The 72089-nt window shown below is 51.5% G+C and overlaps 1 protein-coding gene across 1 annotated transcript; it reads right to left on the bottom strand.

Moving 5' to 3' along the window:
• Positions 1-20224: 20224 nt before the first annotated feature.
• On the bottom strand, positions 20225-35411 carry clec3a (C-type lectin domain family 3, member A). Its single transcript, XM_072595860.1, has 3 exons — positions 35159-35411; positions 26395-26475; positions 20225-23906 (listed from the first exon to the last, which is right to left on the bottom strand). Exons 1-3 carry the CDS (start codon positions 35256-35258, stop codon positions 23515-23517), a joined length of 573 nt encoding a protein of 190 aa, XP_072451961.1. The 5' UTR covers positions 35259-35411; the 3' UTR covers positions 20225-23514.
• Between the last annotated feature and the right edge of the window lie 36678 nt (positions 35412-72089).

Here is a 72089-nt window from a genome sequence, read left to right as displayed (position 1 = left end):
GCTTTCCTTTATTGGTCAGGGTATTGAGTACAGGAGTTGGGATGGCATGTTGCGGCTGTACAGGACATTGGTTAAGCCACTGTTGGAATATTGTGTGCAATTCTGGTCTCCTCCCTATTGGAAAGATGTTGTGAAACCTGAAAGGGTTTAGAAAAGATTTACAAGGATGTTGCCAGGGTTGGAGGATCTGAGCTACAGGGAGAGGCTGAACAGGCTGGGACTGTTTCCCCTGGAGCATCAGAGGCTGAGGGATGACCTTATAGAGGTTTACAAAATTATGAGGGGCATGGATAGGATAAATAGACAAAGTCTTTTCCCTGGGGTCGGGGAGTCCAGAACCAGAGGGCATAGGTTTAGGGTGAGAGGGGAAAGGTATAAAAGAGACCTAAGGGGCAACTTTTTCACGCAGAGAATGGTACATGTATGGAATGAGCTGCCAGAGGATGTGGTGGATGCTGGTACAATTGCAACATTTAAGAGGCATTTGGATGGGTATATGAATAGGAAGGGTTTGGAGGGACATGGTCCGGGTGCTGGCAGGTGGGACTAGATTGGGTTGGGATATCTGGTCAGCATGGACGGGTTGGACCGAAGGGTCTGTTTCCATGCTGTACATCTCTATGACTCTATGACTCTAACTATCTGATGAAGGAACAGTGGTCCAAAAGCTAGTGCTTCCAAATAAACATGTTGGATTATAACCTGGTGTTGTGTGATTTTTATCGTTATTAACACCATCCAGTTTTTGCCATTTAGTTAATTCCTGGCTTCCATTAGCTCACTTTCTTTCCTGACCCAAAATACACAAGGCTCTGTGTTATTTTAAAAGCTGTCATTTCCAACATCTTCCAGTTCAGATGAAAGGGCTTTCACTTCAAAACATTTTTGCAGGTCTAACAGGTGTTACTGGATTTTTCAGGTGTCGTTTTATGTCTCATAGTCAGGATAACTCGAAGAGACACATTCATGACATTATCACTGTTTCATTGACTTGAAGGTGTCAACCTCCCGTAACCTATCTTACCTCTGGCCACTTGAAGCTTGACATGCTAAAGGAAGCATGTTGTTCAATCCTGCTGTTCTCATCTAATACCATAATGTAACCCAGACACTTATTTGCCTGTGAATGCAATATTTTTAATGCAATAGTTAGCTACAATAAACACTTGTTGGATTCTTCCATACCGCAATGTTATATCCAGTTTCTTCTGTTATGAGGTATATTATAAGCCTTCAAAGTGAAATACCCTGCAGGAGGTAAAATCACCTCAATGGAGAGCCATGTTCTCTGAGTAGAAAGTTGATCTGAAGTCTGCCCCTGGACAAACCAGCTGCCCCGCAGATGGTAAGTGGCCCACCTGATGACTCCACTACATCCCCTAAAATAAGAGAGAGATCAAGTTCAGGCAAGGTCAAAAGCTCAGAGGCAGAAACACAGCCTGCTGGGAACAATCAGCTGATTGGATGCCACAGAGTTGATTGAATGGAAGTGACAGCAGAGTGGTGATGGTTGCTGGTAATATGAAGTGGAGGGTCATTGTTGAGGTGCAGGCCTGAGGTGAGTGATGTTGGAAAGGGCTGATGGAGTCGCTATGTGGGGAGGGGTTTCTTCAACAAGTGGATCCTCAATGCCACCTCCCCTACCTAATGCCAGATCCCCCGATCAGCCTCTGGTCATGAGTCTTTAAACCCATTCAATGTCTGTAAGCAAATCCATGTAAGAGCTCTTGTCATGCACCCTGTGTGGTTCGTATCAATGTCAGCAGGATGAGACATTTAATACTAATTGCTTTATTAGGGCTGGGATGGTCATCCAAAAAATATTTTCACCGCGGGCTTCATCAGGATGCAGGTAAGAAGGTGGCATGAGTTCCCTACTCATATTTCTGTCCAATTACATTCATCTCTACCTCCCAAGGTTCAACCCTTTTAGTGAATGATGCTACTGTGTAATTAATTATGTGTGGTCATAAATCTTTCTAATCCCAACCTGTTGAAAGGAAAACCAAAGGGTTCAAGCAGCTGTTTTCTTATTTTACTCATCTTTTGGAGCCACATGGTGGGATTCATACAAGATGACGAATCCCAGCTCTCACACTGAATTTTCTATATTTATAAAACCCTATCCTCACTTGCAGGTCTTCACTTTATTTCAACTTTTCAATATTGAGAGATGCAGGAAGACATAGATCCATGAGAAATCATGTTGACCCATCTGGCTCTATCCAGTGATGCGAGTTAATTTATGTTGTACAAATCTAAACAGCTTTATCGTGGAAGGGTCCTGTTACTTTTGTGATTGCTTTTGTGAACTGGAGCTGGTAATTGAGAACAAACGTTTTGTTGTAGCTGCAGGTCCTGAATCAAAATATCACCAGACAGGAATCATGGGGCCAACTATCAGAGTGAAACATTACCACAAGATGAACTGTGTGACAGTGGGGTTCAGAGGATTTCCTGCCAGGTCTATGGTGGGTTCAGGGCATTGATAAGATGTGCTGGTGAACCTCGGAAAGCAGAAATGGGAGCTGGGTGATTGGGGAGGCTGTGGTTTCATGGTAATGTTATTGGCCTGAGAGCCATAGAACCATGGGTTTGCATCCCACCGTGGTATATGGTGAAATTCAGAAGAAAAAAAACTGATATTAAAAAGCTTATTTCACGCTGGCCACGTAACCATTATCAATTCTTATAAAATCCTATTTGGTTCACTCATGTGATAAGAATTAGGGTGTTGAAAGGTTAATGGTTAAAATGTTAACTCTTTCTTTCTCTACAAATGCTGCCAGACCTGTGGAGCTTTTCCAGCAATTTCTACTTTTTTAAAATTTTATGATCTGCAGTTCTATGTTTCACATTAGGGAAGGAATCTGTCATCCTTACCTGCTCTGGTCTCTATGTGACTCCAGACCCCACCAATGTAGTTGATTTTTAACTGCCCTCTGGGCAGTTAGGGATGGGCAATAAATGTTGGCCTAGCCAGAGATGTCCACATCCCATAAGTAAATATTTTAAATATCCCCTTGCAGAGGAATTGCAAAATGCAAGGATCAAAAATCCCGGACAAACAGCATTCCAGTAGGAACCAATCCTGGATATGGGACAATAGTCTTAAATATGGGATGTTCCCAGGAATCTAGGGTGGTCATACACCCTGACATCTGCCTGTACTTTGGGCTGCCTGTTGTTACGTACTGATTCTGTAATGTTGCCTCTTCTATATGCAGGGCCAAAGTTGAGTTAAACATAGAAAATAGGCATCACAGAAAATAAGAGCTGCAAATGTGTTGCAGGAAAAGCGCAGCAGGTCAGCCCGAAACATCGATTCTCCTGTTCCTTGGATGTTGCCTGACCTGCTGCGCTTTTCCAGCAACACATTTTCAGCTCTGATCTCCAGCATCTGCAGTCCTCACTTTCTCATCACAGAAAATAATCCTTCAACTGTGATTCAAAAGCCACCATTTGAAAGAATAAATTGCTTTTCACTGCTCTGATTCCTTCATCTATTTACACCACCCAAGTCTCCTCGTACCGTATTTTATCCAACCTTATTACCATATCTTTCTATTCATTTCTCCATCATGAATTATGACCGTGGATGCACTACTGAAAGCGTAGTTAAAGCACATATGACAACAACTCTCAACACTGAAGTAAATTGAATCAATATTTAGAAAAAAATCTCAAGGCTATGGGCAAAGAGAAGGTCAGTGTAATGACTGATTGGTCAAAGACAAATGGGTCTCTGTGTGTTACATAATTTGGGCTGGGAGGGTAAATCCTTCTTTGACAAAAGTGCAGAAAACAGCTAGGTTTTTCTATATTTTAATTCTTTTTTTAAAATTCATAAGTGGGGCATGGACATCACAAGGCATTTATTTCCTGTCACCAGTTGCCCTGAGAAGCTGGTGGTGAAATGTTTAACACATTTCATTTGTAAAGGTTTTTCAGATGTAGTGATAAAATTTTTGTAAATGCAGCCCATTAATGTGGTTTATATACCTTTGGTGGTTTAGAGGGAAGTGGGGGTTTTGTTGTATTGTCACTGGACTAGTAATCCCAAGATTCAGACTAATTCCCCAGGGAAACAGGTACAAACTCCTCTCTGGCAGCTGGTGGAATTTAAATTAACTTCATATGAAAGAAATCTGGAATTGAAAGCAGGTCTCAATAACAGTGATCATGAGACTATCATCGATTGTCCTGAAAACCCATCTGGTTCACTTCTGTCCATTAGGGAAGGAAACTACCACCCTTACCTGGTCTGGCCTGCATGTGACCCCAAACCCACAGCAATGCAGTTGTCTCTTTGTTACCCCCTAAAATGGCAGACCAGCTGCTGTTTAAGATTATGGTTCTGAAAGAGTTCATGTTGAAAGTGCATTAAGCTCCAACCAATCCGATGAAGAAATAGTCTAACATGAAATCTAGATGTGTCATCTCTGGCTCCTAATTGTATTTGCAAATATACCTAACTAGTCAATGTAACCCATACCTATTGCTATCTGTCAATAAGCTACATCTTGCTATGTAAGGCAATTGCTTCTTCTTTAATACTGGTTTATACTCTACTATGGTTATTTAGATAGCTTTTGAGACTCTGCATAGAAAGGAGGGTTTCTGACAGTACTATAATGTGACACTTCTTAGGCTCCTTGAAAAAGAAAGAAGAAAAATATCCATTAAGGTTACTTATATTGGTGAAAGAGCATTATTTTGTCAATGGAATGAAAGTCACAGATTGTAGAGGAGGTGTAGAGCTGTTTCTACTTCTACAATCACTGAAGAAAGTTCAGACAATGAAAAGCAATGGAGTTTGCCAGACGACCCCAATACTGAGAACAAGAATAAGCAGTGCAACTTACTATGCTCATGATGTAGTATTATTGAAATTGCTCAGATAGTAAACCATCCCACTGAACAAATGGATACAACAGGTTTACTTTGATCCCAGATGATAAACCAACACAAGTTTAAGAGCAATGTTTTAATATTTTGTCTTTTCACGAAGAATTATCCACATGAATGAGATATTTAATTATGAGCAGGTAACAGTCCACCAGTATTATGACACAAAATGTGAAAATATCTCACTCACCTGGAACATATTCACAGTGGATGAACGAAGACATTCAACAGGCTGACGTAAAAAGCTCATGTATGTCAACTCAAATATATCAACAGATTGAAGGGAAACATCTGCTTGAACAAAATAGGAAAGAGCTGCATGTAACGCCAGGGAAGCTAGAGTAAAGTCCACAGATTTAGGACACAGGTAAGAGGAATTGATCTGAATAGAACAGCCAGGTGAAAGAAAGTACTTGGGTCAATGAAGCATTCATCTTTCTTCATGCCATGAAAGATTCTCCAGATGATGTTTTGGGACAACCAACTGAGATAGCAGGGAGGGGTTGCTCTCTGATAGGAGTTCAAGAGATCACTGATCCACCAAATAAGGTAGGGGACCAACTACCTGGTTCAGTGGGAATAACATCCTCAACAAAGACTACCGAAGAGATAAATGGTCTGCCACTGTGGCTTTACAAACAGCTCAGGATAAAGAATGGAATCATGATCGCGAGCCGTCCAGCAAAAGGCCCAGCAATTTTCCAAAAGCAGAGAGCCTCTTAATGGAAGGATTATGAAGCCTCCAGACTGCCTGGTTTTGTGAAGACAAAGACTTTGGGTGAGATGAGGTTGTATTATATTTCAAGGTATAAATGTTAACTTTGGGAGGAACATGTGGTACGAGGTAATGGCTCTGAAAGATTTTTTGTTAAAGGTACATAGGCTACGCACTGCGTTGTCTGTGAGTGGAGAAGAAGCAGGAAGTCCCAATGACTCTGGATCCACATCGTACTGTAATTATGTCCAAGTAACTTGAACCTACTGTGATTGTGAATAAGCTACATTTTATTTAAGGAATGGGTCTCTTCTCATTAAGAGTCAATAGCAGTTTATCCTCTACCAATACCATCGGATAGGCTTTTATAGGCAAGATAGGAAGGAGGGATACCTTTTGAGACTGGTGGGCACCACAGATGCTGAGGTGCATTGTCACTGTGGACACCATTATTATGATTTGATTTGAACAGTTTCCCTTCCAGCTCTGTCAGTTTCCATTAACAGTTTGATGTTGTTCCTGTTCTAGTTCCCCATCAGAGGTTGTTTAAACTGATTTAGCATATTGTTTTTGAAAGAGTAGAAAAGAGGATTGGAAGATCCAGTGACACAGTGGTAGTGTCCCTACTGCCACACCAGGTGGTCCAGAACCAAGTCCCATCTGTCCTGAATGTGCATCAAAACAGGTTTGCAGAGGTTAAAATAACTAGGAAATAGGATTTGTGGCAATATTCTATTCCAACCATGAGCCTCCAGTGATTGGCACCACAACAGTAAGCAACTCAGCAAGGAGAGGTGGACAAGAACTGCTAGCCTTGTCACTGATGCCCACATGCTGTGAACAACTAAAAAAGATGCTCTATTTTTGCATCAAACATTTTGCTTTTTGGGAGTTAAAATAAAGAACTGTTGATGGTGGAGATCTGAAACAAAACCCAAAATTCAGCAGGCCTGGCAGTATGTGTGGGCAGCAAAACAGTAACACGTCAAGCCCAGTAACCTCTTCTCATTATTCACATTTTAGGGATTGTCTCTTAGTTTATGAGGCAGTGAAGTTGGCATATCCTCGTCAGCCTGTGTTCAAATCTTGAATGATTAAAAGCACTTGAAAATGTAGCCATCCTGACTCCACTCCGGTAAGGTGTTTTATATGTGTTGATGTGTTAGTATAGTTTTGTGTGTCTGACAGAGGACAGCGCAGTCAGAAATATAAAGAACTTGCACTTCCTGATGCACATGGAGCTCCCTCTACTGTCTTGATGCTGAATTTACATTCATACTAATATCAAAACTTACAACTTGATTTATTCACTTATTTTATCTTAAGAGGCATTGCAAGTGGAGTGAGATACGATGCTAAGGAATACCAAAAGCATTTGAGATCCGAAATTATTGTAATGCAGATAGGTGACACGATGGATCAGTGGTTAGCACTGCTGCGGGGGACCTGGGTTCAATTCCAGCCTTTGGTGACTATCTGTGTGGAGTTTGCACATTCTCGCCATGTCTGTGTGGGTGTCTGCTCAGTTTCCCTCCCACAGCCCCTAGATGAGAAGGTTGGGTGGATTGGCTATGCTAAGTTGTCTGTAGTGGCTAAGAATGTGCAGTCTAAGTGGATTAGTCACAGGAAATACAGGGAGAGGGCAGGGTTCTGGGATGGATTCTTTTCCATACAGTAAGGATTCTATGAAATAGCAACTCTGCCAGCACTTGAGATTGAAGGGATAGGCCTTATTTCTGTTGGTGATACTTTCTTCCCTGAATCAGTCAGCTTGGGTTCGTAACTCCACACAGAAACTTGAGTACAACAACAAGGTTGACACATTTGTGCAGCAATTTATTTTTATGGAGCACCTTTAAAGTAATCAAACAACCCAAACGTATTTGACAGGGCCATTAGAATATGTGCGACATGAAGAAATAGTAGAATAGATGTCTTAACAACGAGATAGGTTTTAAGGAGTGCATTAAGAGAGGAGACAGGGAGAGATTGAGAGGCAGAGAAACAAGGGGAGTACTGTTTACTGCCCATAGAGCTGCAGGATGTTACGATCATGGATTCTCAAGAATTGAGGCAAAAGGAGATGACAATGATGAGGATATGTGGAGGGTTTTGAAAATAGGGAGGAATTGTTTAAAATTGAGGCATTAATTTCCTGGGACCCAATGTAGATCTTTAAGTGCAGGGGTGGATGGGATTGATGTGAATTCAGACACAGGGCAGCAGAGTTTTAGCAAAAAACTAAATTTGCAGAGGGTAGGTACATCATGGGAGACCAGCTGGAAGTCCATTAGAATAAGCAACTTTGGTGATATGGCATGGGTGAGGGTCTCAGCAGTAGTCATCTGAAGGTGGTGAATATTTTGTTGGCTCTCACAATCAGCCTATCATAAAGAGCCATGCTCATGATGCCATCACTGTGCGACGTTAAAAATCACACCACACCAGGTTATAGTTCAATGGGAGCAGCACTCCTAAAGCTGGTGCTTCCAAATAAACCTTTTGGACTATAACCTGGTGTGGTGTGATTTTTAACTTTGTCCACTCCCATCCAAAACCAGCACCCCCAAATCATGATCACTGCACAACAGTATCTCACCTGAGGGTGTAATGCTCCCATCCTCAATTATATCTTGGATCACTTGAAACAAGACACTCAACTGGAAGCCTGCTTCTCTGTCATAAACTTATTAGCCCAGACACTTATGTGCCTGATGAAAGTAATGCTTGTACTTATAAGTTACTTGTAATAAATGTTGGTAGGGTTCTTCAATACTGCCATACCCTTGCCTAAATTCTTATGTGAAATAACATAGGTATTGCTGCATCAGAGAAAACATACTGTTGGAAGCAAACTTACACTATGGTAGTAGTAGGGGTTATCTGTAAAAGACCCCAATATTGGTAGATGTTTGGAAAACTAACCAAAGGTAAGCCAGACACCAACCTTGGAGAACAGATAATCTGGATGCAGGTGTATTTCAGTTTCTGTGAGTAGAAAGAACGGTTCAGGTCAATGGATAGGATATTAACTACCAGGAAAACAGAACTAATTACTTTTTAAAAATAGAATGAAACCTCTTTCAAGACAAAATGAATTTCTAAACTTGCCTTAATTAGAGTTAGAAATACAAATACTTGGATGTAGCAAAGGATTCTAGAATATGCAACTAAACCAGACATAACCAGTTAATATGGTGGCTCAGTGGTTAGTACTGCTGCCACATAGCACCAGGGTCCCTGGTTCAATTCCACCCTGAGGTGACTATCTATGTGGGGTTTGTGCACCCTCCCCATATCTGCATGGCTTTCCTCCAAATGCTCAGGTTTCCTCCCACAGTCCCAAGATGTACAGATTAGATGGATTGGCCATGCTAAATTGCCCATATTGTCCAGTGATGTACATGCTGGTTGGGTTAGCCATGGGGAATGTAGACTTGTAGGGAGAGGGTATGGGGATGGGTCTGAGTGGGTTGCTCTTCAGAGGCTTGGTATAGAATGGGCTGAATGGTCTGTGTCCATACTGTATGGATTCTATGATTACTGACCATGTGTGATATTGCTAAGGATGTAGGAACCAGAAGGAGGAGTAAACAATTCATCCCCTCAAGCCTATCCACCATTCAATACAAACATGGTTGATCTCAACTCAGCTTCAAATTCAGTTTTCTGCCTACACTCCACAATCCTTCAACCCATTACTAATAAAAGGTCTGTTCATCTCTTCCTTAAATTTATTCTGTGTCCCAGGATCCACTGTGAAGTAACTCCACAGAGGCCGGTATCCTATTACCAAGTCACCCTTTATTTACACATGGGAGACCTTATCACTGATCCAGCTCCCCTAGAGCCAGCTCTCAGAAAGAACAGAGTTCTGACACTCCTGCTTATACATGCCAGCTGGAACTCCCTGACTGGACCAGATTAACAGCCCGAATCAGGGAATTCGTTTCTATGGGGTCCCCCGTTTGACCTCATTACAAGTTACTATATTACTTAAATGCTGCCTTGATAGAAAGGGCAGTCAGTGTCATCACTTTTGGTGTTCAGCTCATTTGTCCTTCTTTGGACCATGGTTTAATGAGGTCAGGGACCAAATGGTCCTGGCAGAATCAAAACCGTGCATCAATGAACAAATTATTATTTTGAAAATGCCACTCAATTGCACCGTCAACGAACTTTTCCATCACTCTGCTGATGATCGAGAATAGACTGACAGGGGTAGCAAATGGTCGGGTTGGATTTGACCTGCTTTAAGGATACAGGACATACATGAATAATGTTCTACATTGCTGGGTAGGTGATGGCACTGTAGCTGTACTTCAGTAGTTTGATTTGGAGTATGGCTAGTTCTGGAACAGAAGTCTTCAGTAATATTGCTGGAATATTGTCAATAACCACAGCCTTTGGGGTATCCACTGCCTCGAACTATTTCTTGAATCACATGGAGTGAAACAAATTGGTTGAAGACTGACAGTTGTGATGATGGGGACCTTAGGACGAGACTGAGATGGATCATCCATTTGGCACTTCTTGCTGAAGATGGTCTGCAGATAATTCAGGCTTACCTTTTGTACTGATATCCTGGTCTCTGCCACCATTGAGAATAGGGATATTTGTGGAACTTCTGCCTCCAGTGAGTTGCTTAATTGTCCACCACCATTCACAACAAGATATTGTGGGTGTATAAAGATTGAATCCGATCTTTTAGTTGTATGATAGTTTCACCATGTCTATTGTGCACTGCTTCCGCTACTTAAAATGGACATAGTCCTGTTATTTCACTTCATCAGTTTTGCATCTCAATTTTAGGTATGCCTGGTGCTCTTCCTTGGTCACTTCATTGAACTAGGCATTTTAATCTCCATTGAATTTCTGGGCTTGATGTTAATGTTAGTAGAGGATATGTCATGGCAAGAATTCACAGGCCGGTCAAATACAATTTGGTGTGCCTCATCAATGCCCAGTTTTAATCTGTTAGATCCATTTAAAGTCTGTGCTGTTTAGCACAGTACTCATGATACACAGTGTGATGGATGAAATCCTCCATGTGAGGATGAGACTTTTTCTCAACAATGACTATATGACGATCACTCCTACCAATACTGTCATGGGCGGATGCATCGATAACAATCAGATTGTTGGTACTAGTAGGAAAGGACATACTTGGGGATGGTGATAATGGAGTCTGGAAAGTTATCTTTAGTTTATAGCTTTTTGTTAGTTTTGATCCATGGCTGAGTATCCCTTGTTCCAAACTCTTGAGTCAAGCTTTTTTTGTGCCTTTTCATGAACTCAAAATGTGAGTGAATCATATACTTCATAAGCTTCATGCATTCAGGAAGGAGAGTTCGCATCTAGGCTGAGACACATCCCAATGGAGTATATCGTTCGGGTAATTTGGAGGCAACATGGGAAGAAGCACTTTTTGCTTGTTTTTTAAGCTCATAATTTGTAAGGCTTCTTTAAGCAGGACAAATTGAACCCCAGCATTAGGGGCCCAGCACAGAGGCATGGCATCACTGTAAATTCATTTGTTAATGGCAGCTACTAATTTAACTATCTAACATGGGCGATTTTCAGATTGAAAGTAAAGAGGGGAAATATATGTTTGTTACAAACTAAAAGACCAGTACAGAATTTTTAAACATCAAAGTAAGAAGTAAGTAATTGAAGTAGAGATGTCAGGCCAGCCGACGAAACTGGATTAGATTAGATTAATTACCTACAGTGTGGAAACAGGCCCTTCGGCCCAACAAGTCCACACCGCCCCGGCGAAGCGTAACCCACCCATACCCCTACATCTACATCGAGATCGAGATCTACATCTACCCCTTACCTAACACTACGGGCAATTTAGAATGGCCAATTCACCTGACCTGCACATCTTTGGACTGTGGGAGGAAACCGGAGCACCCGGAGGAAACCCACGCAGACACGGGGAGAACGTGCAAACTCCACACAGTCAGTCGCCTGAGGCGGGAATTGAACCCGGGTCTCCGGCGCTGTGAGGCAGCAATGCTAACCACTGTGCCACCCACATGATGATGTGAGAGTTGGTGGACCCCATTGCGCTTCATAGTGACCACATCAGTAACAAGTGTTGGTTGATGAGCTGGAGTCTAAGCTTTGAATACTGTGACACATTGGAAGGGGGAAGAGCTACCTGAGTGCTGAGTTTCAGGAGGCAGTCACATCCATTAGATTAACTGTCTTCAATTTGGGGCGGCACGATGGATCAGCGGTTAGCACTGCTGCCTCATAGCGCCACGGGCTCGGATTCGATTCCCTGGGGACTGTCTGTATGGAGCTTGCACATACTCCCATATCTGTGTGGGTTTTCTCTGGGTGCTCCGGTTTCCCCTTTCAATCTAAAGATGTGCAAGTCAGGTAAATTGGGTATACTAAATTGCCTATAGTGTCAGGTGCATTAGTCAGGGTAAATAGAGGTTAGGGGAATGGGTCTGGGTGGGTTACATTTCAGAGAGTCGGTGTGGACGTGTTGGGCCAAATGGCCTGTTTCTATAATTTGGAGAATCTAATCCCTCCCCCCTCTAAGTCCGAGGATATAGGTTGGTTCTTTTTTCTATAGGACCTCCTGAGGTGTTTTACTACTGGGTCATGTTACTGCAACTCTGTCTCTAACGTGGGCAGCATGTAACACACAGTGACCTGCCTCTTGCTTCCAAAGTGTCTCGGAAGAAATTCATTCTCTTCTTCAGGTGGCAAAGACATTGAGGCTTGACACTCACTGTGTTCACATCAGATTCTGAGGTATATTGCTTGCTAGAGAGGGAGAACCCACAGGATCCAGAACAGTTGGAAAGCCAATCAAGGAGCATTGATCGCACACCATTTGTGAGGTTGTAGTTTTCATATAGTCCGCATGCTTGTCAGGACCATCGCACCTATTCGAACTTTATACGTCAATGGACCTGAGCTCGCATTGACCATACACTCATTCATGCAGGGCTATTCCTGTGGTTCCTACACCAAACTTCACTCCCTGAAGTAAATTGTCTCTCTCACTTAGCAGAGTCTTATGTTGAGCATTGGTATTCCTGGTGCCATTTCACCCTATTCCCCCAGGTCCAGGAAGATCAGATTTAACCTGGTGTGGTCTTCACCCCATGAGCAACTGTTAATGGGTAATGAGAGAATGGGTACTATTAATGAGAGTAGAAATATCTGGATTACTCCTGGTGCTACGAGCTAGTGAGGGCAGGAATAGGAGGATAGTGCAAATGAATGCATGGCTGAGGAGCTGGTGTATTTACATTTTTGGATCATTGGAATCTCTTTTGGGATAGAAGTGACCTGTACAAGAAGGACGGATTGCAACCAAATTGGAAGGGTACTAATATGCTGACAGGGAAATTTGCATGAGCTGCTCAGGAGGATTTAAACTAGTAAGGTGGGGAGGGGGTGGGACCCAGGGAGATAGTGAGGAAAGAAATCAATCTGAGACTGGTACATTTGAGAACTAAAGTGAGTCAAACAGGCAGGGCAGGCAGGGACAAGGTAGGACTAATAAATTAAATTTATTTATTTCAATGCAAGGGGCCTAACAGGGAAGGCAGATGAACTCAGAGCATGGTAAGGAACATGGGACTGAAGTATCATAGCAATTACAGAAACATGGCTCAGGGATGGGCAGGACTGTCAGTTTAATGTTCCAGGATACAGATGCTACAGGAAGGATAGAAAGGGAGGCAAGAGAGGAGGGGGAGTGGCATTTTTGATAAGGGATAGCATTACAGCTGTGCTGAGGGAGGATATTCCCAGAAATACATCCAGGGAAGTTATTTGGGTAGAACTGAGAAATAAGAAAGGAATGATAACCTTATTGGGATTATATTATAGGCCCCCTAATAGTCCGAGGGAAATTGAGAAACAAACTTGTAAGGAGATCTCAGCTATCTGTAAGAAAAATAGGGCAGTTGTGGTAGGGGATTTTAACTTTCCAAACATAGACTGGACTGCCATAGTGTTAAGGGTTCAGATGGAGAGGAATTTGTTAAGTGGGTACAAGGCAATTTTCTGATTCAGTGTGTGAATGTACCTACCTGAGAAGGTACAAAACTTGACCTACTCTTGGGAAATAAGGCAGGGCAGGTGACTGAGGTGTCAGTGGGGGAGCACTTTGGGGCCAGTGACTATAATTCTATTAGATTTAAAATAGTGATGAAAAGGATAGACCAGATCTAAAAGTTGAAGTTCTAAATTGGAGAAAGGCCAATTTTGATGGTATTTGGCATGAACTTTTGAAAGCTGATTGGGGCCAGATGTTCGCAGGTAAAGGGATGGCTGGAAAATGGGAAGCCTTCAGAATTCAGATAACGAGAATCCAGAGAAAGTATATTCCTGTTAGAGTGAAAGGAAAGGCTGGTAGGTATAGGGAATACTGTATGACGAAAGAAATTGAGGGTTTTGGTTAAGAAAAAGAAGGAAGAATATGTAAGGTACAGTCAGGATAGATTGAGTGAATCCTTAGAAGAGTATAAAGGAAGTAGGAGGGAAATCAGGAGGGCAAAAAGAGGACATGTGATGGCTTTGGCAAATAGAATTAAGGAGAATTCAAAGAGTTTTTACAAATACATTAAGGACAAAATGGTAACTAGGGAGAGAATAGGGCTCCTCGAACATCAACAAGGCAGCCTTTGTGTGGAGCCGCAGAAAATGGGGGAGATACTAAATGATTATTTTCCATCAGTATTTACTGTGGAAAAGGATATGAAAGATATAGACTGTTGGGAAATAGCTGGTGATATCTTGCAAAATGTCCAGATTACAGAGGAGGAAGTGCTAGATGTCTTGAAACGAGTAAAGGTAGATAAACCCCCAGGACCTGATCAGGTGTACTCGAGAACTCTGTGGGAAGCTAGAGAAGTGATTGCTGGGCCTCTTGCTGAGAGATTTGTATCATCGATAGTCACAGGTGAGGTGCCGGGAGACTGGAGGATGGCTAACGTGGTGCCACTGTTTAAGAAGGGTGGTAAGGACAGGCCAGGGTACTATAGACCAGTGAGCCTGACATCGATGGTGGGGAAGTTGTTGGGGAGAATCCTGAGGGACAGGATGTACATGTATTTGAAAGGCAAGGACTGATTCTGGATAGTCAACGTGGCTTTGTGCTTGTGAAATCATGTCTCACAAACTTGATAGAGATTTTTGAAGAAGTAACAAAGAGGATTGATGAGGGCAGAGCAGTAGATGTGATCTATATGGACTTCAGTAAAGCATTCAACAAGGTTCCCAATGGGAGACTGATTAGCAAGGTTAGATCTCACCGAATACAGGGAGAATTAGCCATTTGGATACAGAACTGGCTCAAAGGTAGAAGACAGAGGGTGGTGGTGGAGGGTTGTTTTTCAGATTACAGGCCTGTGACCAGTGGAGTGCCACAAGGATCGGTGCTGGGTCCACTACTTTTTGTCATGTACATAAATGATTTGGATGCGAGCATCCAGTTAGTAAGTTTGCAGGTGACACCAAAATTGGAGGTGTAGTGGACAGCGAAGAGGGTTACCTCAGATTACAACAGGACCTGAACCAGATGGGCCAATGGGCTGAGAAGTGGCAGATGAAGTTTAATTCAGATAAATGCGAGGTGCTGCATTTTGGGAAAGCAAATCTTAGCAGGACTTATACACTTAACGGTAAGGTCCTAGGGAGTGTTGCTGAACAAAGAGACTTTGGAGTGCAGGTTCATAGCTCCTTGAAAGTGGAGTCGCAGGTAGGTAGGATAGTGAAGGAGGCATTTGGTATGCTTTCCTTTATTGGTCATTGCATTGAGTACAGGAGTTGGGAGGTCATGTTGCGGCTGTATAGGACATTGGTTAGGCCACAGTTGGAATATTGCGTGCAATTCTGGTCTTCTTCCTATCGGAAAGATGTTGTGAAACTTGAAAGGGTTCAGAAAAAATTTACAAGGATGTTGCCAGGGTTGGAGGATTTGAGCTATAGGGAGAGGCTGAACAGGCTGGGGCTGTTTTCCCTGGAGCATCGGAGACTGAGGGGTGACCTTATAGAGGTTTACAAAATTATGAGATGCATGGTTAGGCTAAATAGACAAAGTCTTTTCCCTGGCGTCGGGGAGTCCAGAACTAGAGGGCATAGGTTTAGCGTAAGAGTGCAAAGATATAAAAGAGACCTACAGGGCAACGTTTTCACACAGAGCGTGGTACGTGTATGGAATGAGCTGCCAGAGGATGTGGTGGAGGCTGGTACAATTGCAACATTTAAGAGGCATTTGGATGGGTATATGAATAGGAAGGGTTTGGAGGGATATGGGCCGGGTGCTGGCAGGTGGGACTAGATTGGGTTGGGATATCTGGTCGGCATGGAGGGGTTGGACCGAAGGGTCTGTTTCCATGCTGTATATGACTCTATGACTCTATGACAACAAGTTTGCAATTGGTCAAGGAACAGAAGACGAGTTCTTAAAAGAAATGCTGGAGTAACTTCAGCACTGACTCACACTGGACTCAAAATGGTAATTCTGTATCTCTCCCCATAGATGCTGCCAGATCTGCTGGGTTCCTCCAGCACTTTCTGTGCTTGCTTCAGATTTCCAGCATCCACGGTGTTTTGTTTTTCTGCAGGTGAGAACTTCCCCAGTTTCTTGGCCATTTTTTTCAATCTTCCAGCAAATGTCTCTAAGACAGATTATCTTGTTGTATGTAAAGTACTGTTTGTGGGAATTTGCTGTCTGCAGTTTGGCTGCTGCATTTCCCTAGAATTACGAACTGTCCTGATTTACAGTGGTGCCTGCTGGAATTAAGGATTAATTTCCTCATTTAGATCCACTCTCATTCTTATAAACCTCTGATGTGGAGGTGCCAGTGTTGGACTGGGATAGACAGTTGAAAATCACATACTGGATTAGTGGTGCTGGAAGAGCACAGCAGTTCAGGCAGCATCCAACGAGCAGCGAAATCAACGTTTCGGGCAAAAGCCCTTCATCAGGAATAAAGGCAGTGAGCCTGAAGCATGGAGAGATAAGCTAGAGGAGGGTGGGGTGGGGAGAGAATCACACAACACCAGGTTACGATCCAACAGGTTTATTTGGAAGCACTAGCTTTCGGTGCGCTGTTTCTTCATCAGGTAGATGTGGAGCAGGATCACAACACAGAACTTATAGCAAAAGATTACAGTATCATGCAACTAAAATGATCTATTGAACAAACGTGGACTGCTTCATCTAGGTTTGTGCAATATATCGTTTCAGTTGCATGACACTGTAATCATTTGCTATAAATTGTGTCTTAGGGCACTGCTCCACAACCACCTGATGAAGGAGCAGCACTCCAAAAGCCACTATTTCCAATTATACCTGTTGGACTATAACCTGATGTTGTGTGATTTTTAATTTTATAAACTCTAGACAAGCTAAAACTCTACTGAGACAACAGGTTCCAGCTCAGAGAAATCCTGCATGACAAGAGTGAGGAAGACCACTCTAACGATGATGATTGTGTGATGATATTGAGTGGCAGTAACCAGAATGCGAAATTCCCTCATTTATTCCTGATGAAGGGCTTTTGCCCGAAACATCGATTTTGAAGCTCCTTGGATGCTGCCTGAACTGCTGTGCTCTTCCAGCACCACTAATCCAGAATGCGAAATAAGTGCACTGGAGAGCAGGTGCCTCTGCTAATAGGTATACAATTGCCAGTTCGGGACTATGCAACCACGCTTTGAAGTGGATTAGAAATACCAGTCTTGTAAACTCAATTTTACCTATTTGCAGTTACTTTAAACCAACTTGAGCAGGTATGATGTGAAGGTGCTGGAGTTGGACTGGGTTGGGCAATGTCAAAAAAAATCACATGACACCAGGTTATCATCCAATATATAGATTGTTTGGAGAGAGACATAAAACCAACAGATATAGAACCAGGGTGAATACAATTAAGGTGAAAAGAAAGAAGACCTAATCCACACACTAACCAGTCTTCAAGAACTTTGAATTAAAATCCAATCCATTGACTTAGTGTACAGTGATCTGAAGCTTCTCTGTATTCCCCTCTAACAGACTATATTCTGAGCATCGCATGGATTTTATACAGTTCAGATCAACAGATCTTCATTTGCGGTTGATCCTTCATAAAGTAATCGAACTAATAGAGATGTAAGGAAAAACATGTTCACACAAGTGGTTAGGGTGTTGAATGTTCTCCTGAGGATGTGATGGAGGAGGGTTCAATGAGGCACTCAAAGGGAATTCGATGAGATGGAGGCAGGAAAATGGCATGGAGTGCAATGCTCCTCTAGAGAGCTGACACAGACACAATGGACTGAATGGTCTTCTTTTGTGAAATAATTGTGCCATCAATCCATGTAGGTGCAGTTATCACTTGTGCAGGAAATACAACGAATAAACACAGTGTAAATAAAATTGTCAATTGTAAGTAAAAGGTAAAGTCACCATAATCCTACTGGACCAATCCCTCATTAGAGAGGGACAATTAGCGGAGAGTCACCATGCTTTACGTGAGGGGTGAAGTCGAGAAAGAAGTCTATCATGGCAACCTCATGTAATTGAACCCACATTGCTGGTGCCACCTAGTGTCATAGATCAGCTGTCCAGTTAACTGAGCTAGTCTGACAAGGTAACAAAGAAGGCATCTGGTACAATGGCCTTTCTTGGTCAGTGCATTGACTATAAGAGTTGGGATGTCATGTTGTAGCTGTACAGGACATTGTTGAGGCCACTTTTGGAATATTGTGTTCAATTTTAGTCTCCCTGCTATAAGAAAGACGTTGCAAAACTTGAAAACAGTTCAGAAAAGATTTACAAGGATGTTGCCAAGGTTAGAGGGATTGAGCTATAGGGAGGGGCTGAACAGGTTGGGACTATTTTCCCTGATGCATCAGAGGCTGAGGAGTGATTTTATAGATGTTTATAAAATCATGAGGGCCATTGATAGGGTTAATAGTCAAAGTCTTTTCCCCAGGGTAAGGGAGTCAAAACCTAGAGGACACAGGCTTGATTTGATTTATTGTAGTCACATGTACCTAAGTACAATGAAAAGCTTTGTTTGTGAGCAGTACAGGCAAATCATGGTAAGTAAGGACATACAGATCATAGGGTGCTAAGACAGAGTGAGGCATACAGGTTACACTGCACAGTGCGCAAAGCAAGATCGACATTAACAACATTATTTGAAGTTAGAGAGTCCATTCATCAGTCTAATAACAGCAGGGAAGAAGCTGTTCTTGAATCTGTAGGTGCGTGTGTTCAAGCTTCTGTATCTTCTGCCTGATGGAAGAGGTTGGAGGAGAGCATTATTGCGGTCAGATGGGTCTTTGATGATGTTGGCAGCCTTTTCACAGCAATGAGCCATGTAAATGGAGCCCATGGATGGAAGGAAGGCTTCTGTGATGGTGTGGTTGCTCACACAGGCTTCTGTAATTTCCTACAGTCCTGGGCAGAGGAATTGCAGGGCGTTATCTATCTAGATAGTATGCTTTCAAAGATGCATCTTGTAAAGGTTGGTGAGGGTCCATGTGGACATGCCAAATTTCCTAAGCCGCCTGAAGAAAAAGAGGCATTGTTGTGCCTTTGTGACTATTACATCTTCATGAGAAGTCCAGGACAAGTTTTGAGTTATCATAACTCCGAGGAACTTGTTACTCTTCACCTTCTGAACCTCTACTCCGTTGATATAGATGGGGGGGCTTGTTCTCCTCCTTTCTCTCTGAAGTCAATGATCAGTTCTTTTGTTTTGTCGATGCTGACCGAGACACTGTTGTCATAGCACGATGTCACCACACCCTCTATCTCCTTCCTGTATTCTGACTCACTGTTGTTTGATATCCATCCCACCACAATGGTGTCGTCAACAAACTTGTAGATGACATCGTTCGGAATGTGGCTACACAGTCGTGAGTGTACAGGGAGTACAGTAGGAGGCTGAGAACACGTCCTTGGAGGGCTGCAATGTTCACGGTGATTGTGGAGGTTTAAGGTGAGAGGGGAAAAATCTAAAAGAGACCTTAGGGACCACATTTTCATGCAGTGTATGGAATGAGCTGCCAGAGGAAGTAGTGGAGGCTGGTAGATTGATACCATTAAAAAGGCATCTGGACGAGTATGTAAATCGGAAGGGTTTAGAGCGATATGGGCAAAATGCTAGCAAATGGCACTCTAGATTAATTTAGAATTCCTGGTCAGCATGGACAAGTTGGATCGGAAGGTCTGTTTCTATGCTGTACAACCCCAAGAGTTAATAATCAAGTACAGAGCTTGCTAATTGCTGATAATAGACTCATTTTGTCAAAAAGTATTTGTCTTGCACTCATCAGGGTTTATACTCCAGTACAAATATTGCTTTTGCCCTTCTATTGTGAAACTAAGTAAAGAGTACTCATGAAGCTTGCAATTAGTCCAGTTTAGTAATTTCCAAATCATCTTCAGTGATGAGAAATCAGATTACAGGTGATAATCTCGAAATTTGTTAAAGACATTCATTTTTTAGTTGCTGAAGCCATTTTCTGCTTTATATTAAAACTGCACCAGTTTATTGCTCCTAAATATGATTTGGAGGAGCTAGTGTTGGACTGGGTGGACAAAGCTAAAAATCATACAACACCAGGTTATAGTCCAACAGGTTTATTTGGAAGCACTAGCTTTCGGAGCGCTGCCTCTTCATCAGGTGGTTGTGAAACAGGACGAGAAGGCATAGAGTTTATAGCAAAAGGGTTACAGTGTCATGGAGCTATAATGATATATAAAAACATTTAGATTAAGTCTTTCATCTTTTAGAATGAGATATACTAGTTTCAGTTCTTTAATATGTAAATCTCAGAACTCCTTTTAAGTTACATTATCAAGATAGCTTCATCTTTTCTAACAACAGGTCTCATCTCAACTCAGACAATGCTTTAAAGGTGTGAGATTAAAGTCTGTTTCCCCGTGTTGAGTCAGTGGGATTTACCAAATCTGACATGGATTTATGCAGTTTTTAAGCAAAATAAAACACAATTCTGCAAATACAAATTCACTCCATAAATCTACATGTGTATATGGGCAGGAGAGAAAGAGTGAATGTGTGCATGTGGGTGTGAGTGCATGTGAAAGGGTGTGTGTATGTATAAGCTTGGTCATATATGTGTGAGTGTGATGGGGTATAAGCCTGTGAGGGGGTGCAAGCGAGGGGTAAGTGCGGGGGTTTGCAGGTGTGTGCATATGAGAGACAGTCTCTGTGAGTGTGTGTGTGTGTGTGTGTGAGAGAGGGAGTATATAGTGCATTGGGGTCACCTGTAGTGTGACATGAACCCAAGGTCTCGGTTGAGGCCATCTCCATGGGTACCAAACTTGATTATCAGGCTCTGTTTGGCCACTTTGCGTTGTTGCCTGTCCCTAAGTCTGTCTTGGAGGATGGTCACCCAAAAGTCCAAAGTCGAATGTCCTGGACCGCTGAAGAGTTCTCCAACTGGGAGGGAACACTCCTGTCTGTTGATTGTTGTGCAGTGTCCATTCACCCATTGCCGTAGCCTTTGCTTGGTCTTGCCAATGTACCATGCCTCAGGGCATCCAGCGACTGAGATAGACAATGTTGGCCGAGTCACATGAGCACCTGCTGCGTTACTGGTGAGTGGTGTTCCCACGAGTAATGGTGGTATCTATGCCGACACTCTGACACGTCTTGTGTTGGTTGCCATGACAGGGTTGTTTGGGATTATAGTCAATGCTGTCTTGAAGGCTGGGCAGTTTGCTGCGAACAATGATCTGTTTGAGGTTTGGTGGTTGTTTAAAGGTGAGAAGTGGAGGGGTGGGGAAGGCCTTGTCAAGGTGCTTCTCCTCATTGATAATGTATTGCAGGCTGGGAAGAACAATGCATAAATTTTTATCTCCCAGGAAGTACTGACAACAAAATATACCCCATGTCTGTCTCTTGAGGAGGTCACTACGGTTTCTTGCTGTGGCACGTTAGACCTGGCGATTGATGAGTTGAGTATCATACCCCATTCTTATGAGGGCATCCCTGAGTACTTCCAAGTGTCTGTCACATTCCTCCTCATCTGAACAGATCCTGTGTATGCGTAGGGCTCGTCCATAGGGGATGGCTGTTTTAAGATGCTTCGGTGGAAGCTAGAGAATTGTAGCATTGCGAGGTTATCCATAGGTTTGTGGTAGAGTGGGGTGCTGAGGTGCCCATCCTTGATGAAGATGCATGTGTCCAAGAATGAGACAGATACTAAAGAGTAGTCCATGGTAAGTTGGATGGTGGGATGAAGCTTATTGATATCACTGTGTAGTTGTTTCTTAAATATGTAATGGAAAGAGAAAGGTATAATTGCTTTTTCTGAAACCACCTAATTGTGTTGGTTCAAGGTAGACTTTAGTTTCTGTGCTTATGCATGTAAACCTAAGCTGAAACTTGAATTGTAACCTAACCCAGTGGATTTTGCAAAGGAAGCAGAAATTGCTGGAGAAACTCAGCAGATCTATCAGCATCTGTGGCAAAAGCAGGAACTCTACACCAAGGAGAGCAACATAGCAAGAGCTTTGGGCAGATTTTAGGAAAAAAAACACCACAATCAGTCTCTAGCCAGAAACTTCACAATTACATGTCAGGGAGTAATGTGAGATCAACATCTCGCAGTAGAAATTTAACACAAGGAAGGTCTCAATTAATACTAAATGTTGCGCAGTAGACTGATTGAGCAAATATGTTTTCTCTGAAATGACTGCAATGAGGCAGAACCTGAAATGTTTAAAGAAAATTGCATGTCTTTATATAGAAAACAAACCTGATAAGTAATAATAGGCTATACAATTCCACTGTGTTGCGTCTAAAGACATAACCATGAAAGTGTACATAATAAGGACTCAGGATAGATTTCCTTTAAGAAAATAATACATGCAATAGGAAATATATGCAGAATATAGTGCTTAACATGGATGGTAGTAAAAGATACCTGGCCTGAATTTTCTTCCTAATGACGGACATAGGACAACTCCTTGCCAGCCCAGCACTGCTCTGTAGTGTTTCCAAAACTCCAGAAATGTCTTGAAGTTGCTAGGAATTAAAGATTAATCTCCTGGAAATTGCTGTCAGGTGAAAAATCATAGCGGTATTATTTTTAAACCATTTCCTTTGAACATTGTTGCTTATTAGTTAGAAAAGTACTGCAGATGGAAGTTAATCTCTATTTGATGAACCAGCCAGGTGGGATCAAACTGGGGAACACACTGTGTGTGCTATTTTCTGAGGTAGACCACTCTGAGTCTGACTAAAACTGGTTGTTCCTAAGGGAAAAGTAAGGTCCACATCTGTGCTACATGGTTGACAATGACTAAGAATCATTCTGTTGATAATATTGACATTAAAAAGGTCTATGTTTTGAGCTATACAGTGTGACGATTAATGCAAAAAAGAATTAACGTGTTGGGGGACAATTCCTTTGTTTTATGGGAGCTGTTGTGCGTGACCTTGCTGAATCTGCTTTTCAAAATGCTAAGGAATTGTGCAAAAATATGTGGGTGAATCCTTGAACATAATTTCAAAGGGTTTATAAACAGACTTTTGAAGATACATTCCTGACACTGAGTACTAATCCTGGTAAATAACACCGGATCTACAGAAAAAAAGACCTTGAAAAGACAGATAGAAATTCGTCTTAAATGGGAACCCAGTGGGTTCATCTGCATTACCCATTATACATTCTTCTCAATATTCTATATAAAGGGCAGCTTGTGAAATGTTTTAATGATGTTGCCGAAGGTGAATTTCTACTTTATGCATTATTCAAATTATGTGTCCCTTAAAAATCTTCCTCCAACTTCTTCACCTGAAAAACAGAGATCAGGAATATGGCAATAAAAGTAATAAATGTAATGACAGCAGTCAGTCTGGAATTTGCCACATGATCGACAGCTCTTAAGGAATGAGATATTCACAGATGTATCTCTTCTCGGTACGGCACACCTCATCAGACCATTTGCTTTGGCTGTTAATTGAAGCCACCACACAATTCTCACGTGTTCCCCCACGTGGCTCATTCCGATCCCAGTTGAAATAAGTAATCGGCAATCCATTCACATCAACAAATTTGCCCTCAGTGGTCATATCATTGACACCAATCCAGAACTCCCTGGCCCCAGTCACGCTCTTCTTGGCATAGCTACGGAGGGAGTTAGCTTCATCACTGCTTCTGGGGATGCTCAAGGTCCCTCCCTGGGCAATACAGTCTTCATTTGCTGCATGATAGCTCTTTGCACTTTTCGATGCCAGGTAGCACTTTTTGTGAATTTTTGTCCCTTTCAGGCAAACTGGGAAGACAAAGAAAAATATTGGTATTAATACTGACAAGCCCAAAATATCCTGAAGTCTAGATAGTTCACATGCATTTGCAGTGGGTTTATGTTGGGAAATGGTAGAAGCTTGTATTAGGAATGGGAATGAGTAGTTTGTAATTAAAATATTGTTATGAATACATATTTATATTTATGGACTATATGAAAACTGGAAGATATTGAGCAATTTAGACCCCTTCCAAATTATACCAGAGGTTTGAGGGAGGTATTCATACTGTCGCTTAGAAATTAGATCAGAGTTTTAATGTGGGCTCTGATTCACCTGCTGATTACAAAGAGTCAAATGACTTTGGAAAAATAACCAAGCAAAGCTTTACGCAATAAGAGATGGGCTTTATTGCATTAATTACTAGAAATCTTGGCTTTGAAGAGACTATGGAGATCTTGTGCTGAAGGTTTTCTTACAACTCTTTCTGGATTTAACTTCTGGTTTACATACCTAGAGAACCATACAGAAAAACACAGAGGGAGGTTCGCATGTTGGAATGAACTTTTTGAGTATTTAGTGGATGTGGGTTCAATTGCAATGTTTAAAAGATATTTGGATAGATACGTGAATAGGGAAGGTTTGAGGGATATGAGCCAGGAGCGGGCAGGTGGGACTAGTTAGGTTGGGATTATGTTCAGCATGGACTGGATGGACCGAAGGGTTTGTTTCTACCCTGTATGACTCTGTGACTGCATAGCACTTTCAAAGCTTCAAGAAGGCTGCAAATCCCTTTCCCTCCCTCTCTTGGTTGAAGTCATTGGGAACTTGATAAAGTTTCTATATTTCAGTAGTTTGATTATTTTGTAAATCCCGAGAAGCAGATCTGTGACTGCTATCCAAAGACTTGGATCAAGCTTGATTGATTCCCATCCACATCAAAGTACTAATTGTTCGATCTTCCATTGGTCTACAGCTATCAGTGGTTCAAATTGGTCAGTAATAAACACCTTTAAACATTAGAATTCAGTAAAATCTATATTTTGTTTCTCAGACCATTTGACAATGAGGGGTTTTCCTTCACTCTCATTAAAGGATCATCTCTGCAGAGTCTTTGTTAACTTTTGTGTTATGTGGATGCAGCTGTTTGGAATTAACAGGGGATATTAATCTAATTCTGGATTGTAGCTGATATTAGCAAGTTGTGTAAATTGTTTTTAGAATGTGTTTGGTTTTATATTCAATGATTACTTTGGACAGCAGCAGAGAAGGGAAACAATTGGCCTTTTTGATGATCGAGTTAAACATTTATACTACAAAGGTAATTTCACAGAGAAATGAGGCATGATTACCAGCACATTTCTTTCAATACAATCAACAGTATAACAATAACAGTAACACCATTTTCCTGAATGTATCAGCATTCAGAGTGGAAATACAGACCACATCTCACTCTAACACAGTAGGATTACGAGGTAAAAACAATGACTGCAGATGCTGGAAACCAAATTCTGGATTAGTGGTGCTGGAAGAGCACAGCACTTCAGGCAGCATCCAACGAGCAGCGAAATCGACTTTTCGGGCAAAAGCCCTTCATCAGGAATAAAGGCAGTGAGACTGAAGCGTGGAGAGATAAGCTAGAGGATGGTGGGGGTGGGGAGAGAGTAGCCTAGAGTACAATGGGTGAGTGGGGGAGGGGATGAAGGTGATAGATCAAGGAGGAGAGGGTGGAGTGGATAGGTGGAAAAGGAGATAGGCAGGTTGGACAAGTCCGGACAAGTCAAGGAGACAGTGCTGAACTGGAAGTTTGAAACTAGGATGAGGTGGGGGTAGGGGAAATGAGGAAGCTGTTGAAGTCCACATTGATGCCCTGGGGTTGAAGTGTTCCGAGGCGGAAGATGAAACGTTCTTCCTCCAGGCGTCTGGTGGTGAGGGAGCGGCGGTGAAGGAGGCCCAGGACCTCCATGTCCTCGGCAGAGTGGGATGGGGAGTTGAAATGTTGGGCCACGGGGCGGTGTGGTTGATTGGTGCGGGTGTCTCGGAGATGTTCCCTAAAGCGCTCTGCTAGGAGGCGCCCAGTCTCCCCAATGTAGTGAAGACCGCATGGGGTGCAACGGATACAATAAATGATATTGGTGGATGTGCAGGTAAAACTTTGATGGATGTGGAAGGCTCCTTCATTTCCCCTTCCCCCACCTCATCCTAATTTCAAACTTCCAGTTCAGCATTGTCCCCTTGTCCGACTTATCCAACCTGCCTATCTCCTTTTCCACCTATCCACTCCACCCTCCCCTCCCTGACCTATCACCTTCATCTTCTCCCCCACTCACCCATTGTACTCTATGCTACTCTCTCCCCACTCCCACCCTCCTCTAGCTTATCTCTCCACGCTTCAGGCTCACTGCCTTTATTCCTGATGAAGGGCTTTTGCCCGAAACGTCGATTTCGCTGCTCGTTGGATGCTGCCTGAACTGCTGTGCTCTTCCAGCACCACTGATCCACAGTAGGATTACTTACCAGTCTGCAGTGCTTGCATTTCTTTAAGTGAATTGACTTCTCGCCATAGTTTGTCAATTTCATTCCTCAAATCGTCCTTGCCTGTGGGGTTTAAACACAAAATTTAGAAAAAACATTCTTGAAAGTTTGCACTGAAACTTAAACAGAACAACAGGAAAGGTTAGGGAAAAACTCTCTAATTAACACACTTGACCAAAACAACAGACCTCACTTTCTGCAGTCATTCATTTTAATATTATGCAGCACTGTAATTTTCCATTATAATTAGTAATAAGAGGCTTCACTCACTTTGTGACACTTTTCACATTTTTATGACATTTCAATCTGCAATGAAAATTTCTTAAGCATTTTGCTTTCATTTAGAAAATATTACTAAAATTTGGGAAAGGCCGTTACTTAACAGCTCAAGCTTCGCTTTACACAAAGTACAATACAGTTTGGTAAACGGCACTATGGGGTGCGTCACCACACTTACAGATTCGATTTGCAATTCACAATTTACATTTGCATATGACGTGACAGATTCTACACATGTTCCAGCCCCTCAGGCAGGAGATGTCTAGATGGTAGCCCTTCTTCACTGAGCCTTTCAGACAGCGACCCCAACCTTTTTATTGTCCTTCCCACAGCAAGCTGTCCTGGACTTTGAATGTGTCAGTCTGCTGCATTCAGTGACAGATAACACTTTGTACTAAAAGATGTGTCGCTACATAGAACATAGAACAGTACAGCACAGTACAGGCCCTTCGGCCCTCGGTGTTGTGCCAGCCTTTAATCCTACTCTAAGATCAAACTAACCTACATACCCTTCATTTTACTATCATTCATGTGCCTATCCAAGAGTCACTTAAAGGTCCATAAGAAGAGATGGTAGGTAATGAGTGAGAGAGAAAAAACCCAGAGTTGTCACTCAGGTTAGGGTGAGCCAAGCGTGGAAATTCAAGAGAAGTGGGCTTACACCCAGCTTTGACTGAGAAAAGGAAACATTTCTTCACTCGCAGAATGGTCAGTCTGTGGAAATCATTCACATCATTGAGTATACTTCAGAAAGAGACTGATAACATTTATTAGATATTAAAGGAATCAAGAGGTATGGAGAAAAAGCAGAAATATAATGTTGAGATAGAGGATCTGCCATGATCATATTGAGCAGGATCAATGGACCAAATGGATTACTCTGAATATAGTTGGAACTTTGATAATAAAATCTGCAAAAAAAAGTTTTTTTTCAAGTATTTATGGCGACGTCCTGACAAGAATGAAGCAAAGGGTTGGCAGTCAATAACTAGTGATGTGCCTCAGGGATCAGTGTTGGGACTGCAGTTGTTTACTATATATATATATATATGTGATTTGGAGTTGGGGACCATGTGTAGTGTGTTGAAGTTTGTGGATGACACTAAGATGAGTGTTTGAGGAAAGTGTGCAGAGGACTCTGAAAGTTTGCAGAGGGATATAGATAGTTTAACTGAGTGGGCAAAGGTCTGGCAGATGGAGTACAATGTTGATAAATGGAAAGACATCTATTTTGGTAAGAAGAATAGTAAAATAGGACTATTATTTAAACAGTAAAAAATTGCAGCATGCTGCTGTGCAAAGGGACTTGGGTGCCCTGGTGCATGAATCACAGAAGGTTGGTGTGGAGGTGCAATAGGTAATTAAGAAGGCAAATGGAATTTTGTCCTTCATAGCTAAAGGGTCTGAGGTTAAAAGCAGGAAGGTTATGTTGCAGCTGTACACGGTGCTGGTGAGGTCACACCTGAAGTACTATGTGCAGTTTTGGTCTCCTTACTTGAAAAAGGATGTAGTGGCACTGGAGAAGGTGCAGAGGATATTCACTAGGTTGATTCCCGAGTTGAAAGAGTTGCTTTGTGGGGAAAGATGGAGTAGACTGGGTTATACTCATTTAGGAGAATGAGGGGGGGATCTTAGACATAATTACGAAAAGAACTGATAAGATAGAAGCAGAGAGGTTTTTTTTTCTACTGGTGGGTGAAACTAGAACTAGAAGCCATAACCTCAAAATAAGGGGAAGCAGATTTAGGACTGAATTGAGGAAGAATTTCATCACCCAAAGTGTGAAATTCCCTGCCCAGTGAAGTAGTTTAGGCTTCCTCATTGCATGTTTTTAAAGTTAAGATAAATGAATTTTTGAACAGTAAGGAAATTAAAGGTTATGGTGAGATCACGGGGAAGTGGATCTGAGGCCACTAAAAGATCAGCCATGACTTTATTAAATGGTGGGGCGGAGTCTTAGGGCCAGATGGGCTACTCCTGCTCCTGATTCTTATGTTCTTATGAATAAATGCTTCATGTTTGAGCATGCTTGAATTCCACACACTGACCACCCTATTTGTGAAAAACTATTTCCTCATCTCAGCCGAAGATGGGCATTAATTCGCTTCCCTTGAAAGTTTGAGCATTTAATGTTCAGTTCATGTTTTGTACCACAAGGTGGTGCTTTAACACTGGATGGTGCCAAAGGAAGCTCCAATCTGAATATTTCGATTCACTAGTATAAGGAGTGTGTTCATTGCTTTTCACACCAAAGAACACCAATTGGAGCCAACACAAGCATGAAGAACAACCATGCCACTTCCACTGTACAGCCTTTCAGCCTCACCACTGAGTTCAACGCTTTCATATCATAACTGTCTCTCTCATTTCCTTGGGTAGAAAATGCTGGTCATGGTTTTGCTGTCATCACGAACAACTCCTCTGGACCCATTGTCTGTTTCCTCACCTGCCCCAGAGCCAACTCCTCCTGTCTTGTACCTTGATCTACCTTCTCATTTAAAGGCAGAAGGCAATTGAACCAAGAAGTATATTCCAGGTGATCCTGCACGCATCCTCATCTAACCCCAATGTATTTAGAATTACAGAGTGGATATAGCAGAGGCCATTCAGCCCATTGTATCCAGACCAGGCAATCCCACCATTTCCTCCCACTGCCCTGCAAATCCTTCTTTATTATTCCAGCACATACATAAATACTTGCTTTTTGCACTGTCTTTAATATGTTAGCCATCCCGAGGCAAATGTCAAAAACACTACTATGCAACATTTGTTGTCAAGCTGCACCAAGAGATGTTAGGCTAGTGACTAATACCTGAGTCAGAGAGGTAGGCTTTAAAGAGGGGAATCAGGGGGTGGATAGGTTTGGCGGGGTAGTCCCAGAGTTTATGTGGGCCGAGACAACAGTCACCAGCAGTGCAGCAATAGAAACAGGGAAGAGCTGGCAGCCTGGAGGTGATGGCAAAAGGTTATCTCCTGCAACTGCACCACCTAGAACAACATTCATAAGGCTTCTGCTGACGCAGCTCCAAGTGGCCTGAGTACTGAGTTGGAAATCTATCTGAAAACACTTTTGATGGTGAAGATATTCCACGTTTAATGTAGAATAATGGCGAGTTGAGCTGACACATATTCATCCAAAATGGTACGCTTTCCTTCATTGGTCAGAATATTGAGTGCAGGAGTTGGGAGGTCATGGTGCGGCTGTATAGGACATTGCGGCAGATGCAGCTGCCACCCCCACGCTGATTGATGATGTCACTTCCGCCCCCATCATGGCCACTCCCACAACCACTTCCACCCCACACAATTCCTCATGCATCACACCTGACATCACTTCTGCCCCTCACATCATCGCTGATGCCACATGCTCAGTGACTCCCGCCACCCCTACTGCCGTGGTCACCACCACTTCCGCCCCCACCAGCGCCACTCACCTGCATTCTGCTGACATGCCCCCAACAGACCCCACTGTCACTATCCCCACCCCCCAGAACCCCAAGGGGAACACTACCCCTGCTCATGACTCCACCCCCATTCCCCCCATCACCACACCCACTCCAGTTACAGGTTCCACCCCCACTCCCAGCTCTACACCCACACCAGATCCCAGCTTCCAGCCCTGCTGAGTTTTCACCAGACCTCCCCCTCACTGAGGACGAACGATCAGTCCTCAGCAAAGGACTCACCTTCATCCCCCTCCGTCCACGCATCAATGAATTTAATACACGACGTGACATCGAACAATTCTTCTGTCGCCTCCGTCTCCGAGCTTACTTTCACAATCAGGATTCCCGCCCACCTTCCGAGGACCCCTTCGCCCACCTCCAATACACTCCATCCACCTGGACACCCCACACTGGCCTATTACCTGCCCTCAATCTCTTCATTTCCAACTGCCGACGGGACATTAACCACCTCAACCTATCTACCTCCCTCCCCCACTCCAACCTCTCACCCTCACAACGCACAGCCCTCCAATCCCTCTGCTCCAATCCCAACCTCACCATCAAGCCAGAAGATAAAGGGGATGCAGTGGTAGTCTGGCGCACTGACCTCTACACCGCTGAAGCCAAACGCCAACTCGAGGACACCTCTTCCTACTGCCCCCTCGACCATGACCCCACCCCCCATCACCAAACCATCATCTCCCAGACCATACAGAACCTCATCACCTCAGGAGATCTCCCACCCACAGCTTCCAACCTCATAGTCCGGGAACCCCGCACTGCTCGGTTCTACCTCCTTCCCAAGATCCACAAGCCTGACCACCCTGGCCGACCCATTGTCTCAGCATGCTCCTGCCCCACTGAACTCATCTCTACCTACCTTGACACTGTCCTATCCCCCCTAGTCCAGGAACTCCCCACATACGTTCGAGACACCACCCACGCCCTCCACCTCCTCCAAGACTTCCGTTTCCCTGGCCCCCAACGCCTTATCTTCACCATGGATATCCAATCCCTCTACACCTCCATCCGCCATGACCAGGGCCTCCAAGCCCTCCGTTTTTTCCTCTCCAGACATCCCCAACAGTACCCTTCCACCGACACTCTCATTCATTTGGCCGAACTGGTCCTCACCCTTACCAATTTCTCTTTTGAATCCTCCCACTTCCTCCAGACCAAAGGGGTAGCTATGGGCACACGTATGGGCCCCAGCTATGCCTGTCTCTTAGTTGGCTACGTAGAGCAGTTAATCTTCCGTAATTACACCGGCACCACTCCCCACCTCTTCCTGCACTACATTGATGACTGCATTGGTGCCACCTCGTGTTCCCGCGAGGAGGTTGAGCAATTCATCAACTTCACCAACACATTCCACCCTGACCTTAAATTTACTTGGACCATCTCTGACACCTCCCTCCCCTTCCTGGACCTCTCCATCTCCATTAATGACGACTGACTTGATACTGACATTTTTTACAAACCCACTGACTCCCACAGCTACCTGGATTACACCTCTTCCCACCCTACCTCTTGCAAAAATGCCATCCCGTATTCCCAATTCCTCCGCCTCCACCGGATCTGCTCCCAGGAGGACCAGTTCCACCACAGAACACACCAGATGGCCTCCTCCTTTAGAGACCGCAATTTCCCTTCCCACGTCGTTAAAGATGCCCTCCAACCCATCTCGTCTACATCCCACACCTCCGCCCTCAGACCCCACCCCTCCAACTGTAACAAGGACAGAACGCCCCTGGTGCTCACCTTCCATCCTACGAACCTTCGCATGAACCAAATCATCAGCCGACATTTCCGCCACCTCCAAACAGACCCCATCACCAGGGATATATTTCCCTCCCCACCCCTTTCCGCCTTCCGCAAAGACCGTTCCCTCCGTGACTACCTGGTCAGGTCCACGCCCCCCTACAACCCACCCTCCCATCCTGGTAGTTTCCCCTGCCACCGCAGGAACTGTAAAACCTGTGCCCACACCTCCTCCCTCACCTCTATCCAAGGCCCTAAAGGAGCCTTCCACTTCCATTAAAGTTTTACTTGCACATCCACTAATATCATTTATTGTATTCGTTGCTCCCAATGCGGTCTCCCCTACATTGGGGAGACTGGGCGCCTCCTAGCAGAGTGCTTTAGGGAACATCTCCGGGACACCCGCACCAATCAACCACACCGCCCCGTGGCCCAACATTTCAACTCCCCCTCCCACTCTGCCGAGGACATGGAGGTCCTGGGCCTCCTTCACCGCTGCTCCCTCACCACCAGATGCCTGGAGGAAGAACGCCTCATCTTCCGCCTCGGAACACTTCAACCCCAGGGCATCAATGTGGACTTCAACAGTTTCCTCATTTCCCCTTCCCCCACCTCACCCTAGTTCTAAACTTCCAGCTCAGTAACTGTCCCCATAACTTGTCCAGACTTGTCCTACCTGCCTATCTCCTTTTCCACCTACCCACTCCACCCTCTCCTCCCTGACCTATACCTTCATCCCCTCCCCCACTCACCCATTGTACTCTATGTTACATTCTCCCCACCCCCACCCTCCTCTAGCTTATCTCTCCATGCTTCAGGCTCACTGCCTTTATTCCTGATGAAAGGCTTTTGCCCGAAACGTCAATTTTGAAGCTACTTGGATGCTGCCTGAACTGCTGTGCTCTTCCAGCACCACTAATCCAGTACAGGACATTGGTTAGACCACTGTTGGAATATTGCGTGCAGTTCTGGACTCCTTTGTATCAGAAAGATGTTGTAAAACTTGAAAGTCTTCAGAAAAGATTTACAAGGATGTTGCCAGGATTGGAGGATTTGACCTTTGGGAGATGCTGAACAGACTGGGGCTGTTTTCCCTGGAGCATCGGAGGCTGAGGGGTGACATTATAGAGGTTTACAAAATCATGAGGGGTATGGATAGGATAAATAGACAAAGTCTTTTCCCTGGGGTGGGGGAGTCCAGAACTAGAGGGCATAGGTTTAGGGTGAGAGGGGAAAGATATAAAAGAGACCCAAGGGGCAACTTTTTTTACGCAGAGGATGGTACGTGTATGGAATGAGCTGCCAGAGGAAGTGGTGGAGGCTGGTACAATTGCAACATTTAAAAGGCATCAGAATGGGTATATGAACAGGAAGTGTTGGGAGGGATATGGGCCGGGTGCTGGCAGGTGGGACTAGATTGGGTTGGGATATCTGGTTGGCATGGACAAGTTGGACCGAAGGGTCTGTTTCCATGCTGTACATCTCTATGACTCTCTGTCCTTCCAACCTAACCAAAGCAGTGACTGCAATGTACTGGTTTCTGAACTGAGCGACAGTCACTGAGCTTCATCCTTGTGTGTAAACATTGTGTGTATGGTTGTATTGGATGTTGTTGAGTAGTTGGAGCAGATAACCCCGCCCTGTAAACAGCTGTGAGGTTTCTCTGAGGAGGTAACGATCCTACACTGTGCATTTTATTATTTTTCTTTGCCTGCGAGTTATTCCAGAAGGAAGCAAAGCTGCTCATCTGGTAAATGTCAATCACTGCAGCTTGTGATTATTGAGTTTAAAGGGGTTAATGACAACTCAATCATTCCCTTCAAAGCAAAAGCAGAAAATTAATTATAACAGACCCAGAGACAATAGTTCCATGCAGCTCCCTGCAAGCCCAAAGAATTGAAGAAAGCTCTTGATGAGGGACAATTAGTCTATAAACCTCTGATTCAATAGCTCCAGAGCCCCTGTCCAAAACCAACTGCATTGCATAAGAAGCTAATGACTGATTAAAGCATGACATTCAAGGAAGAGCAACAGACAGTGTAAAGGCAGGAATGATTTGCTCAAGTTAATGGAGTTGAGAGTAGGGCAGGGCTTCACAAACCTGGGAGGCTGATGGAATCAGGACCCTATGCCGTACTCCTGCTCTCACAGCAATCACCCCCCCCCCCCCCCCCCCTCCCCAGCACACACAATTCTCACTGAGGGAATGTTACATGTGGGTCGCACTGGGACTCAGTTCGAGAAGCACTGCGCTTGAGTTTGAAAATAGTGGTGTTGCCTTTCGCACAGTCTTGGCAAATGGCTGAAGACGCTGAACACGTCAGCCACAGATTTTTTTAAAAATGCATAAAAATACCAGTAAGCGCTGGGGGACCTGCAACAGTGGGCTAGCCTCTTGAGTCTTCGAAAGAGTTAAGGGACTCAAAAAACACTGAGACTTGCTGAGGTTCCTCCAGTGCTTTTTGTCCTTATTTCTGAGAAACTGGAGTAGGCCAATCAGCCCCTTGAGCCCCGTCTGTCGTTCAATACGATCATGGCTGAATGTTAGATTTCCAGCATCCTACAGTATTCTGCTTTAAAAGAATGCAAGATCCACGCAGGAATTTTAGGGTCAATTTTAACCTGAGCTGTCATGCGAGCTCTCCTCGATTGAATTCAGGGGAGTGAACATCGTTCAGGACATCAACCCAGTTTTAAACTCGGTCCAATCATTCAGTTTCCTCCAGGGCAGGTTAAAATTCAGCCCAACTCTTGGAAATAAGTAGCCTCTCCTTGCTAGGCTGAAGGGGAAAAAAATAATGTGCTTAATGCTGGATCTGCATTAGATTCAAGGCGACCGAGAATGACACTGTTTCCCTGAGTTCATTGGTGGCAAAAACATTGCAGTGTGAGTTCAGTGTAATGTTTTTGACTGAAAGCATTCAGTTTACACGAGTTAGAGCTGAAAGGAAATGCAAGTCTGCAACGGTAAGGTACTCATTATAAAGTGACAGACACGATTGAACAGTAAATATGAACCCAACGAATTAAAGGCGGTTGACGTTATTTTGTTCAATTCGTTGGTTACCTGCAGGGAGATACTTAAAGACCTGTCCCTTACTTTTATTTAACTTTCACCTTCTATTTAGCTTTCTGCTTCTTTTACGAAGCGGCGGGATGTGGATAAATCAGATCTCCAATGGACAAAGCTAACTTTCTACCTTGGCCATTTACACCCGCACACCGCAAGACGTGGAAAGCAGAAATGGAACTTGCATTACCTTTCCCAGACTTTGACGCTTTGGATCTGGACTGGGCTGCAGTCAAAGTTATTACGGCCACAGCGATGCAGAGGATAGAGAGGAGCTTTGCTGCAGCCATAGCGAAATCCCGAATCCACTTGATGACAGGGTTAGATCCCAGTGGAAGAGGGGGGAGAGAATTGAAAGCAAAGTGCAGAGTTGACAGCCTAGAGAAGCAGAGATTAAGGTGAACGTCTCACATATATAGAGAGAGGCGGTGACGTCTCTGACCGGCTCTTGTGTGCAATATTGGCACTAACACAGTCCTTTCCTGCTTATGCTGAGCTCCCTCACCCACTCACACATCGAGTCTCCTTGTCTTTTTTTATTATTAGTTACATTCCTTTGGTTACTTAATCGTATTTTCTGTTTACAAACCGAATTCTCCCCACCCGCCATGTGTGCGTGTGTGTGTGTGTGTCCTCAAATGTGTTTATGCAGCAACCCATACTTCCAGTGTTCCTTCCTTTAGTGAGGAGCAGGGCATTTTCACTGAAGGCGAAAGTGAGGACTACAGATGCTGAAGGTTGGAGGCAAGATTAGAGTGTACAACGTTGCAAATCACACAACACCAGGTTATAGTCCAACAGGTTTAATTGGAAGCACACTAGCTTTCGGAGCACGGCCCCTTCATCAGGTGGTTGTGACTATAACCTGGTGTTGTGTGATTTTTAACATTGTACACCCCAGTCCAATGCATCTCCATGTCAAGATTAGAATGGTGCTGGAAAAGCACAGTAGGTCAGGCAGCATCTGAGGAGCAGGAGAATTGACGTTTCGGGCAAAAGCCCTTCATCAGGAATGAGGGCATTTTACATTGGTGACCCTGGGTCTCAGTTGGTTGCAATCTTATCAAAAAGGCCCTGGGTTCAAATCCCACTGCAGAGCCGAGGGAGGAGCATTGTGACATTAAGCCATGACTTTCTGAGAATTAACTTGTTCAAGTATGTTATGACACATGTAGAGAAGGCGGGACTTGAACCCTGGCCTTCCAGCCCAGGGGTAAAGGCACTACCACTGTGTCACAGGAGCTCCTTTAAATCAACTGGTTCAGACTGTCCCCTTCCCCCAGGAACAGCTGAGATTTGAACCTAGACTTTGCATCCCAGAGGGAGGGTCATGACCACAGTGCCACAAGAGTCCTTGTATAGAGATTTTACACTGGCCACTTTTATGTTCTCTCATGTGGATGCAAAAGATCCCAAGGCACTGCTTTGAAGAAGAGCATGGGAGTGATCCTACGTAGCTTGTAAGTCAGGACTCCCAAGTGGGGTCATAAGCTGATGTTTCAGGGTTGCGGGCTCTGAGGTGGCAACAGAAACCCAGAGTGAGTTGTAACAACTGTCCCCTCTCCCTTGTCCTCCCCCAGTAGAGCCAGCTTTTATAGTCTCCTCCTGTCCCATCCCTCTCTGACACATCTCACAAGGAGGTCATTACAATTTTCACGCATCAAACTGGGGTCATAATGGGCAAAATGTTTGGGAAACACTGCAAGAAACTGAGGATTTATTCCTTCAGCAACATAGCTTGAACAAAAACCCACCTATCTCATCCTCATTGCAGATTGGCTGACGTGTTTTCTCCATTACACTTCATTGTAAGCTGCTTTGTGATATCCTAAGGTAGTTCCTCCGGAAAATAGGGCCAGGAATAGGCCATTTAGCTCATTGAGCTTGTTCCACCCATTTAACTTAACAATGGTCGATTGAACACTTTTACCCGTACTCTCCCCATAGCCCTCAATACCATCGAGAATCAAAAATTTGTCAACCTCCGGGTTACATATACTCAAAGATTGAGGATTACTGCTGCTGCTTGAGGCTATTGTTAAAGGTACTGTTGATAAGCAATATCTCTAATTGCTCAGTGATAACAGGAAATTAAAATGAAACAGCAAACAGGGAGGAGGAATGCAGAACAGGAATGGGTGATATGGGGAGAAGTGAAAAGGCTGTCAAAGTGAGGCTTTTCCAGACAAGCAGGAACTGAGGTGGGAACTGACTGGAAACTCGAGAAACATAATGGTCAAATGAGTGACAACACCATTATTTATTGGTGGAAATGTGGAGGCAGATAAATATTGCAAACAAGGGTCCTAACATGGCAGAAATGAGTCATGCATATTTGGAGGAAATCTTTTCTAACATGTGGAAATGAAGAGATTTGAAAGTAACAACATAAAATCATAGGTGCAATTTTTTTGATCTCTCCTTGTCGGACTGTCCTGCCACCGCAGAAGTCAGTCTGATAAACCTTCCCCACTCTGTCTCTCTAACAAGTATAGATAAAGAGATGAGAAAAAGTACGTGGAATGGCTTGTGTGGTCTCACGACATGTGCAACAGGATTTCTTTTATTATTTCATAGATTCAAAGCCACGTTGACAGAATATTGACCAAGTGTTCTGAAGCACGAGTCCAGTGATACTAAATTTAGATTTGGATTTTATTGTCACATGCAGGGATACAGGAGGACAGTGAAAGGTGTACAATGTCACCATTCCGAGCACCATCTTAGGTACAAAGTTACCTCGGTACAAAATCTTAGTTACTAAGGAGAAAAATAGGGAAAAGTAGTTAAAAGTTCAACATTGAAGTCCTTCTTAGCAGAAAGTAGAAAAATAAAGAAACAAAATTTAAAGTTCAACATTGTAATCCTCCTTAAGGGTTTAGCTGTGCTGGGCTCGCACTCCTCACTAGGGATCAATCTCCTCTGTGCTGGGCTCGCACTCCTCACTAGGGTTCAATCTCCTCTGTGCTGGGCTCACACTCCTCACTAGGGATCAATCTCCTCTGTGCTGGGCTCGCACTCCTCACTAGGGTTCAATCTCCTCTGTGCTGGGCTCACACTCCTCACTCGGGTTCAATCTCCTCTGTGCTGGGCTCACAATCCTCTCTAGAATTCAATCTCCTCTGTGCTGGGCTCACAATCCTCTCTAGAATTCAATCTCCTCTGTGCTGGGCTCACACTCCTCACTCGGGTTCAATCTCCTCTGTGCTGGGCTCACACTCCTCACTCGGGTTCAATCTCCTCTGTGCTGGGCTCACATTCCTCACTAGGGTTCAATCTCCTCTGTGCTGGGCTCAAACTCATTATTAGGGTTCAATGTCCTCTGTGCTGGGCTCACACACCTCACAAGGGTTCAATCTCCTCTGTGCTGGGCTCAAACTAGTCATTAGGGTTCAATCTCCTCTGTGCTGGAGTCACACTCCTCACTAGGGTTCAATCTCCTCTGTGCTGGGCACACAATCCTCTCTAGAATTCAATCTCCTCTGTGCTGGGCTCACACTCCTCTCTAGAATTCAATCTCCTCCGTGCTGGGCTCACACTCCTCACTCGGGTTCAATCTCCTCCGTGCTGGGCTCATATTCCACAGTGGGGTTCAATCTCCTCTGTGCTGGGCTCACTCTCCCCACTCGGGTTCAATCTCCTCGATGCTGGGCTCACACTTCTCACTAGGATTCAATCTCCTCTGTGCTGGGCTCACACTCCTCACTGGGGTTCAATCTCCTCTGTGCTGGGCTCACACTCCTCACTCGGGTTCAATCTCCTCTGTGCTGGGCTCACACTCCTCACTCGGGTTCAATCTCCTCTGTGCTGGGCTCACAATCCTCTCTAGAATTCAATCTCCTCTGTGCTGGGCTCACACTTCTCACTAGGATTCAATCTCCTCTGCGCTGGGCTCACAATCCTCTCTAGAATTCAATCTCCTCTGTGCTGGGCTCAAACTCCTCACTCGGGTTCAATCTCCTCTGTGCTGGGCTCACACTCCTCACTAGGGATCAATCTCCTCTGTGCTGGGCTCACACTCCTCACTCGGGTTCAATCTCCTCCGTGCTGGACTCACACTCCTCACTCGGGTTCAATCTCCTCTGTGCTGGGCTCGCACTCCTCACTAGGGATCAATCTCCTCTGTGCTGGGCTCGCACTCCTCACTCGGGTTCAATCTCCTCTGTGCTGGGCTCGCACTCCTCACTAGGGTTCAATCTCCTTTGTGCTGGGCTCGCACTCATCACTAGGGTTCAATCTCCTCTGTGCTGGGCTCACACTCCTCACTCGGGTTCAATCTCTTCTGTGGTGGGCTCGCACTCCTCACTCGGGTTCAATCTCCTCTGTGCTGGGCTCGCACTCCTCACTCGGGTTCAATCTCCTCTGTGCTGGGCTCACATTCCTCACTAGGGTTCAATCTCCTCTGTGCTGGGCTCAAACTCATTATTAGGGTTCAATCTCCTCTGTGCTGGGCTCAAACTAGTCATTAGGGTTCAATCTCCACTGTGCTGGAGTCACATTCCTCAATAGGGTTCAATCTCCACTGTGCTGGAGTCACACTCCTCACTCGGGTTCAATCACCTCCGTGCTGGACTCACACTCCTCACTGGGGTTCAATCTCCTCTGTGCTGGGCACACAATCCTCTCTAGAATTCAATCTCCTCTGTGCTGGGCTCACACTCCTCTCTAGAATTCAATCTCCTCCGTGCTGGGCTCACACTCCTCACTCGGGTTCAATCTCCTCCGTGCTGGGCTCATATTCCACAGTGGGGTTCAATCTCCTCTGTGCTGGGCTCACTCTCCCCACTCGGGTTCAATCTCCTCGATGCTGGGCTCACACTTCTCACTGGGATTCAATCTCCTCCGTGCTGGGCTCACAATCCTCTCTAGAATTCAATCTCCTCTGTGCTGGGCTCACACTCCTCACTAGGGTTCAATCTCCTCTGTGCTGGGCTCGCACTCATCACTAGGGTTCAATCTCCTCTGTGCTGGGCTCACACTCCTCAATCGGGTTCAATCTCCACTGTGCTGGGCTCGCACTCATCACTAGGGTTCAATCTCCTCTGTGCTGGGCTCGCACTCATCACTAGGGTTCAATCTCCTCTGTGCTGGGCTCACAATCCTCTCTAGAATTCAATCTCCTCTGTGCTGGGCTCACACTCCTCACTCGGGTTCAATCTCCTCTGTGCTGGGCTCACAATCCTCTCTAGAATTCAATCTCCTCTGTGCTGGGCTCACACTCCTCACTCGGGTTCAATCTCCTCTGTGCTGGGCTCACACTCCTCACTAGGGTTCAATCTCCTTTGTGCTGGGCTCGCACTCATCACTAGGGTTCAATCTCCTCTGTGCTGGGCTCGCACTCATCACTAGGGATCAATCTCCTCTGTGCTGGGCTCGCACTCATCACTAGGGATCAATCTCCTCTGTGCTGGGCTCACACTCCTCACGAGGAATCAATCTCCTCTGTGCGGGGCTCACACTCCTCTCTAGAATTCAATCTCCTCTGTGCTGAGCTCACACTCCTCACGAGTGTTCAATCTCCTCGGTGCTGGACTCATACTCCACACTGGGGTTCAATCTCCTCTGTGATGGGCTCACACTCCTCACTAGGGTTCAATCTCCTCTGTGCTGGGCTCACACTTCTCACCAGGGTTCAATCTCCTCTGTGCTGGGCTCAAACTCATTATTAGGGTTCAATGTCCTCTGTGCTGGGCTCACACACCTCACTAGGGTTCAATCTCCTCTGTGCTGGGCTCAAACTAGTCATTAGGGTTCAATCTCCTCTGTGCTGGGCTCACACTCCTCACTGGGGTTCAATCTCCTCTGTGCTGGGCTCACACTCCCGACTCGGAATCAATCTCCTCAGTGCTGGGCTCGCACTTCTCACTAGGATTCAATCTCCTCTGTGCTGGGCTCACACTCCTCACTAGGGTTCAATCTCCTCTGTGCTGGGCACACTCTCCCCACACGGGTTCAACCTCCTCTGGGCTGGGCACACTCTCCCCACACGGGTTCAATCTCTTCTGTGCTGGGCTCACATTCCTCACGAGGGTTCAATCTCCTCTGTGATGGGCTCGCACTCCTCACCAGGGTTCAATCTCCTCTGTGCTGGGCTCAAACTCATTATTAGGGTTCAATGTCCTCTGTGCTGGGCTCACACACCTCACTAGGATTCAATCTCCTCTGTGCTGGGCTCAAACTAGTCATTAGGGTTCAATCTCCTCTGTGCTGGGCTCACACTCCTCACTGGGGTTCAATCTCCTCTGTGCTGGGCTCACACTCCCGACTCGGAATCAATCTCCTCAGTGCTGGGCTCGCACTTCTCACTAGGATTCAATCTCCTCTGTGCTGGGCTCACACTCCTCACTCGGGTTCAATCTCCTCTGTGCTGGGCTCACTCTCCCGACTCGGAATCAATCTCCTCAGTGCTGGGCTCGCACTTCTCACTAGGATTCAATCTCCTCTGTGCTGGGCTCACACTCCTCACTCGGGTTCAATCTCCTCTGTGCTGGGCTCACTCTCCCGACTCGGAATCAATCTCCTTTGTGCTGGGCTCACACTCCTCACTAGGGTTCATTCTCTTCTGTGCTGGGCTCACAGTCCTCACGAGGTCTCAATCTCCTCTGTGCTGTGCTCACACTCCTCACTAGGGTTCAATCTCCTCTGCGCTGGGCTCGCACTCATCATTAGGGATCAATCTCCTCTGTGCTGGGCTCACTCTCCCGCCTCGGGTACAATCTCCTCGGTACTGAGCTCGCACTTCTCACTAGGATTTAATCTCCTCTGTGCTGGGCTCACTCTCCCAACTCGGGTTCAATCTCCTCTGTGCTGGGCTCACACTCCTCACTCGGATTCAATCTCCTCGGTGGTGGGCTCACACTCCTCACTCGGGTTCAATCTCCTCTGTGCGGGCTCGCACTCCTCACTAGGGTTCAATCTCCTCTGTGCTGGGCTCACACTCCTCACGAGGGTTCAATCTCCTCTGTGCTGGGCTCACACTCCTCACTCGGGTTCAATCTCCTCTGTGCTGGGCTCACACTCCTCACTCGGGTTCAATCTCCTCTGTGCTGGTCTCACAGTCCTCACTAGTGTTCAATCTCCTCTGTGCTGGGCTCACTCTCCCCACTCGGGTTCAATCTCCTCTGTGCTGGGCTCACACTCCTCACTAGGGTTCAATCTCCTCTGTGCTGGGCTCGCACTCATCACTCGGGATCAATCTCCTCTGTGCTGGGCTCACACTCACAACTCGGGTTCAATCTCCTCGGTGCTGGGCTCACACTCCTCACTAGGATTCAATCTCGTCTGTGCTGGGCTCACAATCCTCTCTAGAATTCAATCTCCTCCGTGCTGGGCTCACACTCCTCACTGGGGTTCAATCTCCTCTGTGCTGCGCTCACACTCCTCACTCGGGTTCAATCTCCTCTGTGCTGGGCTCGCACTCATCACTAGGGATCAATCTCCTCTGTGCTGGGCTCACACTCCTCACTAGGGTTCAATCTCCTCTGTCCTGGGCTCACACTCACAACTAGGGTTCAATCTCCTCTGTGCTGGGCTCACACTCCTCACGAGGAATCAATCCCCTCTGTGCGGGGCTCACACTCCTCACTCGGGTTCAATCTCCTCCGTGCTGGACTCATATTCCACAGTGGGGTTCAATCTCCTCTGTGCTGGGCTCACACTCCTCACTCGGATTCAATCTCCTCTGTGCTGCGCTCACACTCCTCACTCGGGTTCAATCTCCTCTGTGCTGGGCTCGCACTCATCACTAGGGATCAATCTCCTCTGTGCTGGGCTCACACTCCTCACTAGGGTTCAATCTCCTCTGTGGTGGGCTCACACTCACAACTAGGGTTCAATCTCCTCTGTGCTGGGCTCACACTCCTCTCTAGAATTCAATCTCCTCGGTGCTGGGCTCAGACTCCTCTCTAGAATTCAATCTCCTCTGTGCTGGGCTCACACTCCTCACTCGGGTTCAATCTCCTCTGTGCTGAGCTCACACTCCTCACGAGTGTTCAATCTCCTCCGTGCTGGACTCATACTCCACACTGGGGTTCAATCTCCTCTGTGCTGGGCTCACACTCCTCACTCGGGTTCAATCTCCTCTGTGCTGGGCTCGCACTCCTCACTAGGGTTCAATCTCCTCTGTGCTGGGCTCACACTTCTCACTCTGATTCAATCTCCTCAGTGCTGGGCTCACACTCCTCACTCGGGTTCAATCTCCTCTGTGCTGGGCTCACACTCCTCACTAGGGTTCAATCTCCTCTGTGCTGGGCTCACACTTCTCACTCGGATTCAATCTCCTCTGTGCTGCGCTCACACTCCTCACTCGGGTTCAATCTCCTCTGTGCTGGGCTCGCACTCATCACTAGGGTTCAATCTCCTCTGTGGTGGGCTCACACTCCTCACGAGGAATCAATCTCCTCTGTGCGGGGCTCACACTCCTCACTAGGGTTCAATCTCCTCTGTGGTGGGCTCACACTCACAACTAGTGTTCAATCTCCTCTGTGCTGGGCTCACACTCCTCACTCGGGTTCAATCTCCTCTGTGCGGGGCTCACACTCCTCTCTAGAATTCAATCTCCTCTGTGCTGGGCTCAGACTCCTCACTAGGGTTCAATCTCCTCTGTGCTGAGCTCACACTCCTCACGAGTGTTCAATCTCCTCCGTGCTGGACTCATACTCCACACTGGGGTTCAATCTCCTCTGGGCTGGGCTCACACTTCTCACTCGGATTCAATCTCCTCTGTGCTGGGCTCACACTCCTCACTAGGGTTCAATCTCCTCTGTGGTGGGCTCACACTCCTCACTAGGGTTCAATCTCCACTGTGCTGGGCTCACACTCACAACTAGGGTTCAATCTCCTCTGTGCTGGGCTCACACTCCTCACTAGGGTTCAATCTCCTCTGTGCTGGGCTCACACTCTTCACTAGGGTTCAATCTCCTCTGTGCTGGGCTCGCACTCATCACTAGGGATCAATCTCCTCTGTGCTGGGCTCACACTCCTCACTAGGGTCCAATCTCCTCTGTGGTGGGCTCACACTCACAACTAGGGATCAATCTCCTCTGTGCTGGGCTCACTCTCCCCACTCGGGTTCAATCTCCTCGGTGCTGGGCTCACACTTCTCACTAGGATTCAATCTCCTCTGTGCTGGGCTCACAATCCTCTCTAGAATTCAATCTCCTCGGTGCTGGGCTCACACACCTCTCTAGAATTCAATCTCCTCCGTGCTGGGCTCACACTCCTCACTCGGGTTCAATCTCCTCTGTGCTGAGCTCACACTCCTCACGAGTGTTCAATCTCCTCCGTGCTGGACTCATACTCCACACTGGGGTTCAATCTCCTCTGTGCTGGGCTCACACTCCTCACTCGGATTCAATCTCCTCTGTGCTGAGCTCACACTCCTCACGAGTGTTCAATCTCCTCCGTGCTGGACTCATACTCCACACTGGGGTTCAATCTCCTCTGTGCTGGGCTCACACTCCTCACTCGGGTTCAATCTCCTCTGTGCTGGGCTCGCACTCCTCACTAGGGTTCAATCTCCTCTGTGCTGGGCTCACACTCCTCACGAGGGTTCAATCTCCTCCGTGCTGGACTCATACTCCACACTGGGGTTCAATCTCCTCTGTGCTGGGCTCACACTCCTCACTCGGGTTCAATCTCCTCTGTGCTGGGCTCACACTTCTCACTCGGATTCAATCTCCTCTGTGCTGGGCTCACACTCATCATTAGGGATCAATCTCCTCTGTGCTGGGCTCACACTCCTCACTAGGGTTCAATCTCCTCTGTGGTGGGCTCACACTCCTCACTAGGGTTCAATCTCCTCTGTACTGGGCTCACACTCATCATTAGGGATCAATCTCCTCTGTGCTGGGCTCACACTTCTCACTCGGGTTCAATCTCCTCTGTGCTGGGCTCACACTTCTCACTCGGATTCAATCTCCTCTGTGCTGGGCTCACCCTCCTCTCTAGGGTTCAATCTCCTCCGTGCTGGGCTCACACTCCTCACTCGGGTTCATTCTCGTCTGTGCTGGGCTCACTCTCCCGACTCGGTGTTCAATCTCCTCGGTGCTGTGCTCGCACTTCTCACTAGGGTTCAATCTCCTCCGTGCTGGGCTCACACTCCTCACTCGGATTCAATCTCCTCTGTGCTGGGCTCACACTCCTCTCTAGGATTCAATCTCCTCTGTGCTGGGCTCACTCCTCACTCGGGTTCAATCTCCTCCGTGCTGGGCTCATACTCCACACTGGGGTTCAATCTCCTCTGTTTTGGGATCACACTCCTCACTCGGGTTCACTCTCATCTGTGCAGGAGTCACACTCCTCTCTAAGGTTCAATCTCCTCCATGCTGGGCTCACACTCCTCACTCGGATTCAATCTCCTCTGCGCTGGGCTCACGCTCCTCACTAGGGTTCAATCTCCTCTGTGCTGGGCTCACACTCCTCACTAGGGTTCAATCTCCTCTGTGCTGGGCTCACACTCGTCACTAGGATTCAATCTCCTCTGTGCTGGGCTCACACTCCTCACTCGGATTCAATCTCCTCTGCGCTGGGCTCACGCTCCTCACTAGGATTCAATCTCCTCTGTGCTGGGCTCACACTCGTCACTAGGATTCAATCTCCTCTGTGCTGGGCTCACACTCCTCACTCGGATTCAATCTCCTCTGTGGTGGGCTCACACTCCTCAATAGTGTTCAATCTCCTCCGTGCTGGGCTCATACTCCACACTGGGGTTCAATCTCCTCTGTGCTGGGCTCACACTCCTCACTAGGGTTCAATCTCCTCTGTGCTGGGCTCACACTCGTCACTAGGATTCAATCTCCTCTGTGCTGGGCTCACACTCTTCACTCGGGTTCAATCTCCTCTGTGCTGGGCTCACACTCCTCACTAGGGTTCAATCTCCTCTGTGCTGGGCTCACTCTCCCCACTCGGGTTCAATCTCCTCGGTGCTGGGCTCGCACTTCTCACTAGGATTCAATCTCCTCTGTGCTGGGCTCACACTCCTCACGAGGATTCAATCTCCTCTGTGCTGGGCTCACACTCCTCTCTAGAATTCAATCTCCTTTGTGCTGGGCTCAGACTCACAACTAGGGTTCAATCTCCTCTGTGCTGGGCTCACACTCCCCACTCGGGTTCAATCTCCTCGGTTCTGGGCTCGCACTTCTCACTAGGATACAATCTCCTCTGTGCTGGGCTCACACTCCTCACGAGGATTCAATCTCCTCTGTGCTGGGCTCGCACTCCTCACTCGTGTTCTACCTCCTCCTTGCTGGGCTCATATTCCACACTGGGGTTCAATCTCCTCTGTGCTGGGCTCACACTCCTCACTAGGGTTCCATCTCCTCTGTGCTGGGCTCACACTCATCATTAGGGATCAATCTCCTCTGTGCTGGGCTCACACTCCTCACTCGGGTTCAATCTCCTCTGTGCTGGGCTCACACTTCTCACTCGGATTCAATCTCCTCTGTGCTGGGCTCACACTTCTCACTCGGACTCAATCTCCTCCGTGCTGGGCTCGCATTCCTCATTATGGTTCAATCTCTTCTGTGCTGGGCTCACAGTCCTCACGAGTTCTCAATCTCCTCCGTGCTGGGATCACAATCATCACGAGGATTCAATCTCGTCTGTGCTGGGCTCACACTCCTCACAAGGGTTCAATCTCCTCTGGGCTGGGCTCACACTCCTCACTAGGGTTCAATCTCCTCCGTGCTGGGCTCATATTCCACACTGGGGTTCAATCTCCTCTGTGCTGGGCTCACACTCCTCACGAGGGTTCAATCTCCTCTGTGCTGGGCTCACACTCCTCACGAGGGTTCAATCTCCTCTGTGCTGGGCTCACACTCCTCACGAGGGTTCAATCTCCTCTGTGCTGGGCTCACACTCCTCACGAGGGTTCAATCTCCTCCGTGCTGGGCTCACACTCCTCACGAGGGTTCAATCTCCTCTGTGGTGGGCTCACACTCCTCACTAGGGTTCAATCTCCTCTCTGCTGTGCTCGCTCTCCTCACTCAGGTTCACTCTCCACTGTGCTGGTCTCACAGTCCTCACTAGTGTTCAATCTCGTCTGTGCTGGGCTAACACTCCTCACTCGGGTTCAATCTCCTCTGTGCTGGGCTCACACTCACAACTCGGGTTCAATCTCCTCTGTGGTGGGCTCACACTCCTCAATCGGGTTCAGTCTCCTCTGTGCTGGGCTCATACTCCACACTGTGGTTCAATCTCCTCTGTGCTGGGCTCATACTCCACACTGTGGTTCAATCTCCTCTGTGCTGGGCTCATACTCCACACTGTGGTTCAATCTCCTCTGTGCTGGGCTCACACTCCTCACTCGGATTCAATTTCCTCTGTGGTGGGCTCCCACTCACAACTCGGGTTCAATCTCCTCTGTGGTGGGCTCACACTCCTCAATTGGGTTCAATCTCCTCTGTGCTGGGCTCATACTCCACACTGTGGTTCAATCTCCTCTGTGCTGGGCTCATACTCTACACTGTGGTTCAATCTCCTCTGTGCTGGGCTCACAGTCCTCACTAGTGTTCAATCTCCTCTGTGCTGGGCTCACACTTCTCACTAGGGTTCAATCTCCTCTGTGCTGGGCTCACACTCATCACTCGGGATCAATCTCCTCTGTGCTGGGCTCACACTCCTCACGAGGGTTCAATCTCCTCCGTGCTGGGCTCACACTCCTCACGAGGGTTCAATCTCCTCTGTGGTGGGCTCATATTCCACACTAGGGTTCATTCTCCTCTCTGCTGGGCTCGCTCTCCTCACTCAGGTTCACTCTCCACTGTGTTGGTCTCACAGTCCTCACTAGTGTTCAATCTCGTCTGTGCTGGGCTAACACTCCTCACTCGGGTTCAATCTCCTCTGTGCTGGGCTCACACTCACAACTCGGGTTCAATCTCCTCTGTGGTGGGCTCACACTCCTCAATCGGGTTCAGTCTCCTCTGTGCTGGGCTCATACTCCACACTGTGGTTCAATCTCCTCTGTGCTGGGCTCATACTCCACACTGTGGTTCAATCTCCTCTGTGCTGGGCTCATACTCCACACTGTGGTTCAATCTCCTCTGTGCTGGGCTCACACTCCTCACTCGGATTCAATCTCCTCTGTGGTGGGCTCCCACTCACAACTCGGGTTCAATCTCCTCTGTGGTGGGCTCACACTCCTCAATTGGGTTCAATCTCCTCTGTGCTGGGCTCATACTCCACACTGTGGTTCAATCTGCTCTGTGCTGGGCTCATACTCCACACTGTGGTTCAACCTCCTCTGTGCTGGGCTCACAGTCCTCACTAGTGTTCAATCTCCTGTGTGCTGGGCTCACACTTCTCACTAGGGTTCAATCTCCTCTGTGCTGGGCTCACACTCCGCACTCGGATTCAATCTCCTCTGTGCTGGGCTCATATTCCACACTGGGGCTTAATCTCCTCTGTGCTGGTCTCACAGTCCTCACTAGTGTTCAATCTCCTCTGTGCTGGGCTCACACTCCTCACTAGGGATCAATCTCCTCTGTGCTGGGCTCACACTCCTCACTAGGGTTCAGTCTCCTCTGTGCTGGGCTCACACTCATCACTAGGGATCAATCTCCTCTGTGCTGGGCTCACACTCCTCACTCGGGTTCAATCTCCTCTGTGCTGGGCTCGCACTCATCACTAGGGATCAATCTCCTCTGTGCTGGGCTCCCACTCCTCACTAGGGTTCAATCTCCTCTGTGCTGGGCTCGCACTCATCACTAGGGTTCAATCTCCTCTGTGCTGGGCTCGCACTCATCACTAGGGATCAATCTCCTCTGTGCTGGGCTCACACTCCTCACTCGGGTTCAATCTCCTCTGTGCTGGGCTCATACTCCACACTGTGGTTCAATCTCCTCTGTGCTGGGCTCACAGTCCTCACTCGGGTTCAATCTCCTCTGTGCTGGGCTCACACTCCTCAATCGGGTTCAATCTCCTCTGTGCTGGGCTCATACTCCACACTGTGGTTCAATCTCCTCTGCGCTGGGCTCACAGTCCTCACTCGGGTTCAATCTCCTCTGTGCTGGGCTCATACTCCACACTGTGGTTCAATCTCCTCTGTGCTGGGCTCACAGTCCTCACTCGGGTTCAATCTCCTCTGTGCTGGGCTCACACTCCTCAATCGGGTTCAATCTCCTCTGTGCTGGGCTCATACTCCACACTGTGGTTCAATCTCCTCTGCGCTGGGCTCACACTCCTCAATCGGGTTCAATCTCCTCTGTGCTGGGCTCACACTCCTCAATCGGGTTCAATCTCCTCTGTGCTGGGCTCATACTCCACACTGTGGTTCAATCTCCTCTGTGCTGGGCTCGCACTCCACACTAGGGTTCAATCTCCTCTGTGCTGGGCTCACAGTCCTCACTCGGGTTCAATCTCCTCTGTGCTGGGCTCACACTCCTCAATCGGGTTCAATCTCCTCTGTGCTGGGCTCATACTCCACACTGTGGTTCAATCTCCTCTGTGCTGGGCTCGCACTCCTCACTAGGGTTCAATCTCCTCTGTGCTGGGCTCACACTCCGCACTCGGATTCAATCTCCTCTGTGCTGCGCTCACACTCCTCACTCGGGTTCAATCTCCTCTGTGCTGGGCTCGCACTCATCACTAGGGATCAATCTCCTCTGTGCTGGGCTCACACTCACAACTAGGGATCAATCTCCTCTGTGCTGGGCTCACTCTCCCCACTCGGGTTCAATCTCCTCGGTGCTGGGCTCACACTTCTCACTAGGATTCAATCTCCTCTGTGCTGGGCTCGCACTCCTCACTCGTGTTCTACCTCCTCCGTGCTGGGCTCATACTCCACACTGGGGTTCAATCTCCTCTGTGCTGGGCTCACTCCTCACTCGGGTTCAATCACCTCTGCGCTGGGCTCACGCTCCTCACTAGGATTCAATCTCCTCCGTGCAGGCATCACACTCCTCACTCGGATTCAATCTCCTCTGCGCTGGGCTCACGCTCCTCACTAGGATTCAATCTCCTCCGTGCAGGCATCACACTCCTCACTCGGATTCAATCTCCTCTGCGCTGGGCTCACGCTCCTCACTAGGATTCAATCTCCTCTGTGCTGGGCTCACACTCGTCACTAGGATTCAATCTCCTCTGTGCTGGGCTCACACTCCTCACTAGGGTTCAATCTCCTCTGTGGTGGGCTCACACTCACAACTAGGGTTCAATCTCCTCTGTGGTGGGCTCACACTCCTCAATCGAGTTCAATCTCCTCTGTGCTGGGCTCACTCTCCCCACTCGGGTTCAATCTCCTCGGTGCTGGGCTCGCACTTCTCACTAGGATTCAATCTCCTCTGTGCTGGGCTCACACTCCTCACGAGGATTCAATCTCCTCTGTGCTGGGCTCAGACTCCTCACTGGGGTTCAATCTCCTCTGTGCTAGGCTCGCACTCCTCACTCGTGTTCTACCTCCTCCTTGCTGGGCTCATACTCCACACTGGGGTTCAATCTCCTCTGTGCTGGGCTCACACTCCTCACTAGGGTTCAATCTCCTCTGTGCTGGGCTCACACTCTTCACTCAGGTTCAATTCCCTCTGTGCTGGGCTCACACACCTCACTAGGGTTCAATCTCCTCTGTGCTGGGCTCACACTCCTCACTAGGGTTCATTCTCTTCTGTGCTGGGCTCACAGTCCTCACGAGGTCTCAATCTCCTCTGTGCTGTGCTCACACTCCTCACTAGGGTTCAATCTCCTCTGTGCTGGGCTCGCACTCATCACTAGGGATCAATCTCCTCTGTGCTGGGCTCACACTCCTCACTCGGGTTCAATCTCCTCTGTGCTGGGCTCATACTCCACACTGTGGTTCAATCTCCTCTGTGCTGGGCTCATACTCCACACTGTGGTTCAATCTCCTCTGTGCTGGGCTCACACTCCTCACTCGGGTTCAATCTCCTCTGTGCTGGGCTCATACTCCACACTGTGGTTCAATCTCCTCTGTGCTGGGCTCACAGTCCTCACGAGGGTTCAATCTCCTCTGTGGTGGGCTCCCACTCACAACTCGGGTTCAATCTCCTCTGTGGTGGGCTCACACTCCTCAATCGGGTTCAATCTCCTCTGTGCTGGGCTCATACTCCACACTGTGGTTCAATCTCTTCTGTGCTGGGCTCATACTCCACACTGTGGTTCAATCTCCTCTGTGCTGGGCTCACACTCCTCACTAGGGTTCAATCTCCTCTGTGCTGGGCTAACACTCCTCACTCGGGTTCAATCTCCTCTGTGCTGGGCTCACACTCCACACTCGGATTCAATCTCATCTGTGCTGCGCTCACACTCCTCACTCGGATTCAATCTCCTCTGTGCTGTGCTCGCACTCATCACTAGGGATCAATCTCCTCTGTGCTGGGCTCACAGTCCTCACGAGGGTTCAATCTCCTCTGTGGTGGGCTCCCACTCACAACTCGGGTTCAATCTCCTCTGTGGTGGGCTCACACTCCTCAATCGGGTTCAATCTCCTCTGTGCTGGGCTCATACTCCACACTGTGGTTCAATCTCTTCTGTGCTGGGCTCATACTCCACACTGTGGTTCAATCTCCTCTGTGCTGGTCTCACAGTCCTCACTAGTGTTCAATCTCCTCTGTGCTGGGCTAACACTCCTCACTAGGGTTCAATCTCCTCTGTGCTGGGCTCACACTCCGCACTCGGATTCAATCTCCTCTGTGCTGCGCTCACACTCCTCACTCGGATTCAATCTCCTCTGTGCTGCGCTCACACTCCTCACTAGGGTTCAATCTCCTCTGTGCTGTGCTCGCACTCATCACTAGGGATCAATCTCCTCTGTGCTGGGCTCACAGTCCTCACGAGGGTTCAATCTCCTCTGTGGTGGGCTCCCACTCACAACTCGGGTTCAATCTCCTCTGTGGTGGGCTCACACTCCTCAATCAGGTTCAATCTCCTCTGTGCTGGGCTCACTCTCCCCACTCGGGTTCAATCTCCTCGGTGCTGGGCTCACACTTCTCACTAGGATTCAATCTCCTCTGTGCTGGGCTCACACTCCTCACTCGTGTTCTACCTCCTCCTTGCTGGGCTCATACTCCACACTGTGGTTCAATCTCCTCTGTGCTGGGCTCATACTCCACACTGTGGTTCAATCTCCTCTGTGCTGGGCTCACACTCCTCACTAGGGTTCAATCTCCTCTGTGCTGGGCTCATACTCCACACTGTGGTTCAATCTCCTCTGTGCTGGGCTCATACTCCACACTGTGGTTCAATCTCCTCTGTGCTGGGCTCACACTCCTCACTCGTGTTCTACCTCCTCCTTGCTGGGCTCATACTCCACACTGTGGTTCAATCTCCTCTGTGCTGGGCTCATACTCCACACTGTGGTTCAATCTCCTCTGTGGTGGGCTCACACTCACAACTAGGGATCAATCTCCTCTGTGGTGGGCTCACACTCCTCAATCGAGTTCAATCTCCTCTGTGCTGGGCTCACTCTCCCCACTCGGGTTCAATCTCCTCGGTGCTGGGCTCACACTTCTCACTAGGATTCAATCTCCTCTGTGCTGGGCTCACACTCCTCACTCGTGTTCTACCTCCTCCTTGCTGGGCTCATACTCCACACTGGGGTTCAATCTCCTCTGTGCTGGGCTCACACTCTTCACTCAGGTTCAATTCCCTCTGTGCTAGGCTCACTCTCCTCACTGGGGTTCAATCTCCTCCGTTCTGGGCTCATACTCCACACTGGGGTTCAATCTCCTCTGTTTTGGGATCACACTCCACACTGGGGTTCAATCTCCTCTGTTTTGGGATCACACTCCTCACTCGCGTTCACTCTCATCTGTGCAGGAGTCACACTCCTCTCTAAGGTTCAATCTCCTCTGGGCTGGGCTCACACTCCTCAATAGGGTTCAATTTCGTCCGTGCTGGGCTCGCATTCCTCATTAGGGTTCAATCTCTTCTGTGCTGGGCTCACAGTCCTCACGAGGTCTCAATCTCCTCTGTGCTGGGATCACAATCCTCACTAGGATTCAATCTCCTCTGTGCTGGGCTCGCACTCTTCACTGGGGTTCAATCTCCTCTGTGCTGGGCTCAAACACCTCACTAGGGTTCAATCTCCTCTGTGCTGGGCTCACTCTCCTCACTAGGGTTCAATCTCCTCTGTGCTGGGCTCACTCTCCTCACTAGGGTTCAATCTCCTCTGTGCTGGGCTCGCACTCCTCACTAGGGTTCAATCTCCTCCGTGCTGGGGTCACAGTCTTCACTGGGGTTCAATCTCCTCCGCGCTGGGCTCACTCTCCTCACTAGGGTTCAATCTCCTCTGGGCTGGGCTCACACTCCTCACTCGGGTTCAATCTCCTCTGTGCTGGGCTCACACTCCTCACTCGGGTTCAATCTCCTCTGTGCTGGGCTCACACTCCTCACTCGGGTTCAATCTCCTCGGTGCTGGGCTCACACTCCTCACTCGGGTTCAATCTCCTCTGGGCTGGGCCCGAACTCCTCACGAGGGTTCAATCTCCTCTGTTTTGGTATCACACTCCTCACTCGGGTTCAATCTCCTCTGTGCTGGGCTCACACTCCTCACTCGGGTTCACTCTCCTCCGTGCTGGGCTCGCACTCCTCAATAGGGTTCAATCTCCTCTGTGCTGGGCTCACACTCCTCACTCGGGTTCAATCTCCTCTGTGCTGGGCTCACACTCCTCACTCGGGTTCAATCTCCACTGTGCTGAGCTCACACTCCTCACGAGTGTTCAATCTCCTCCGTGCTGGACTCATACTCCACACTGGGGTTCAATCTCCTCTGTGCTGGGCTCACACTCCTCACTCGGGTTCAATCTCCTCTGTGCTGGGCTCGCACACCTCACTAGGGTTCAATCTCCTCTGTGCTGGGCTCACACTCCTCACTGGGGTTCAATCTCCTCTGTGCTGGGCTCACACTCCTCACTCGGGTTCAATCTCCTCTGTGCTGAGCTCACACTCCTCACGAGTGTTCAATCTCCTCCGTGCTGGACTCATACTCCACACTGGGGTTCAATCTCCTCTGTGCTGGGCTCACACTCCTCACTCGGGTTCAATCTCCTCTGTGCTGGGCTCGCACACCTCACTAGGGTTCAATCTCCTCTGTGCTGGGCTCACACTCCTCACTAGGGTTCAATCTCCTCTGTGCTGGGCTCGCACACCTCACTAGGGTTCAATCTCCTCTGTGCTGAGCTCACACTCCTCAATAGGGTTCAATCTCCTCTGTGCTGGGCTCACACTCCTCACTTGGGTTCAATCTCCTCTGTGCTGGGCTTGCACTCATCACTAGGGATCAATCTCCTCTGTGCTGGGCTCACACTCCTCAATAGGGTTCAATCTCCTCTGTGCTGGGCTCACACACCTCACTAGGATTCAATCTCCTCTGTGCTGGGCTCACACTCCTCACGAGGGTTCAATCTCCTCTGTGCTGGGCTTGCACTCATCACTAGGGATCAATCTCCTCTGTGCTGGGCTCACACTGCTCACTCGGGTTCAATCTCCTCTGTGCTGGGCTCATACTCCACACTGGGGTTCAATCTCCTCTGTGCTGGGCTCACACACCTCACTAGGATTCAATCTCCTCTGTGCTGGGCTCACACTCCTCACGAGGGTTCAATCTCCTCTGTGCTGAGCTCACACTCCTCACGAGTGTTCAATCTCCTCCGTGCTGGACTCATACTCCACACTGGGGTTCAATCTCCTCTGTGCTGGGCTCACACTCCTCACTCGGGTTCAATCTCCTCTGTGCTGAGCTCACACTCCTCACTCGGGTTCAATCTCCTCTGTGCTGGGCTCACACTCCTCACTCGGGTTCAATCTCCTCTGTGCTGAGCTCACACTCCTCACGAGTGTTCAATCTCCTCCGTGCTGGACTCATACTCCACACTGGGGTTCAATCTCCTCTGTGCTGGGCTCACACTCCTCACTCGGGTTCAATCTCCTCTGTGCTGGGCTCGCACACCTCACTAGGGTTCAATCTCCTCTGTGCTGGGCTCACACTCCTCACTGGGGTTCAATCTCCTCTGTGCTGGGCTCACACTCCTCACTCGGGTTCAATCTCCTCTGTGCTGAGCTCACACTCCTCACGAGTGTTCAATCTCCTCCGTGCTGGACTCATACTCCACACTGGGGTTCAATCTCCTCTGTGCTGGGCTCACACTCCTCACTCGGGTTCAATCTCCTCTGTGCTGGGCTCGCACACCTCACTAGGGTTCAATCTCCTCTGTGCTGGGCTCACACTGCTCACTCGGGTTCAATCTCCTCTGTGCTGGGCTCATACTCCACACTGGGGTTCAATCTCCTCTGTGCTGGGCTCACACACCTCACTAGGATTCAATCTCCTCTGTGCTGGGCTCACACTCCTCACGAGGGTTCAATCTCCTCTGTGCTGAGCTCACACTCCTCACGAGTGTTCAATCTCCTCCGTGCTGGACTCATACTCCACACTGGGGTTCAATCTCCTCTGTGCTGGGCTCACACTCCTCACTCGGGTTCAATCTCCTCTGTGCTGGGCTCACACTCCTCACTCGGGTTCAATCTCCTCTGTGCTGGGCTCACACTCCTCACTCGGGTTCAATCTCCTCTGTGCTGAGCTCACACTCCTCACGAGTGTTCAATCTCCTCCGTGCTGGACTCATACTCCACACTGGGGTTCAATCTCCTCTGTGCTGGGCTCACACTCCTCACTCGGGTTCAATCTCCTCTGTGCTGGGCTCGCACACCTCACTAGGGTTCAATCTCCTCTGTGCTGGGCTCACACTCCTCACTAGGGTTCAATCTCCTCTGTGCTGGGCTCAAACTCCTCACGAGCGTTCAATCTCCTCCGTGCTGGGCTCACAATCCTCACTCGGGATCAATCTCCTCTGTGCTGGGCTCACACTCCTCACTCTGGTTCAATCTCTTCTGTGCTGGGCTCACACTCCTTACGAGTTTTCAATCTCCTCCGTGCTGGGCTCATACTCCTCACTAAGTATCAATCTCCTCCGTGCATGTCTCACACTCCTCACTCGATTTCAATCTCCTCTGTGCTGGGCTCACACTCCTCACTAGGGTTCAATCTCCTCCGTGCTGGGCTCACACTCCTCACTCGGGATCAATCTCCTCTGTGCTGGGCTCATACTCCAAACTGGGGTTCAATCTCCTCTGTGCTGGGCTCACACTCCTCACTCGGGTTCAATCACCTCCGTGCTGGTCTCACACTCCTCACGAGGGATCAATCTCCTCTGTGCTGGGCTCACACTCCTCACTCGGGATCAATTTCCTCTGTGCTGGGCTCGCACACCACACTCGGTTTCAATCTCCTCTGTGCTGGGCTCACAGTCCTCACTAGGGTTCAATCTCCTCTGTGCTGGGCTCGCACTCCTCACTCGGGTTCAATCTCCTCTGTGCTAGGCTCGCACTCCTCACTCGGGTTCAATCTCCTCTGTGCTGGGCTCATACTCCACACTAGGGTTCAATCTCCTCTGTGCTGGGCTCGCACTCCTCACTAGGGTTCAATCTCCTCTGTGATGGGCTCACACTCCTCACTCGGTTCAATCTCCTCTGTGCTGGGCTCGCACTCATCACTAGGGATCAATCTCCTCTGTGCTGGGCTCACACTCCTCACTCGGGTTCAATCTCCTCTGTGCTGGGCTCATATTCCACACTGGGGTTCAATCTCCTCTGTGCTGGGCTCACACTCCTTACTCGGGTTCAATCTCCTCCGTGCTGGGCTCATACTCCACACTGGGGTTCAATCTCTTCTGTGCTGGGCTCACACTCCTCACTAGGGTTCAATCTCCTCCGTGCTGGGCTCACACTCCTCACTCGGGATCAATCTCCACTGTGCTGGGCTCACACTCCTCACTCGCGTTCAATCTCCTCTGTGGTGGGCTCGCACTCGCCACTCGGGTTCAATCTCCTCTGGGCTGGGCTCTACTTCCTATGCTTTGGGCTTGATCTGCCCGTGTTTGCCATCACCCCCGATACTGAGGACCACTATCGCTGCTCCGCTGCGCTTACTCTCCCCCACACTGGGCTCAGTCTCCCCCACACTGGGCTCACTCTTCCCCCATACTGGGCTCACTGTCCCCCACACTGGGCTCATTCGCCCCCACGCTGCGCTCACTCTCCCCCACACTGGGCTAGCTCTCCGCAGCGCTGGGTTCACTTGCTCCCACACTGCGCTCACTCTCCCCCACGCTGGCCTCGCTCTCCGCGGCGCTGGGCTCACTCTCGACCATGCTGGGTTCGCTCTCCCCCATGCTGGGCTCACTCTCCCCCACGCTGGGCTCACTCTCCCCCACGCTGGGCTCACTCTCCCCCACGCTGGGCTGACTCTCCTCCACGCTGGGCTGACTCTCCCCCATGCTGGGCTCACTCTTCCCCATGCTGGGCTCACTCTTCCCCATGCTGGGCTCACTCTCCCCCTTGCTGGGCTCACTCTCCCCCACGTTAGGCTCACTCTCCCCCACGCTGGGCTCACTCCCTCCCATGCTGGGCTCACTCTCCCCACGCTGGGCTCACTTGCCCCCACGCTGGGCTCACTCCCTCCTACTCTGGGCTCACTTTCCCCCCACACTGGGCTCACTCTTCCCCCACACTGGGCTCACTCACTCCCACGCTGGGCTCACTCTCCCCCCACACTGGGCTCACTCTCCTCCCACGCTGGGCTCACTCCCTCCCACGCTAGGCTCACTCTCCCCCACGCTGGGTTCACTCTCCCCCCACGCTGGGCTCACTCCCTCCCACGCTGGGCTCACTCCCTCCCACGCTGGGCTCACTCTCCCCCACACAGGACTCACTCTCCCCCACGCTGGGCTCACTCTCCCCCACGCTGGGCTCACTTTGCCCCACGCTGGGATCACTCTCCCCCCACGCTGGGCTCACTCTCCCCCACGCTGGGTTCACTCTCCCCCCACGCTGGGATCACTCTCCCCCGACACTGGGCTCACTCTCGCCCCACACTGGGCTCACTCTCGCCCCACACTGGGCTCACTCTCCCCCCACACTGGACTCACTCTCCCCCACGCTGGGTTCACTCTCCCCCCACGCTGTGTTCAATCTCCCCCACGCTGGGCTCACTCTCCCCCACGATGCACTCACTCTCCCCACGCTAGGCTCACTCTCCCCCACGCTGGGCTCACTCTGCCCCACGGTGGGTTCACTCTCCCCCCACGCTGGGCTCACTCCCTCCCACGCTGGGGTCACTCTCCCCAGCTCAGGACTCACTCTTTCGCACGCTGTGCTCACTCTCCCCCACACAGGACTCACTCTCCCCCACACAGGACTCACTCTCCCCCACGCTGGGCTCATTCTCCCCCACGCTGGGCTCACTCTCCCCCACACAGGACTCACTCTTCCCCACGCTGGGCTCACTATCCCCCACGCTGGGCTCACTCTTCCCCCACACTGGGCTCACTCTTCCACCACACAGGACTCACTCTCCCCCTCACTGGGCTCACTCTCCCCCACACTGGACTCACTCGCCCCCACGCTGGGCTCACTCTCCCTCACGCTGGGCTAGCTCTCTGCGGCGCTGGGCTCACTCTCCCCCACGCTGCGCTCACTCTCCCCCACGCTGGGCTAGCTCTCCACGGCGCTGGGCTCACTCTCCCCCATGCTGGGGTCAATCTTCCCCACACTGGGCTCACTCTCCCCCATGCTGGGCTCACTCCCCCCCACGCTAGGCGCACTCTCCCCCACCATGAGCTCACTCCCTCCCACGCTGGACTCACTCTCACCACGCTGGGCTCACTTGCCCCCAAGCTGGGCTCACTCTCCCCCAAGCTGGGCTCACTTCCCCCCACACTGGGCTCACTCTCCCCCATGCTGGGCTCACTCTCCCCCACACTGGGTTCACTCTCCCCCCACGCTGGGCTCACTCTCCCCCACACTGGGCTCACTCTCCCCCAATCTGGGCTCACTTCCCCCCACACTGGGCTCACTCTCCCCCAAGCTGGGCTCACTTCCCCCCACACTGGGCTCACTCTCCCCCAAGCTGGGCTCACTCTCCCCCACACTGGGCTCACTCTCCCCCAAGCTGGGCTCACTTCCCCCCACACTGGGCTCACTCTCCCCCAAGCTGGGCTCACTTCCCCCCACACTGGGCTCACTCTCCCCCAAGCTGGGCTCACTCTCCCCCACACTGGGCTCACTCCCTCCCATGCTGGGCTCACTTTCCCCCACGCTGGGCTCACTCTCCCCCCACGCAGGGCTCACCCTCCCCCCACACTGGGTTCACTCCCTCCCACGTTGGGCTCACTCTCCCCACACTCTGGGCTCACTCTCCCCCACGCTGGGCTCACTCTCCCCCACGCTGGGCTCACTCTCCCCCCACGCTGGGCTCAATCTCCCCCCACGCTGGTCTCACTCTCCCCCACGCTGGTCTCACTCTCCCCCACGCTGGGTTCACTCTCCCCCCACGCTGGGCTCACTCTCCCCCACGCTGGGCTCACTCTCCCCCACGCTGGGCTCACTTTTCTCCACGCTGGGGTCACTCTCCACCACGCTGGGCTCACTTTTCCCCACGCTGGGTTCACTCCCTCCTACGTTGGGCTCACTCTCCCCCATGCTGGGCTCACTCTCCCCCATGCTGGGCTCACTCTCCCCCACACTGGGTTCACTCTCCCCCCACGCTGGGCTCACTCTCCCCCACACTGGGCTCACTCTTCCCCCAAACTGGACTCACTCGCCCCCACGCTGGGCTCACTCTCCCTTACGCTGGCCTAGCTCTCTGCGGCGCTGGGCTCACTCTCCCCCACGCTGCGCTCACTCTCCCCCACTCTGGGCTAGCTCTCCACGGCGCTGGGCTCAGTCTCCCCCATGCTGGGGTCACTCTTCCCCATGCTGGGCTCACTCTCCCCCATGCTGGGCTCACTCCCCCCCCACGCTAGGCGCACTCTCCCCCACGCTGGGCTCACTCTCCCACACGCTGGGCTCACTCTCCCCCACGCTGGGCTCACTCTCCCCCACGCTGGGCTCACTTTTCTCCACGCTGGGCTCACTCTCCACCACGCTGGGCTCACTTTTCCCCACGCTGGGCTCACTCTCCCCCATGCTGGGCTCACTCTCCCCCATGCTGGGTTCACTCTCCCCCCACGCTGGGCTCACTCCCTCCCATGCTGGGCTCACTCTCCCCCACACTGGGCTCACTCTCCCCCAACACTGGGCTCACTCTCCCCCCACCCTGGACTCACTCTCCCCCACACTGGGTACACTCTCCCCCCACGCTGTGTTCACTCTCCCCCACGCTGTGTTCACTCTCCTCCATGCTGGGCTCACTCCCTCCCATGCTGGGCTCACTCTCTCACACGCTGGGCTCACTCTCTCCACTCAGGACTCACTCTTTCCCACGCTGGGCTCACTCTCCCCCAGACAGGACTCACTCTCCCCCACGCTGGGCTCACTCTCCCCCACGCTGGGCTCACTCTCCCCCACACTGGGCTCACTCTCCCCCTCACTGGGCTCACTCTCCCCCTCACTGGGCTCACTCTCCCCCACACTAGGCTCGCTCTTCCCCCACACTGGGCTCACTCGCCCCCACGCTGGGCTCACTCTCCCCCACACTGGGCTCACTCTTCCCCCACACTGGACTCACTCGACCCCACACTGGGCTCACTCTCCCTTACGCTGGCCTAGCTCTCTGCGGCGCTGGGCTCACTCTCCCCCCACGCTGGGCTCACTCTCCCCCACGCTGGGCTCACTCTCCCCCACGCTGGGCTCACTCTCCCCCACGCTGGGCTCACTCTCCCCCACGCTGGGCTCACTCTCCCCCATGCTGGGCTCACTTTTCTCCACGCTGTGTCACTCTCCACCACGCTGGGCTCACTTTTCCCCACGCTGGGTTCACGCCCTCCTACGTTGGGCTCACTCTCCCCCATGCTGGGCTCACTCTCCCCCTGCTGGGCTCACTCTCCCCCACACTGGGTTCACTCTCCCCCCACGCTGTGTTCAATCTCCCCCACGCTGGGTTCACTCTCCTCCATGCTGGGCTCACTCCCTCCCATGCTGGGCTCACTCCCTCACACGCTGGGCTCACTCTCCCCCAGACAGGACTCACTCTCCCCCACGCTGGGCTCACTCTCCCCCACGCTGGGCTCACTCTCCCCCACGCAGGACTCACTCTCCCCCACACTGGGCTCACTCTCCCCCACACTGGGCTCACTCTCCCCCACACTGGGCTCACTCTTCTCCCACACTGGGCTCACTCTTCCCCCACACAGGACTCACTCTTCCCCCACACAGGACTCACTCTCCCCCATGCTGGGCTCACTCCCCCCCATGCTAGGCGCACTCTCCCCCACTCTGGGCTCACTCCCTCCCACGCTGGGCTCACTCTCCCCACGCTGGGCTCACTTGCCCCCACGCTGGGCTCACTTGCCCCCACGCTGGGCTCACTCTCCCCCAAGCTGGGCTCACTCTCCCCCACACTGGGCTCACTCTCCCCCACACTGGGCTCACTCCCTCCCACGTTGGGCTCACTGTCCCCCCACGTTGGGCTCACTCTCCCCCCACGCTGGGCTCACTCTCCTCCACGCTGGGCTCACTCTCCCCCACGCTGGGCTCACTTTTCTCCACGCTGGGTTCACTCTCCCCCAACACTGGGCTCACTCTCCCTCCACACTGGGCTCACTCTCCCCCCACGCTGGGCTCACTCTCCCCCCACGCTGGGCTCACTCTCCCCCCACGCTGGGCTCACTCTCCCCCCACGCTGGGCTCACTCTCCCGCCACGATGGGCTCACTCTCCCCCAACGCTGGGCTCACTCTCCCCCACGCTGTGCTCACTCTCACCCACGCTGGGCTCACTTTTCTCCACGCTGGGTTCACTCTCCCCCCACGCTGGGTTCACTCTCCCCCCACGCTGGGCTCACTCTCCCCCACACTGGGCTCACTCTCCCCCACGCTGGGCTCACTCTCCCCCACACTGGGCTCACTCTCCCCCACACTGGGCTCACTTTTCTCCACGCTGGGTTCACTCTCCCCCCACACTGGGCTCACTCTGCCCCCACGCTGGGGTCACTCTCCCCCACGCTGGGCTCACTTTTCTCCACGCTGGGTTCACTCCCTCCTACGTTGGGCTCACTCTCCCCCACGCTGGGCTCATTCTCCCCCAAGCTGGGCTCACTTTCCCCCACGCTGGGCTCACTCCCTCCCACACTGGGCTCACTCCCCCCCACGTTGGGCTCACTCTCCCCCACGTTGGGCTCACTCTCCCCTCACGCTGGGCTCACTCTCCCCCGTGCTGGTCTCACTCTTCCCCACGCTGGTCTCACTCTCCCCCACGCTGGTCTCACTCTCCCCCCACGCTGGGCTCACTTTCCCCCACGCTGGGCTCACTTTCCCCCACGCTGGGCTCACTTTCCCCCACGCTGGTCTCACTCTCCCCCACACTGGTCTCACTCTCCCCCACGCTGGTCTCACTCTCCCCCCACACTGGGCTCACTCTACCACCACACTGGGCTCACTCTCCCCCACGCTGGGCTCACTCTTCCCCACGATGCACTCACTCTCCCCACGCTGGGCTCACTCTCCCCCCACGCTGGGCTCACTCCCTCCCACGTTGGGCTCACTCTCCCCCACGTTGGGCTCACTCTCCCCCCACGCTGGGCTCACTCTCCCCTGTGCTGGTCTCACTCTTCCCCACGCTGGTCTCACTCTCCCCCACGCTGGTCTCACTCTCCCCCCACGCTGGGCTCACTTTCCCCCACGCTGGGCTCACTTTCCCCCACGCTGGGCTCACTCTCCCCCACACTGGTCTCACTCTCCCCCACGATGCACTCACTCTCCCCACGCTGGGCTCACTCTCCCCCCACGCTGGGCTCACTCCCTCCCACGCTGGGCTCACTCTCCCCCACGCTGGGCTCACTCTCCCCCCACGCTGGGCTCACTCCCTCCCACGCTGGGCTCACTCCCTCCCACGCTGGGCTCACTCTCCCCCAAGCTGGGCTCACTCTCCCCCACGCTGGGCTCACTTTTCTCCACGCTGGGCTCACTCTCCACCACGCTAGGCTCACTTTTCCCCACGCTGGGTTCACTCCCTCCTACGTTGGGCTCACTCTCCCCCATGCTGGGCTCACTCTCCCCCATGCTGGGCTCACTCTCCCCCATGCTGGGCTCACTCTCCCCCACACTGGGTTCACTTTCCCCCCACGCTGGGCTCACTCTCCCCCACACTGGGCTGACTCTTCCCCCACACTGGGCTGACTCTTCCCCCACACTGGGCTGACTCTTCCCCCACACTGGACTCACTCGCCCCCACGCTGGGCTCACTCTCCCTTACGCTGGCCTAGCTCTCTGCGGCGCTGCGCTCACTCTCCCCCACTCTGGGCTAGCTCTCCACGGCGCTGGGCTCAGTCTCCCCCATGCTGGGGTCACTCTTCCCCATGCTGGGCTCACTCTCCCCCATGCTGGGCTCACTCCCCCCCACGCTAGGCGCACTCTCCCCCACGCTGGGCTCACTCTCCCCCATGCTGGGCTCACTCTCCCCCACGCTGGGCTCACTCTCCCCCACGCTGGGCTCACTCTCCCCCACGCTGGGCTCACTCTCCCCCACGCTGGGCTCACTCTCCCCCACGCTGGGCTCACTCTCCCCCACGCTGGGCTCACTTTTCTCCACGCTGGGGTCACTCTCCACCACGCTGGGCTCACTTTTCCCCACGCTGGGTTCACTCTCCCCCATGCTGGGCTCACTCTCCCCCATGCTGGGTTCACTCTCCCCCCATGCTGGGCTCACTCCCTCCCATGCTGGGCTCACTCTCCCCCACCCTGGGCTCACTCTCCCCCAACACTGGGCTCACTCTCCCCCCACCCTGGACTCACTCTCCTCCACACTGGGTACACTCTCCCCCCACGCTGTGTTCACTCTCCCCCACGCTGTGTTCACTCTCCTCCATGATGGGCTCACTCCCTCCCATGCTGGGCTCACTCTCTCACACGCTGGGCTCACTCTCCCCCACTCAGGACTCACTCTTTCCCACGCTGGGCTCACTCTCCCCCAGACAGGACTCACTCTCCCCCACGCTGGGCTCACTCTCCCCCACGCTGGGCTCACTCTCCCCCACGCTGGGCTCACCCTCCCCCACACAGGACTCACTCTCCCCCACGCTGGGCTCACTCTCCCCCACGTTGGGCTCACTCTCCCCCACACTGGGCTCACTCTCCCCCTCACTGGGCTCACTCTCCCCCTCACTGGGCTCACTCTCCCCCACACTGGGCTCGCTCTTCCCCCACACTGGGCTCACTCGCCCCCACGCTGGGCTCACTCTCCCCCACACTGGGCTCACTCTTCCCCCACACTGGACTCACTCGCCCCCACGCTGGGCTCACTCTCCCTTACGCTGGCCTAGCTCTCTGCGGCGCTGGGCTCACTCTCCCCCCACGCTGGGCTCACTCTCCCCCACGCTGGGCTCACTCTCCCCCACGCTGGGCTCACTCTCCCCCACGCTGGGCTCACTTTTCTCCACGCTGGGGTCACTCTCCACCACGCTGGGCTCACTTTTCCCCACGCTGGGTTCACGCCCTCCTACGTTGGGCTCACTCTCCCCCATGCTGGGCTCACTCTCCCCCTGCTGGGCTCACTCTCCCCCACACTGGGTTCACTCTCCCCCCACGCTGGGCTCACTCCCTCCCATGCTGGGCTCACTCTCCCCCACACTGGGCTCACTCTCCCCCAACACTGGGCTCACTCTCCCCCCACCCTGGACTCACTCTCCCCCACACTGGGTACACTCTTCCCCCACGCTGTGTTCACTCTCCCCCACGCTGTGTTCACTCTCCCCCACGCTGTGTTCACTCTCCCCCACGCTGTGTTCACTCTCCCCCACGCTGTGTTCAATCTCCCCCACGCTGGGTTCACTCTCCTCCATGCTGGGCTCACTCCCTCCCATGCTGGGCTCACTCCCTCACACGCTGGGCTCACTCTCCCCCACTCAGGACTCACTCTTTCCCACGCTGGGCTCACTCTCCCCCAGACAGGACTCACTCTCCCCCACGCTGGGCTCACTCTCCCCCACGCTGGGCTCACTCTCCCCCACGCAGGACTCACTCTCCCGCACGCTGGGCTCACTCTCCCCCACACTGGGCTCACTCTCCCCAACACTGGGCTCACTCTTCCCCCACACAGGACTCACTCTTCCCCCACACAGGACTCACTCTCCCCCATGCTGGGCTCACTCCCCCCCATGCTAGGCGCACTCTCCCCCACGCTGGGCTCACTCCCTCCCACGCTGGGCTCACTCTCCCCACGCTGGGCTCACTTGCCCCCACGCTGGGCTCACTTGCCCCCACGCTGGGCTCACTCTCCCCCACGCTGGGCTCACTCTCCCCCAAGCTGGGCTCACTCTCCCCCACACTGGGCTCACTCTCCCCCACACTGGTCTCACTCCCTCCCACGTTGGGCTCACTCTCCCCCCACGTTGGGCTCACTCTCCCCCTACGCTGGGCTCACTCTCCTCCACGCTGGGCTCACTCTCCCCCACGCTGGGCTCACTTTTCTCCACGCTGGGTTCACTCTCCCCCAACACTGGGCTCACTCTCCCTCCACACTGGGCTCACTCTCCCCCCACGCTGGGCTCACTCTCCCCCCACGCTGGGCTCACTCTCCCGCCACGATGGGCTCACTCTCCCCCAACGCTGGGCTCACTCTCCCCCACGCTGTGCTCACTCTCACCCACGCTGGGCTCACTTTTCTCCACGCTGGGTTCACTCTCCCCCCACGCTGGGTTCACTCTCCCCCCACGCTGGGCTCACTCTCCCCCACACTGGGCTCACTCTCCCCCACGCTGGGCTCACTCTCCCCCACACTGGGCTCACTCTCCCCCACACTGGGCTCACTTTTCTCCACGCTGGGTTCACTCTCCCCCCACACTGGGCTCACTCTGCCCCCACGCTGGGGTCACTCTCCCCCACGCTGGGCTCACTTTTCTCCACGCTGGGTTCACTCCCTCCTACGTTGGGCTCACTCTCCCCCACGCTGGGCTCATTCTCCCCCAAGCTGGGCTCACTTTCCCCCACGCTGGGCTCACTCCCTCCCACACTGGGCTCACTCCCCCCCACGTTGGGCTCACTCTCCCCCACGTTGGGCTCACTCTCCCCCCACGCTGGGCTCACTCTCCCCCGTGCTGGTCTCACTCTTCCCCACGCTGGTCTCACTCTCCCCCACGCTGGTCTCACTCTCCCCCCACGCTGGGCTCACTTTCCCCCACGCTGGTCTCACTCTCCCCCACACTGGTCTCACTCTCCCCCACGCTGGTCTCACTCTCCCCCCACACTGGGCTCACTCTACCACCACACTGGGCTCACTCTCCCCCACGCTGGGCTCACTCTTCCCCACGATGCACTCACTCTCCCCACGCTGGGCTCACTCTCCCCCCACGCTGGGCTCACTCCCTCCCACGTTGGGCTCACTCTCCCCCACGTTGGGCTCACTCTCCCCCCACGCTGGGCTCACTCTCCCCCGTGCTGGTCTCACTCTTCCCCACGCTGGTCTCACTCTTCCCCACGCTGGTCTCACTCTCCCCCACGCTGGTCTCACTCTCCCCCCACGCTGGGCTCACTTTCCCCCACGCTGGGCTCACTCTCCCCCACACTGGTCTCACTCTCCCCCACGCTGGTCTCACTCTCCCCCCACACTGGGCTCACTCTACCACCACACTGGGCTCACTCTCCCCCACGCTGGGCTCACTCTTCCCCACGATGCACTCACTCTCCCCACGCTGGGCTCACTCTCCCCCCACGCTGGGCTCACTCCCTCCCACGCTGGGCTCACTCCCTCCCACGCTGGGCTCACTCTCCCCCACGCTGGGCTCACTCTCCCCCCACGCTGGGCTCACTCCCTCCCACGCTGGGCTCACTCCCTCCCACGCTGGGCTCACTCTCCCCCACGCTGGGCTCACTCTCCCCCACGCTGGGCTCACTCTCCCCCACGCTGGGCTCACTCTCCCCCACGCTGGGCTCACTCTCCCCCACACAGGACTCACTCTCCCCCACACTGGGCTCACTCTCCCCCACACAGGACTCACTCTCCCCCACAGTGGGCTCACTTTCCCCCACACTGGGCTCACTCTTCCCCCACAGAGGACTCACTCTTCCCCCACACAGGACTCACTCTCCCCCTCACTGGGCTCACTCTCCCCCAAGCTGGGCTCACTCTCCCCCACACTGGGTTCACTCTTTCCCCACACTGGGCTCACTCGCCCCCACGCTGGGCTAACTCTCCCTCACGCTGCGCTCACTCTCCCCCACGCTGGGCTAGCTCTCCACGGCGCTGGGCTCACTCTCCCCCATGCTGGGGTCACTATTCCCCACGCTGGGCTCACTCTCCCCCATGCTGGGCTCACTCTCCCCCACGCTAGGCGCACTCTCCCCCACGCTGGGCTCACTCCCTCCCAGGCTGGGGTCACTCTCCCCCACGCTGGGCTCACTCTCCCCCACACAGGACTCACTCTCCCCCACACTGGGCTCACTCTCCCCCACACAGGACTCACTCTCCCCCACAGTGGGCTCACTTTCCCCCACACTGGGCTCACTCTTCCCCCACACAGGACTCACTCTTCCCCCACACAGGACTCACTCTTCCCCCACACAGGACTCACTCTTCCCCCACACAGGACTCACTCTCCCCCTCACTGGGCTCACTCTTTCCCCACACTGGGCTCACTCGCCCCCACGCTGGGCTCACTCTCCCCCACACTGGGCTCACTCTTCCCCCACACTCGACTCACTCGCCCCCACGCTGGGCTCACTCTCCCTCACGCTGGGCTAGCTCTCTGCGGCGCTGGGCTCACTCTCCCCCACGCTGCGCTCACTCTCCCCCACGCTGGGCTAGCTCTCCACGGCGCTGGGCTCACTCTCCCCCATGCTGGGGTCACTCTTCCCCACGCTGGGCTCACTCTCCCCCATGCTGGGCTCACTCTCCCCCACGCTAGGCGCACTCTCCCCCACGCTGGGCTCACTCCCTCCCAGGCTGGGCTCACTCTCCCCACGCTGGGCTCACTTGCCCCCACGCTGGGCTCACTCTCCCCCAAGCTGGGCTCACTTCCCCCCACACTGGGCTCACTCTCCCCCCACACTGGGCTCACTCTACCACCACACTGGGCTCACTCTCCCCCACGCAGGGCTCACTCTCCCCCCACGCAGGGCTCACCCTCCCCCCACACTGGGCTCACTCCCTCCCACGTTGGGCTCACTCTCCCCCCACGCTGGGCTCACTCCCTCCCATGCTGGGGTCACTCTTCCCCACGCTGGGCTCACTCTCCCCCATGCTGGGCTCACTCTCCCCCACGCTAGGCGCACTCTCCCCCACGCTGGGCTCACTCCCTCCCAGGCTGGGCTCACTCTCCCCACGCTGGGCTCACTTGCCCCCACGCTGGGCTCACTCTCCCCCACACTGGGCTCACTCCCTCCCATGCTGGGCTCACTTTCCCCCATGCTGGGCTCACTCTCCCCCCACGCAGGGCTCACCCTCCCCCCACACTGGGCTCACTCCCTCCCACGTTGGGCTCACTCTCCCCCCACGCTGGGCTCTCTCTCCCCCACGCTGGGCTCACTTTTCTCCACGCTGGGTTCACTCTCCCCCCACGCTGGGGTCACTCTCCCCCACGCTGGGCTCACTTTTCTCCACGCTGGGTTCACTCCCTCCTACGTTGGGCTCACTCTCCCCCACGCTGGGCTCACTCTCCCCCACGCTGGGCTCACTCTCCCCCAAGCTGGGCTCACTCTCCCCCAAGCTGGGCTCACTTGCCCCCACGCTGGGCTCACTCCCTCCCACACTGGGCTCACTCCCTCCCATGCTGGGCTCACTCTCCCCCACGTTGGGCTCACTCTCCCTCCACGCTGGGCTCACTCTCCCCCGTGCTAGTCTCACTCTTCCCCACGCTGGTCTCACTCTCCCCCACGCTGGTCTCACTCTCCCTCCCACGCTGGGCTCACTCTCCCCCACGCTGGGCTCACTCTCCCCCCACGCTGGGCTCACTCCCTCCCACGCTGGGCTCACTCCCTCCCACGCTGGGCTCACTCTACCCCACACAGGACTCACTCTCCCCCACGCTGGGCTCACTCTCCCCCACGCTGGGCTCACTCTCCCCCACACAGGACTCACTCTCCCCCACACTGGGCTCACTCTCCCCCACACAGGACTCACTCTCCCCCACAGTGGGCTCACTTTCCCCCACACTGGGCTCACTCTTCCCCCACAGAGGACTCACTCTTCCCCCACACAGGACTCACTCTTCCCCCACACAGGACTCACTCTTCCCCCACACAGGGCTCACTCTCCCCCTCACTGGGCTCACTCTCCCCCACACTGGGTTCACTCTTTCCCCACACTGGGCTCACTCGCCCCCACGCTGGGCTCACTCTCCCTCACGCTGCGCTCACTCTCCCCCACGCTGGCTAGCTCTCCACGGCGCTGGGCTCACTCTCCCCCACGCTGCGCTCACTCTCCCCCACGCTGGTCTAGCTCTCCACGGCGCTGGGCTCACTCTCCCCCATGCTGGGCTCACTCTCCCCCATGCTGGGGTCTCTCTTCCCCACGCTGGGCTGACTCTCCCCCATGCTGGGCTCACTCTCCCCCACGCTAGGCGCACTCTCCCCCACGCTGGGCTCACTCCCTCCCAGGCTGGGGTCACTCTCCCCCACGCTGGGCTCACTCTCCCCCACACAGGACTCACTCTCCCCCACACTGGGCTCACTCTCCCCCACACAGGACTCACTCTCCCCCACAGTGGGCTCACTTTCCCCCACACTGGGCTCACTCTTCCCCCACAGAGGACTCACTCTTCCCCCACACATGACTCACTCTCCCCCTCACTGGGCTCACTCTCCCCCAAGCTGGGCTCACTCTCCCCCACACTGGGCTCACTCTTTCCCCACACTGGGCTCACTCGCCCCCACGCTGGGCTCATTCTCCCCCACACTGGGCTCACTCTTCCCCCACACTCGACTCACTCGCCCCCACGCTGGGCTCACTCTCCCTCACGCTGGGCTAGCTCTCCACGGCGCTGGGCTCACTCTCCCCCATGCTGGGGTCACTCTTCCCCACGCTGGGCTCACTCTCCCCCATGCTGGGCTCACTCTCCCCCATGCTGGGCTCACTCTCCCCCACGCTAGGCGCACTCTCCCCCACGCTGGGCTCACTCCCTCCCAGGCTGGGCTCACTCTCCCCACGCTGGGCTCACTTGCCCCCACGCTGGGCTCACTCTCCCCCAAGCTGGGCTCACTCTCCCCCCACACTGGGCTCACTCTCCCCCCACACTGGGCTCACTCTCCCCCCACACTGGGCTCACTCTACCACCACACTGGGCTCACTCTCCCCCCACACTGGGCTCACTCTACCACCACACTGGGCTCACTCTCCCCCACACTGAGCTCACTCTTCCCCCACACTCGACTCACTCGCCCCCACGCTGGGCTCACTCTCCCTCACGCTGGGCTAGCTCTCTGCGGCGCTGGGCTCACTCTCCCCCACGCTGCGCTCACTCTCCCCCACGCTGGGCTAGCTCTCCACGGCGCTGGGCTCACTCTCCCCCATGCTGGGGTCACTCTTCCCCACGCTGGGCTCACTCTCCCCCACGCTAGGCGCACTCTCCCCAACGCTGGCCTCACTCCCTCCCCGGCTGGGCTCACTCCCTCCCACGTTGGGCTCACTCTCCCCACACGCTGGGCTCACTCCCTCCCATGCTGGGGTCACTCTTCCCCACGCTGGGCTCACTCTCCCCCATGCTGGGCTCACTCTCCCCCACGCTACGCGCACTCTACCCCACGCTGGGCTCACTCCCTCCCAGGCTGGGCTCACTCTCCCCACGCTGGGCTCACTTGTCCCTACGCTGGGCTCACTCTCCCCCACACTGGGCTCACTCCCTCCCATGCTGGGCTCACTTTCCCCCATGCTGGGCTCACTCTCCCCCCACGCTGGGCTCTCTCTCCCCCACGCTGGGCTCACTTTTCCCCACGCTGGGTTCACTCTCCCCCCACGCTGGGGTCACTCTCCCCCACGCTGGGCTCACTTTTCTCCACGCTGGGTTCACTCCCTCCTACGTTGGGCTCACTCTCCCCCACGCTGGGCTCACTCTCCCCCAAGCTGGGCTCACTTGCCCCCACGCTGGGCTCACTCCCTCCCATGCTGGGGTCACTCTCCCCCACGTTGGGCTCACTCTCCCCCCACGCTGGGCTCACTCTCCCCCGTGCTAGTCTCACTCTTCCCCACGCTGGTCTCACTCTCCCCCACGCTGGTTTCACTCTCCCCCCATGCTGGGCTCACTTTCCCCCACGCTGGGCTCACTCTCCCCCACACTGGTCTCACTCTCCCCCACGCTGGGCTCACTCTCCCCCACGCTGGTCTCACTCTCCCCCCACACTGGGCTCACTCTACCACCACACTGGGCTCACTCTCCCCCACGCTGGGTTCACTCTCCCCCCACGCTGCGCTCACTCTCCCCCACTCTGGGCTAGCTCTCCACGGCGCTGGGCTCAGTCTCCCCCATGCTGGGGTCACTCTTCCCCACGCTGGGCTCACTCTCCCCCATGCTGGGCTCAATCCCCCCTACGCTGGGTTCACTCTCCCCCACGCTGGGCTCACTCCCTCCCACGCTGGGCTCACCCGCCCCACGCTGGGCTCACTTGCCCCCACGCTGGGCTCACTTGCCCCCACGCTGGGCTCACTCTCCCCACGCTGGGCTCACTTGCCCCCACGCTGGGCTCACTCTCCCCCAAGCTGGGCTCACTTCCCCCCACACTGGGCTCACTCTCCCCCACGCTGGGCTCACTCTCCCCCACGCTGGGCTCACTCTCCCCCACACTGGGCTCACTCCCTCCCATGCTGGGCTCACTTTCCCCCACGCTGGGCTCACTCTCCCCCCACGCAGCGCTCACCCTCCCCAAAACACTGGGCTCACTCCCTCCCACGCTGGGCTCACTCTCCCCCCACGTTGGGCTCACTCTCCCCCACGCTGGGCTCACTCTCCCCCCACGCTGGGCTCACTCTCCCCCACACTGGGCTCACTCTCCCCCACGCTGGGCTCACTTTTCTCCATGCTGGGTTCACTCTCCCTCCACGCTGGGCTCACTCTCCCCCACGCTGGGCTCACTTTTCTCCACGCTGGGTTCACTCTCCCCCAACACTGGGCTCACTCTCCCTCCACACTGGGCTCACTCTCCCCCCACGCTGGGCTCACTCTCCCCCCACGCTGGGCTCACTCTCCCTCCACGC

Source organism: Chiloscyllium punctatum, chromosome 26, assembly GCF_047496795.1.
Source record: "Chiloscyllium punctatum isolate Juve2018m chromosome 26, sChiPun1.3, whole genome shotgun sequence".
In the NCBI taxonomy this organism is placed as follows: Eukaryota; Metazoa; Chordata; class Chondrichthyes; order Orectolobiformes; family Hemiscylliidae; genus Chiloscyllium; species Chiloscyllium punctatum.
This window is presented reverse-complemented; position numbering and strand designations above follow the sequence as displayed.

Bases quoted from the DNA above. Each gene is read 5' to 3' on its own strand.
- clec3a (XM_072595860.1), bottom strand. From the start codon at position 35,258: ATGGCTGCAGCAAAGCTCCTCTCTATCCTCTGCATCGCTGTGGCCGTA. The intron at 26,476-35,158 runs GTAATGCAAGTT...TAAACCCCACAG, and splicing joins AGCGTCAAAGTCTGGGAAAG to GCAAGGACGATTTGAGGAAT. The intron at 23,907-26,394 runs GTAAGTAATCCT...TTGTCTTCCCAG, and splicing joins AATGCAAGCACTGCAGACTG to TTTGCCTGAAAGGGACAAAA.